Source organism: Aristolochia californica, unplaced genomic scaffold (assembly GCF_029961685.1).
Source record: "Aristolochia californica isolate CCGP_79_NKW_82.1479 unplaced genomic scaffold, dmAriCali1.0.hap1 SCAF_16, whole genome shotgun sequence".
Taxonomy (NCBI): domain Eukaryota; kingdom Viridiplantae; phylum Streptophyta; class Magnoliopsida; order Piperales; family Aristolochiaceae; genus Aristolochia; species Aristolochia californica.
This window is the reverse complement of record NW_027181837.1, coordinates 18977307-19029511: the sequence shown is the minus strand read 5'-3', so window position 1 is coordinate 19029511 and position 52205 is coordinate 18977307. Positions and strand designations below refer to the sequence as shown.

At 36.8% G+C, this 52205-nt stretch overlaps 2 protein-coding genes across 14 annotated transcripts; one reads left to right on the top strand and one right to left on the bottom strand.

Annotated features, from left to right (window-relative positions):
- The first annotated feature begins 6979 nt into the window (after nt 1-6979).
- On the top strand, nt 6980-17100 carry LOC137952512 (cyclin-dependent kinase G-2-like). 5 transcript variants are annotated; one of them, XM_068799584.1, is made up of 11 exons: nt 6980-9277; nt 9376-9504; nt 9583-9718; nt 9807-9895; nt 10098-10209; nt 10319-10425; nt 10512-10687; nt 11079-11158; nt 15407-15482; nt 15561-15687; nt 16503-17100. In XM_068799584.1, exons 1-7 carry the CDS (start codon nt 7689-7691, stop codon nt 10612-10614), a joined length of 2265 nt encoding a protein of 754 aa, XP_068655685.1. In that variant the 5' UTR covers nt 6980-7688; the 3' UTR covers nt 10615-10687; nt 11079-11158; nt 15407-15482; nt 15561-15687; nt 16503-17100. The 5 variants fall into 5 exon arrangements, with proteins under 5 accessions (XP_068655685.1, XP_068655684.1, XP_068655683.1 ...); XM_068799583.1 differs by having other exon boundaries at nt 10765-11158; XM_068799582.1 differs by having other exon boundaries at nt 10512-11158; nt 16586-17099.
- A 3223-nt stretch (nt 17101-20323) lies between these two features.
- On the bottom strand, nt 20324-51639 carry LOC137953327 (probable arabinosyltransferase ARAD1). 9 transcript variants are annotated; one of them, XM_068800674.1, is made up of 6 exons: nt 51370-51639; nt 50271-50514; nt 49105-49154; nt 47665-48625; nt 21079-21444; nt 20324-20901 (listed from the first exon to the last, which is right to left on the bottom strand). In XM_068800674.1, the coding sequence occupies exons 4-6, from the start codon at nt 48487-48489 to the stop codon at nt 20713-20715; spliced, it is 1380 nt and encodes a 459-aa protein (XP_068656775.1). In that variant the 5' UTR covers nt 48490-48625; nt 49105-49154; nt 50271-50514; nt 51370-51639; the 3' UTR covers nt 20324-20712. The 9 variants fall into 9 exon arrangements, with proteins under 9 accessions (XP_068656775.1, XP_068656774.1, XP_068656778.1 ...); XM_068800673.1 differs by having other exon boundaries at nt 47665-48622; XM_068800677.1 differs by having other exon boundaries at nt 49105-49147.
- Between the last annotated feature and the right edge of the window lie 566 nt (nt 51640-52205).

Here is a 52205-nt window from a genome sequence, read left to right as displayed (position 1 = left end):
AAGTACCCTTATTTATAAACACTTACGTTTCATATTTGAATAATTAAAAGGAAAAAAATACCTTTTTTTCTTTTTACCATCAAAATAAAAATTGAATTATTTAAAAATTAATTATTTCATTTTATTTTTATTTATTATCTTATGCCTTCGTGTGGAAGTCATTTTTCATATTTTATATTTTAATGTTTATGTTTTTTTAATAAATATTTAAAAAAAAAATTGGGTCAGCCCTCCTCGTCGACCTCCCTTTAAAAGAGTGTGTGAGTGTGTGAAAGTCGACCCTTCCTTTCCTCTACATCCGCTGCAAAAAGTGTCAGTCGAACTCATTAAATAGTTTTTTTATTATGTTTCGTTTAAAATAAATATTGATTAAATTTAATTAATCATCCATTTAAAATTATATGAACTAATAAATATAAATTAAATTACATACAAATTTATATTATTATATTAAATTTAATTAATATAAAAATATAAATTATTTAAGTTACTAATATTTATATATAAGATTGAGTATATTTATTTAGTTAATCTTAATTGAGCATATTATTTAATTTAGTAATTAAATAACCTAGTAGGTTAGAAATAAATTAATGACTAAGGTCTAGTGGTGTCAATTAAACTAACCTAATCATGCAATAGTTTGTATTTAATTAACTTAACTTAATTTATTAATAAGACATACATCAAATTAGTAAGATATACTTACTTTATCAATAGAACATACACAAGATTACTAAAACATACTTTATCAATAAGACATACATGAGATTAGTAACACATGCTTACTTATATAATATATAAAATATTTTTTACTTAATTGTAACTTAGTGAGTTTTCATCCTTAATCGAAACACTAATTAAATGATATTAATCATGACCAAGTTGAGTAACTAATATATTAATTGTTTAATTCAATCTTATTTAATATCAATTAAGTGATTAAATAACAAAAAGGCTTGGTCAATCATGTTAACATTCATGGATCCAAATGTGGACAGCTTAATTGAGGGTCAAACCTATGAAAAAGTTGTTGGAGCTACATACGGAGAAATGCCTTAGGCTCATGTAGGAATGTTTGTTGTGCAATATAATGGCTAGACAATGCTAGACAATAATAACATAATTGAGCATATTAATGCCATGTCTGTGATTGGTAAGGAGTTAGCAAGATTAGGTTGTCAAATCCCTGATAAACTTCAAGTGGAAACAGTGATCAATAGTTTGCCTCCTTGGGATTCAGCCATTGTATCGATCAACATGTCCAATATTGTGTTCACTATGAAAAGCCCATCAGCTAAGTGATTATTGAGGCATAGGGGAGAAAAAAAATTGTGACATACTCTATGGTTAATGTTGAAAGTAGGGTAGGACCTCCTACTTCAAAGTCTGAATGTATTCCTTAAAAAAAACAAGCAAAATTTTAAGAAAAAGGGAAGAAAGCCCAATTTAAATAACATGGTCCAGGCAAGAAGATGGGGCCTTGTTCTAAGTATGGCAAGATGGGTCACATAAAAGACAATCGTATTGTTAATGGCAAGGGTGGTGGAAATCAGAAAATAGGGAAAATGGCAACACCAATGATGTCATTTGTGTCATTTATAAGGTTCTACTCATTAGTGTTGTAGATAATGTATGGTGGCTAGATTATGTAGTATCTAGACATGTTGCCAAGCCAAGAGAATTATTTATTGATTTCAAAGAACTAAAAATTGACGATTACAGAGTTTACATGGGCAATAATTCGTATTATGATGTGCTTGACATGGGGACAATTCAGGTAAGGTTGCCAAGTGGTAACCATCTAGTGCTAACTGAGGTGCTTTTCGATCCTACCATTAGGAGGAATTTAATATTAATTTATTGGAGACTCATTTCAAATAGATTGAAGGCCATTGTGGGCGCATGAATAATGTTGTTTTTTTGGTACCTTAGTTAATAGATTGTACAAACGTGATATGTACTTTTATTCTACTACTAATGTAAAAACTGATTTGAGTATCGTGCTTGTTTGTCCCATGATGATTTTTTATTTATGACATTTATATTATTGTCATGTCAATGTTGATAAATTGCACTGTATGGTGAGTAGTGGTTTGTTACCGAAGTTGCATAATGATATGTGTGTATGTGAGAATTGTTTGTCTAGTAAAATGATAAGGTTACCCTTTGGTAAAGTAGAAGTAGTTGAAAATCTTTTAGAAGTCATACGTTTAGATATATGTGGCATTCTTAATGTTAGACTCATAGAAGAATATCTTATTTGACAGCGGCTAGCCAATACACCCAAAAGATCGATCTTTAAGGTGCGGAAAACTACCGCCTACAAGATTGGACAGAACCTCTCTAACACCCACCCCGCTCATTCTCTACCGCCTCTCACGGGATTCGAACGCCAGATGTGACTTGCCCAGCTCTAATACCATGATAGCGACCAGCCAATACTACATAACAGACCGATCTGTTAGGTGCGGAAAGCTACCGCCTACAAGAGTGGACGAAACCACTTTGACACCAACCCCGCCCATTTTCTATCGCTTCTCACGGGATTCAAACGCGGGATGTGGCGTGCCCCAAAACTCCCAATGTCAAGAAGTTGGCCAATACAACCTAAACGACTAGTCGGTTAAGTACGAAAAGCCACCACTCTGATACCATGACAGCGGCTAGCCAATACACCCACAAGACTGATCTTTTAGGTGCAAAAAACTACCATCTACAAGAGTGGACGGAACCACTCTGACATTATTTTATTAAATTTATTGATGATTATTCTAGATTTGATAATATTTATCAATTTATAGAAAATCATATGCTTGAGATAATTTTTTAAAGGATTTAATGTTGAGATTGAAAATCGATTGGGGAGAACCATCAAGAGTTTTAAATTAGATAGAGGAAGAACGCATACTTCTGATTTGTTTAATGAGTTTTCTAAATTGAATGGAATACTTCATTAATTTACACTACCATATATTCCTCAACAACATGGAGTTGCTAAGACAAGGAATCAAACTTTGTAAGATATAATGAGCTCTATGTTAAACTACTCGATGTTTGGAACCCAACTTTTGGACGAGGCATTAGATAACATTGTTTGCATCCTTAATCTAGTTTTATGTAACACCACTAAGTGGGATTTTTTGTAATATTCATGCAATATTCATTATTCATTAAATAATGTGCATCGAATATTATTGAATCGTTTCATTCACGAGGAGCTGGATGAGAAGAAACTCTCATGTCCAGTTCTGTAGTAGAGATGGAACTGAGAAACAACCATCAACTATAACCCCAAAAGAACCAGATTCCGTAAACAACATAGAGGAAGAATGAAGGGATACACCTTATCAGTTATGGACTAGAAAAATCCCAAACTTAAGTAACCTTAGGGTTAAGGGATCGAGGGCACATGTGAAAGTGCTAGATCAAAATAAAGGCGAACTTGATCCTAAAAAAAATGTAATTTTATTGGGTATATTAGTCACCAGAGAGAAGGCTATCGATTTGTTGTATACCACTCTAATGGGTCAATAGAGGTACTTGAAAGTTGTGATGCATATTTTTTTAGAAGAAGAACTTGACCCAAGAAACCCAGTCAAGAAAGTTGAGTTGTTTGAACTTCAACGACTAAAAGAGTCTTTTGTTGAACAAGAAGTCATTGAAACCTCTAAATAAGTTGATCCAATCACTTGTATTCTTAGAAATAGAAGACCCTCAACATTGAAGGGTTACTATGTCATGATCAGTGTAATTTCATTTGAAGTTCCTTACAGGTAAGGTTCTTATTGATCAATCGATCTGGACGGATGATCCATCATTTCGTGTAAAATTTGCTTGCCTAGACAACTATGATCGATCAATCTCCAAGGGATAATTGATTATGCGTTATAGTATGAAATGGCCATATCTTAGATGGTCGATCAATCGACTATGGTTAATTGATCATTCCAATGCCAGATTAAAAATGTATATTTTATAAAGTATGGAAATTTCTCTATGAGTGCTCTAACATGTTTCTAAGTGATGTTTGTGATGATTCTAAATATGTCTATAAGCAATTTAGATCCTAAAACTCTGATCTCACAAGTACCTAAGGAATAGGAGTTCGGAATACTCTCTTACAAAATTTGACTGAGTTAAATGTTTGCCTATGATGTTTGAACTCGAGTCTTCCCGTTGTCTTCTTTCTTGTGGGTGCATCTTCAAAAGATGTTCTTCAATTGTGCTTGGGGTCTTCATTTTGGCTTTGATGCTTTAGACCATGAGATGCTCTTGAAGGTGAATTAAATGAAATACTTTAGATTTACAAGTTATTAGTTCAATTAAGTTTCGTTGTCATCAAAAGCAACATGGGAGTCAACCTATGGTGAACAATTTGGTTCATATTGGTTTCACATATTCAGATTATGTAGGTGATCCTGATGATAATAAATCAACTTTGGGTTTTACTTTTATAATTGGTGGTACAATAATTTTGTGGGGTGGTAAGAGAAACAATAGCAAACTTGGGATTAGTTGTAAATTCACTAAATCTATGACTCTTCTACTCAAAATGTAATTAAACTTTTCCCTTCATGTCTTTCTTAACTTCACATAAGTCCTTCGTGATCTTAACTTTCTTCTTGCTTAGCTAAATCTTGTTATGAAAACTAACCAAATAGCTATATGGAAGAAACTAACCATATGTACATGCTAGATTTAAATCATTAGTAGTACTTACCTATTATTTACTGTTGTTATAATCTAGAGATCCAAAGTAAAATTTAAGCATTAGCATGTTAGAGATAAATAAGATGGAAGAAGGCTTCAGGTTCATCAGGTAGCCCCTATTCGTCACTTTTATGCGATGAAACAACATAACATAATCATTTTAGGATTCGTGTAAGGTTAGTCATGCAATGGTGTATGGTTTTTTATTGTGGGTAAAGGGTTTTTTTATGCTTAATTACCTTTTTTATTTATTTTAGGCGTAATCATGTAATCATAGCCACACATACGATGATTTAATTATATATTTTTGGTTTAGTGATTTTGTATCATATTTAGCTTTACAATAAACTTAAAAACATCGGGCCGACCTGATTTGAGAAATTGATCTTCTTTGGGTAGTTGTTATTCTCCTAATGTTGTCTTCCTTTTCTCGACACGTTTGTCCTCAATCCACATGTGATAACCCTTATTTTAGAAATTGATCTAAAGTGAAGTTTATATCTATCAACTTCTTCAGAGTTATTTAGTTTTTAAGAATACTCTTTGTTAATGTGTCTAGACTTTTTAGATGTTTTTTTAGTCTAGACTTTGAGTCTTTTTCTATGAAAGAAAGGAGGTTAGACTCAAGTCAACTAACCCTAACTTCACTTGACTTTTTTTTTTTCATGTAAAAAAAGTTATACTAAAAAAATAGTACCATTTATTTTGTTATATATATATATATATAAGTCAATATTTTATTTTTATTGATAAAAAGTGATAAGCATAAAAAGGTCAAGGAACTTTAACAATAAATGCATAGGATAAGAAATAAATACAGAATAAAAAAATTTGATTCATTAAACCGATTTGATGGTTAATTAGAAATTAGGTGATCCTAACTTTATGGACTTAACTATGTGCATTCTTTTTTATTTTATATATAATATATTTAATTCTTAAAGACAAATTCTTTTGATAATTTTTGTATGCAATCCAATTAGATGCTACCGTTTGATTTGTGGGATCCCATTTTTTTATAAAAACAATCTAAGATTAAGGCATAGTATTTAAAATATTACCTTGCTACTAGTCTATGCTAATTAAAACACGTTGGTGTCGCAGATTTGATCACCGCAGAAGTGTTTGCCCTCCATTACCGTGTTAAAGTTTTCAAGGTCTCTCTTTAGGGAAAACTCCTTATTGAAGGTGATTCCAAAGTTGTCATCAGCTGGTGCTCGAGATACTTCTCCCCCAATGGAGACATTGCACCATTACATCCTCTATCTCAGATATTGTATCTAGCATTTCATATTTGTGACATCATGTTCTTAGACCGGTTAACTATTCGACCGTTAGATTAGCTAAATTTGGGACCTCCAAATAATTTCTCACTATTTGGGACGATCACTCTAACATGTAATATGTAACTCAGCTCCGTTGTAGCTTTCTCTTTAATAAAATCATTAATATATAAAAAAGATTAAAAAAAAAGTTATAATCACATAAATAACCTATAATAACCTTGTTGAATTTAAGACCCCATGATTGAAACCTCGAGCAAGACGAGAGAGGGAGAAGAAAAAGAGCAAAAGAGAGAGAGAGAGAGAGCTCGGGTAGAGAGGAAAAAGGCTAGAGAGAAATTCTTTAAGAGTTCAGAAGTGGAGAGCTTGATTGAACTTTTTAACCAATACCCTATTTATACTATTTTTATTACATATTTAGAGATTCTAATATCCCTAATTACATCAATCATGATTATCCAAATCTACATAAATTAAGGGAAGATAAATTGATTACATCTTCAACTAATGTGATAAGGATTTCAGGTTGTGTGATGACTCATCATGCCACCTCACGTGATCATGCTGGGTTACACCTTGTAACAAACCTTAATTAAGTTTTTGAATATTAAAAATTTACTTATGATTGTTGTATTTAAAAAAATAACAAAAAAGGAAAACTGGGTACATGAAGCAAAAAAGGGCACAACAAGTTAAGAAGAATCCCCTTATTTTTTTTAATCAAAACACATATTTTAAATGATTATGTTATTACTAATTAAAATTTTTATAATAATCTTAAGAAAGTTTTCGAATTTTAATTTTTGGACTTTTTGAGAGCTGTATTTGAAAATTATATATATTTAGAAGTATAACCTTCGAGTAATTAAAATTTTAAAACCACCCAATTATTCCACGTTTGCTTTCCCAAACAGATGACGAATTGAGTTTTTTAACAAGAAAGTGGCGGAACGGTATTTATTTTCGAAGCGATGATTCTTTCACCCGGCGGCCGTAACCTCCCAAGAGAGAAACCGGAAAGCGAAAGCGTACTCTCCCTGTTTCCCCTTTCCCCATTATTGTCCCCAAAGTGACGATCCCTAGCACAGAGCAGCAGCACGATCAGCCATTGTTTCCCCGTGGATTAGTCTCCTTCTGTTCTCACTGCAGCTTCGCTTCCTAGTGCGGTTGGTTTTCGGAGTGTCAGCTCCTTCGTTTCTACCCTCGTTGGTAATCTCCTCCCCAATTAGTTGTGACTGCAATTCCCGTCGACGTTAGGGTGCTGCTTAGAAGCTCTCTGAGTTTCTTGGTATTATCCCTCAGTTTCTTTCTTTTGTCACTTGCGGTTTCTCTCTTATCGTTAGTTTTTTAGGGTTTCGCTACTCAAAATCTTGGTTGTCTGCAATTACCTATCGGAGCTGAAAAGAAATACAAAATTCTGTTGCAGTCAAGGATAGAGAGGCTTCCTGCGAAGGTTTTATAGGACTTCAGTGAATCATTGATGCCTACAGTTGCTGGATCTGTCGCCTTTTGGTTTTTTAGGGAAATTACTGTTGGGACGGCGACGACAGGAACTTGTTGAACTTACCTATTCTTTTTTGCCATCTGTATCGTTTTAGTGGGGTTTTCCCCACCCGATTGGGCAAGGGGATTTGCTAAGGCTTCCGGTCGTCTTGTTGCGTTCTTTATTGCAGTATTTTGCTTTGGAATTTCATGGCGGCTGGAAGACATGGAGGCTACCGTGACCATGAATTTGGAGAACAGGAGGCTGATATTGATGTTTCTAGGGGAAAAGAATATTACTTCTCTAGAGAGGAATTTGCTCGTGAACGGGAGCGTGGCGGGCATCGGGGCCATGCTGTTGAGCGAGGAAGAGACCGAGATATCAGAGATAGGGTTAGGGTTAGACAACGAGATGTCAAGGAAAGAGAAGTGGTGAATGGTGGGTACCACTCATCTCCTGACATGAATAACTCAGGGACTGGCGGGAGTCATAGAAGTAAGCGCAGTGGATTCTCTGTTCGGCCTTCTGACCGAGAGCCAGGTGAACTGTCAAGCGGTAGTGGTTCTGATGATCCTGACGTACCTGAATCCCGTCTCAGGGATAACGAGGATCTATCTTCTGATAACGGAGCTAGGTTAGTCCCGGAGAAGAAGAGGAAGTTTTCACCAATTGTGTGGGACATTGAAGAAAAGCAAAAGAATAGTTTTTCTAGGAATAAAGCTGACCCGCCTAACCTTCCTCTCTCCCCTCCTCCTCCCTTTCCTCAGGATTTACGCCCATCTCCATATCACAATCAAAATGATGTTGTACAACCCTCGTTGGGCACAAACAACCTTAGCAAATTGGAAGCCTCCCCTGCTGAAGCTGAAACAGCACTCAGTTCAGTTGGATCGATGGCTATGGAGTCATCCACTAAGCTATCTCCTGCTCCCCCTGAGCACGATGAAGGTATTGAGCAGGACATCAGGCTTCCAGAAGAGGAAGAGTATGTTCCTACTAGGAATATCTCAGCATCCCGATGGGCTAATGAAAATGATTCTCCTAGGGATGAAGGCGAAGTTTCTGAGGAGCAAAATAGAAGTAAAAAGAGGAAACTTATGCCTCAGACTGAGTCTATTGGGTCAAAAAGGCTTCCTAGCCCAGAGCTTGGGGAGGTCATCCGAGAGGGATCTGAAGATGCTCGATCCAAGTCATCTGGCTCCAGTAGAGATGATCATCAAAATGGGTCCACTGGTGAGGACGAATTTGAGTTGGATGAGAATGACTATATGGATGTTGATCAGGAAGATGGAAATGGTGACGGCAGTGATGGTCATCAGTCTGACACAGATGTTGATGGTGTAAATGATTCCCATATGATTGTGAAGCCAGTTGCACCTCCACAGAGGAGTATAAACATGCTGAGAGGTTGTAGGAGTGTTGATGAGTTTGAGAAATTGAACAAGATAGATGAAGGCACATATGGTGTTGTATTTAGAGCCAGGGACATGAAGGCTGGTGAGATTGTTGCTTTGAAGAAAGTGAAAATGGCGAAAGAAAGAGAAGGTTTCCCCTTGACCTCTTTAAGGGAAATTAACATCCTATTGTCTTTTCATCATCCATCCATTGTTGATGTAAAGGAAGTTGTTGTTGGTAGTGACCTTAACCAGATTTTCATGGTTATGGAGTACATGGAACATGATCTTAAAGGGCTGATGGAAACCATGAAGCAGCCTTTTAGCCAGAGCGAAGTTAAGTGCTTGATGTTACAGTTGTTGGAGGGTATCAAGTATCTTCATGATAATTGGGTCCTTCACAGGTACTTTTTTGCAACATTCAGGTTCCAATTTCATGATTATTTTGTTTATCATTGATCTTGTATGTTGAATACATTAATAACTTTGCTCATCTTCCTAGGGATTTGAAGACATCAAATCTTCTGTTGAACAATCGGGGTGAGCTTAAGATTTGTGACTTTGGGCTGGCTCGCCAGTATGGCAGCCCATTGAAACCTTACACTCATTTGGTTGTTACTCTATGGTATAGGTAAGTGCATTTTTTTATGCCACATTATCTCTCTATTTCTCACATTAATTTTACTGCACTAACTGTAATATCTTACAGGGCACCTGAACTTCTGCTTGGAGCAAAGGAGTACTCAACTGCCATTGACATGTGGTCACTGGGATGCATCATGGCTGAAATGTTAGCAAAGGAGCCATTGTTCAGTGGGAAAAGTGAAATTGATCAGCTTGACAAGGTGATAAAATCCGTCTCCAATTCTCTTTAATGTTGGTGTTTGCTATTTTCCTGTTTGGCTCAGTTTTGTGGTCCCTGCTGAACTGTAGATATTTAAAACCATTGGCACACCGAGCGAGAAAATATGGCCTGGATTTGCCAAGTTACCTGGAGTCAGAGTGAACTATACCAAGCAACCGTAAGTCATTGGTTACTATTTTTTCACTTGTGTTTTCTATCCCTTTTGGATGTTCCATTGTGTTCTTATTTCAACCACTGTTTTCCCAGGCTTTCCAGCTATCTGTGATTCTGGTCAGGCTTCTGGTTTGCCATGATGGCACATTCTCAGTTTCTTGGTACATCTTTCAGATTTATAGTAACCACTAACATTTTCCTTTCAGGTATAATAAGTTACGGGAGAAGTTCCCACCTGCTTCTTTCTCTGGTCGTCCGATCCTCTCTGAAGCGGGGTTTGATCTGTTGAACAAACTTCTTACTTATGATCCTGAGAGGGTGTGTTTTATTTACTCTTTTCCTGTAGTTTAAGTATTTGTGATTTGTAGCTGCTTTTTCAGGTTGTCAGATTAATTATCCTCTGTATGTCTTATGTTTTCCTTTGCAGCGTATAACAGCTGAAGCTGCTCTTAATCATGAGTGGTTCCGAGAAGTTCCTTTGCCCAAATCAAAAGATTTCATGCCAACTTTTCCTGCTCAACATGCTCAAGATAGGTCTGCTTGTTTTGTATAATTTAAAACCTATCCTTAATATGGTTTGATCTTTACATCTGAAGTTGCTATATCTGTGACCTTTCTAGGCGTTTGCGACGGATCATGAAGAGCCCTGATCCACTGGAAGAGCTGCGGAGGAAGGAGTTGAAGCAAGGTGATTTGGTAGGTGCTGGTGGTCTGTTTGGCTGACTTGATAGGAAGAGAATGTATATATCTGTTGGAGCACGTCCCACCCCTTTGAGGTGTTTGCCTGGAGGATGAGGTGAGAGATTGTAACATCGCATCCAGAGATTGCAATACTTTTAGTGTGAGACAAGGATTGATGCTGTTCTGTAGCAGGCACCCTTTGAATGACTTTCGGTGGAGAAAGATCCCCTCTTTTGTTATCTGCGATCAATACCAATTATGTTGCAGGAATTTTTGTCTGCAGATTCAATGATCATAAAAAATGCCTTGCAAGGTGGGGCATTGTAGCATTTCTTTGGGTAAAATCGGTTTCATTTGAAACTCCCATGTATGTAACATATAGTTTTTATTGACACACTGTAAACGATGCTTCAAAATCTGGCTTTGGTACCAGAAAATTGATTGGTCAATATTGCCTTTGAACTTTTTATTGCCTTTTCGTTTAATCTTCACATTGTCTTTGCAAGAGGTGATTCGTGTGAAGCAGTGGAGGTGGGTGTTATTTGCTCTTAATTTCTGAAGAAGTTGAAAGGTTTACATGCTCAAGGTAAATTGTTTGACTGCTGTCGGTGGAATGTGAATAAACTCTAGGATTTTGCTAGCTATTAATCGCTCAATTACATAGTTGAAGTGAATTTAATTTAGAATGCACTTAGATCCTTTCATGGATATTCATTATTGTATGCAGTTCTCATTATATGATAGTCTCCTCAAGAAGCCCCCATTAAATAAAATACTTATTTAAATGTTCTTTGAAGTTATCATGTCTCTGATTCTGGTGCACGACTACAGTAATATATCTGTTCTAGCCATGATTCAACTCCAAAGAAAACTTGCTTAAAATTTAATTATGTTCGTAGGCTGGGATCAGCCTCTTTTTTTTCTTTTTTCGAATGCATGTGGATGTTTTTTTTTTGATAAGGATGTATTTATATATAAACAAGAAAATTACAAAGGAGGAATTATCTGTTCTAGCCATGATTCAACTCCCTCACAACCAGAGATTGTAGGGACGCTCCTTGCTTTGCTAGCACATCTGCAGCCGAATTTGCAGATCTCGGAATGTGAGACCAAATACAAGTGAAAAGTGCGGTAATATCTAAAATTTCCCGAAAGATATCCCAATGGCGCCATGGAGGGGGGGAGGCACGTTCACACCATCCAATGACCACCTTTGAGTCTCCTTCAATATGAATTGGACCACTGCAATTGTCTCTAAAAATGTGGAGCCCATTGAGAAGGCCATTAAGCTCAACCGTTGTAGAGTCAGAAATGCCTAAAGGTCCAGCATAAGAAAAACATTGATTGCCAGATGAATCTGAAATAATTCCCCCAAAACCAGCAATCCCCGGGTTGCCAAGTGATGTGCCATCAAAGTTCAACTTGAGGTAGCCAGCTTCCGGGGGGGTCCATTCCTATATTACTGGAGCCCTGATCCCAAAGTGCTTCCTAGCCACGATATTCCAATTATCTCGAATAGAGGTTCCTTTGAAGGAGGAAAAGACCTTCTTAGTTATGAACCAAGAAGATATTTGCCCCGACACCCTTTCTGCTACTCTTACATTCGATTCATTTTTAGCCTCGAATCTCCTTCGGTTGCGTTCATTCCATAGCCCCCATGGTACGAAACTGGCACAAGCAGATAACAACATTTTTCCAAGACCCGGGAGGGGTAGGCCAACTATCGACTTGCTGAAAGAGATCAAATCAGTTGATATGCAAAATTGTAGCCCCATTTTGCCTAAAACAGAGGTCCACACATACCATGCAATGTAGGAGAATATGACTGACAGTTTCCGCTTCAATGTTGCATAGAGGACAGAGGGAGTCAATAGCTGGGTGGCCCCTTCTACTAAGCGCATCACTCGTGAGAATCTTACTTTGGCAAGCGCTGCACATGAAGTATTTTATCTTTGGAGGTGCACAGAGACGCCTTACAAAGTGAATTTCATGCTCCCTTAGCATCGAATCTCAACCATTAATAAAACTGAATGCAGATGAGACTGAAAATTTTCTACTTTTGTCAGGCCACTAGATAAGCTTGTCCTCATCAGAAGGTCTCATTTTGACAGATTTCAATGAGTCCAGTAAACAAATTGCTTCCAAAGCTTCTGAGTTTGACAGACCCCTTCACGGGTGTGGTTCAGACTCCCCCTTCCCCCCTCAAATGCATCAACAACTGACATCCCCCTTTGTGCAGAGAAGAGGAAAAGATTCCTGAAGGAGCTTCTCAAAGGCTCTTGCCCTGTCCATAAATCATCCCAAAATTTAAGCGACCGACCATTTCCGACATGGAATCTTATTGTTGAGGAGAATTTCGGGAGCAATGTGAATAATGATCTCCATATTGAGGACAATCCTCTCCGATTTCCACCAGACATCCACCATTGGGAGCTCCAACCCAACTTGGCTCAGACCATGTCCTTCTAGAGATTAGAAGAATTCGTGTTGAGTTTCCATAACCATTTCAAGAGCAAGGCTTGATTCATTTCTTTTGTTTTCGGAATCCCTAAACCGCCCAATCTCTTTGGAAAACAAACTTGCTCCCGTCTGACCGAGTGATATTTAAAAGTGTTACTTGATCCCCTCCACAAAAACCTTATTTTGATCTTATCCATAGCTTTACATACCGATGAGGGGCAAGGCATAAAGGACAAAGCATAGTTTGGGATTCCTGCAATAACTGATTTAAGAAGAATGAGTCTACCAACTTTACTGAGAAGACGCCCCTTCCAAGTTGCTAAACGGGATTCCATTGGTTCCATAGACTCTGGGATATACGCCCATTGAAGAGGGGAAGGCCAATGTATGTAGCTGGGAGGCTTGCGGTTGAGCATGCAAATAAATTTGCAATATCTGCCAGAAGCTCATGGCCAACGTTGAAGCCGATGAGGGAGGTTTTCCTCCAGTTGATTTTCTGCCCAAATGCTATTTCAAAAAGGCCCAAAACTGCTTTGATATTTTTGGCTTCCTCTATGGTTCCGATTCCAAATAATATGGTGTCATCCACATACTGTAGAATAGGAATGTTGAAAGCTTGCTGGGGGCTAGTAGGGGGAAGCCATCCGAGATTAACGGCTGTGTAAATTTTAGCCGAGATGAATTCTGCTACTATATTGAATAAGAGAGGAGAGAGAGGGTCACCTTGTCTGATCCCCCTGGTACCTTTGAAGTAGCCATAGACTGAACCATTGAGGATGAGGGAGTATGAAGTCGATCCCACACAGTTTCTGATCCAAAACCTCCATTTTCCCCCCAAACCCATTTTCTCCATTGTCTCATAAAGCAAGATCCAATTGACTCTGTTGAAAGCTTTTTCCAGATCAAGCTTAAGGGCGATCCTCGGGTCCTGGTTATGACGAAAGTGATCCATGAGCTCGTGAGCTGCCATTGTGGAATCTAAGATTTCCCTCCTCTTAAGGAAAACTCCTTGCCCTTTGTGGATGACGATAGGAAGCAACACTTTTAAACGCCGAGCCAAGATTCTTGCAATAATTTTATATGCACTCGTCACAAGGCTGATTGGGCGGAAATCCTCTGGCTTTTCAACATTAGCTTTCTTTGGATACATTTGTTGTTATGTCCATGGGTATCTGATATTGTTTTCATACTCTAGCTGTATCAGTTTCACTTAATGCTACTAAGGTCCTATTGAGGTTGCATAGGGATGGGTGCTAATTAAGAAATATATGGATTCAACAAGACTCCGCATGTTATTTATGGTAGTAGTACAACCACTTTCATGTGTTTAACATGAAGGGACCAAATTGCAGCATCTCTTTGTTGTGATTGTAATAAATTGTTTAGGTGGTTTTGTCTAGAATTTACATGTTAGATCAAACTGCAGCATTCTCTTTGTTGTTATTGTCATAGATTGATTAGTTAGGCAGTTCTATCAAGAACTAGCTTATCTTTTTCTGTAGCGCTTCATGCTCTAGTGGATTCGCATCTTTGAATTCTTGTAGTCTAATTACTTGATGAGATTGGAGGGCAATCTCTGAAATGCACTTCAATATATGTTTTTTTTTAAACTTTAGTTAGATGAAGTAATTTGGTATAATCTGTTGTCTTGAAGGACCTTCTGAATCTTTGTTTTTAACAGTTTATATGGTTTTACTTCTATGGGGATTGAGTAAAATTGCATCTTGTAGTGACAAAAGGAAAGTATCCCATCTTTTTAAAAGAGTGAGAAAAGTTTTTGACATATTTTCTTCTTATAATTGACAAGTGTTTGAAGTCATACTGAAAGTAGAGTGTATTTGTTCTTTGTCAAAATGTCTAAGGCTTCCTCTTTGAGCTTAATGAGATATGTAAAAGATTGCTTATGGAACATACATACCATTGCATGCAGTTTTTAAGTAGTGGCTTCCTCAAAAGGTACAATGTTTGGTGGATTCCGTGCTTGAGTAATATCTATGGAGGGGTGTTCTTTTAATGAGCTTTCGTTGACTATCCTTTTAACTTTTGGTGGCAAGAGGTTTTACTGTGGTCAGTCCTACTCTAGCTTATTTCTCGCCTGTATAGATGACTCTTTTTGAACTCGAAGTCCAATAATTATTTGAGTTTTGAAATGTGTTGGGTGCTGAACATAAAATTTTATTTTGTTAAGGAGTGGCTGTCAACTAGTTTCTGTGCAGTTGCAGTTTCACTCTGTATCTTTGGGTTCCTTGTTGCTGTAATTAACTAGGTGGAGTGACATTTTGAAAATCACCCGGGTGTTACCTTTTCTGTATGTGGTATTTGGAGGCACCAGAGTGTTCATAACAGTTGTCTGCAAATGTTACTGCTGTATCAGAGCTGGCAGGTTGAAGGTGTAGGCCAGCTACGAGAGGCCTTTGGAAGATGGATGCACTTTATGGGGCTTATCAGAGGTACAGAGTCATTTCTTGTCATTCTTTGATGATGTGAAATGTCACGCAGCTTATAAGACGTTGCTTCCCTTGCCTCAGATCATTTTCCCGGAGAAATGACAAGATGTTTTATGGGAAAGGTCCTGTTATGGCATCTTTGACACTGCATTTGGCCATAACTTGCAATGTCTAATGGTCCTCAGGAGTGTAGGTCCAACTTCAGTGAGTGAGTCCTCTTTTTATTTCTCCTGCTTCAATTTTGAGTTAAGCCATCAGAATTCTTTGCTGCGCTCAACTTTTTTATAACTTTTGAAGTTTCTTCCCTTGATGTGAAATATCATATCCGATGAAGGCTTTTTATGCAGACATTGTTGTGGTTGCTTTGCTTATAGAGATTTTGGAAAGTCTACAGTGTAGGGTGAGATTAGCAATTTGTGCAAGTTTCAAGTTCTGCTGTAGGACTACAATGGGAGTTCGAGGTCTTGGACCATTTCTAGCTGAACTGTTTTTATGTGTTATCATTTAATAATTTCTGCCGTTTGATTTATTGCATGAAATCAAGTGCTATGCATGTTTTAGAGTTACATTTGATTTGTTACCTAATTGGTGATCAGTGTCAAACTTGCTTTTGTTAAAGTAACTATAGTCTTTGATGTTTGTGTTCATGATTGTTCAGTTTTTCTCAGCTACACATCCCTCATCAGTCGTTCTCCCCAAAAATAAAATAAAATAATGGAATGTATCTCATCGGTCCTATTTTAGAATTTTCTGTCTGCATTTAGGGTTTGAAGAAAATTAGTTACTTGGGGTGCGCATCAGTGAGTCGTAAGGTTTATATTTGAAGGAAAATAGTTATGATAAGATAAAAGAGGCTTAATTTGTAAAAGAAAATTCTGTTAACCAACCGACCTAAGCTTTGAGAAAGAGCCTAACTTTTGTTTATTGCAATTCTTTGGATCGTGGTTCTCAGGATATTTTTTTTAGTGTTTCTATCTCTTCTGTTTGTTCTATACCCATTTTTTTTTTTTTTTTGGGCTGAAGAGAAACCGTGTAGCAAAGTTGCGGAGATGAAGTGCCCTGACATTATTATCCTTAAGCTGCCTGACGTGATTTTCTGGTGTCAGTTTCAAGCATTGGAAAGCCTGTATTGTTCATCCGAAGCCTGTGAAGAAATGATATATTATCTCGTAACGTGTGCCAGTGTTTTAGTTGCGTTGGCTATTTTGTTGCAGTTTTCGTGCCATTAGCAGTTACAGACATGCCACCCAAGGTTTTATAGTGAAGTGCTCGTGTAAGCTGTTGCTGCCATCAATGTGGTGGGTCTTCAGACGTTGAATGAAAGCGAATTTACCTGTTTCCTAGGTGATTATTTATTAAATGATAATGGGTATTTGTTCGAGTGTTTTTTAGATTCGATCTTATGCAATAGCACGAAAGAAATTTACTTGAATAAATCCTTCAAGTAGGCTTGATAGAGAGGGAGAACAACACCTCTAATAATGCTCTCCAACTCTTTCGATCTCTTTTGCTTACTCCGAGTTAGTTCTCTTTCTCTATTTTTGTTTGAAGAATCTCTGTAAGTTTCAAAAGTTTGTTTTAATTTCTTGTATATTCTAGTATGAGCTATCAAAATAAGTCTTGTACAGATTGTGGGTTCTTAATTTGGTGCAAATTTAATATATGGATGAACCATTGTATCTTTAAAGAATCTTGAGCTGAAATTTCAAAAAGGAGTCGAGCACATAAGGATGAAGACTGAAACAAGGACTCCAAACCTATTTACTAGTAGTTTTGAAATTAAAAAGGATTCAACCCTACAGGAAACAAAAATATATAAGAGTTGACGACATGAAAAGGATTCAAAAACAGCTGAATAAAAAAGGAAAACGAAGGTTTTGACCCTAGAATAGTGGATTTGATCCCTGTAGGAAACAAAGTACAAAGGATTCGAGTAAGAAAAGAAGGATTCAACTGATACAGTTGTTAGAAGCAAAAGAGGATTTGATCATCATGCTACATAAGAAAATTTATGACTTTTTTTATGTAATAGTAGGATAAATAGATCTTCAAATTTACTAAATAGAGTTTAGTAAGTATTTTTCCTAACTTTGGAATATTTTTAAATGAGTTTTGACTAAGGTTAGATTCATGGCAAATCTTAAGCAATGAATAATTTTTTTAATTGGGATTTTGGGCTATAAATACCCCAAACTTCTCTTTCCTGTCAGCACAATTTTTCAATTTCCAAGAAGAAGGTATCATTCCAAAGATTTTCCTCAAAAGGGTTGTATTCCTGCTTCAAATTTCATATACTTAGAAAACTTTTCTTTTGAAAGAGGGTTTGATATATTTTGTAATCAAACTCTCATTGTGAATTACAAAATTTCTTTTTAGCTAGCTTATTCAATTAAATTTTATCATCAACATTAAGTGCTACACATGTATTTGTAGTTTCACCTAGGATTAAGGTGTAATTGAATTGTTTTGTATACTACCTTTCAAGGAGCTTATTTTGTTTTAAAAGACACCCCCACATGTGTAGGGTGGGCTTAGGGTAAATGGAAAAACTCTTTAATAAGAGGTGACATGACTTTGTAATTTTCAAACTGGTATATGCCCTTTTATATCTTTTTCTATTAAGAGGTGTAGCACTAAGGGCATTATTGTGAGTGTAAATAACTCTCTATGAGTCTACTTTCTATTCCAATAAACTATTTTTCACTTTGATCTTTTTAGAAAGAGATCCACATTGGAAGAATACAAAGTTATGCTGGTAGTCTATTGCATACGGAAATCCAATTTTTTTGCTTCAATTTTTGAGTTGCTAATCGTGGTTAAGTTTCTTATTTTTTTAAAACTTTAGTCAAGATTTTACCAACTTGAGCGTCTTTCCTTCCTTAAGAGCGTCATTTCTTTGATATCACAATATGTTAGTTTCCTTAAGAGAAGTCTTTCCCTATATCAGTTTATTCCCTTTTTTTACAAAATGTATTTTTTTTAATTAGAAAGTCTTGTTTCCTCATTCTAAATTCCAAATATTAGTATCTTAAATCTCCCTTGTTACACAATTTCTCTGTTGAATATTTTTTTTCCAAATTGGTCAAGTTATGTTAAAAAGTAATTGCCTTATATGAGAAATTTATTTTTATAAACTTTCCATTATTATGTTCCATCTCAAAACTTACTTATTAGAGTTTTTTTTTTTTTTTTTTTAAGTTTCATCAATCATCATATTCATAAAGGAATTATTTGTTTACTCCCTCTTGAGTCAAACTTGGTCACTTTTTATCTATCTATTGGTCTAAAAGTGCCTCATACTTGGAAGTATGAAGAGTTGTATTGTGCGCCTTTGTCTGTTTGAAGAATGAGAGATGCCCTTAATTCATCAAAGTATTTTCATCTTTTTAAACCACTTGCAGAAATGAGGAGTGTACATAACATCCAACTTAATTCAATTTTTTTTTATCCAAGTGATATTTTGAGTTACCCTTAAAAAGGGAGTAAGCTCTCTTTTCATTGCCCTAATTTAGTGAGGATTTTATCCTGTTTTTAATTAAATCATTAAGATTTTTAACTTTTGTTTTTAATAGACTGACTTCTTTTTTAAGATCGGTAGAAGTTATAGAATTCAGAGGAGTATGTTTTTGTTTTTATTCTTCCATTCAATTCATAACTTCTCTTTGCATTTTGCTATGAAGTTTATTGAGGTAATTTTAATTTATCGTTATTTAATTAAGGGATCATCTTCTTCATCTATTTCTTCAAGTTTTGTTCTTTTGTAAGAACATTAATTTTTAATTGATTCATCTATACCATTATTTTTAAATGGTTGGACTAGTGACAATTTGACTGTTCATCTAAGTTTGAGGAAGAAGAAATATTGTTTTCTTCTTCTCGTTTAGAATCAGTACCATAATTTGATAAAAATTTTGTTAATTGGATTTTTAATCCTTCATCTACATTAAGAGCATTAAGTTTTTGTTGAGTTTTACATTTGTTAGAATAATTGCCAATTTGCCACATTTGTAACAGACAATTTCATTTTTTTTTTGTAGGGTATTTCTTAAGTTTATATCTCAATTGAGATTGATAAACAAATTTATATGATTTATGTTTATTTTTGTATAATTTTCTACTCCTGTAAAGGGAATCGGTGTACATCTTCTGTTTCTTGAAGAAGAGTGTCCAAAAGTGGTGTTGCAAACAAATTGTTCATAGAATTCTCCCAATTCCTTTTTGTTTAGAAGATTTTGTTTTCTAAACTGAGTTTGAAGTTTTAATTCATTACACAGAAGAAGATCTTCTTGAATTATGACACTTACTAATTAGCCATTTGTATAATTATAATAATTAATTATGCCACCAACCAAGCAAATCGAGGCAATCCATCAATAAATTTAGATTTCCAATATTCATTATCGACATTCCATCGTTGTATAACCTTAGTAATAAAAACAGCATTATACCACCTTAAATGACTAAACTTTTTTTTTTCAATAAAGTTTTTGGAATAATTTTCTTTCTTGTTCAATATTGGAGGTAAGAGTTCCGACAAAATGGATAAGAATTAATTGAATGAAGGTGTACACAACATCCTCTTCATTAGATAGGATGAGTTGGCCTTTCTCATTATGAACAAGTTTTTTGCCCCCAAAATTTTCTAGTTGTTATTAATGTGTGTGAACATTGTCCCACCATCCCTTCAAGATTCCAGAGAAACCTGAAGCAGTCATTTTTTGAATCTCTGAATCATACCTAAAACCAGAAAATAATCTGAAGCTGCTCTTCTTCCTACTTCCATTGTTGTAGTATTTATCACCTCAAATTCTTCAAGAAATACACAGTAAGATGGGAGTCCCATGTTTTATTTTAGATACTTCCATTGAAACAAAGATCTGGCATCGACACTGCTGTGAAATTTATTACTATTGTATTTACAAAAATAATACAACAATTTGGATTAATACAGCTCAATTAACCACTGTCATTTCGAGCTAACCTGCAAACAAAAATAAATAGGTAGAACCTGAAACATATGAGTTAAGAGATGCGGAAGCCTTATACTGATAAAGGCCATGTTAAGGAGCGAGAGAAGTGAGAAAGATGAGTAGATGAGTCGAAGTGGGTGGCACCTGATCTGAGAAAATTACCCAACATCTTCTGTTTGATGTTGAAGCATTTCATGATGGGAGTGAACACCATCCACCATAATTTTAAATACCTGTCATGAAGCGGAGGCTGATAGTGGGTTTTATAGGTTAGAACTGGTCCCATTCTGTGAAGAACACAGACAAGAGCAGTCCAAGCCAGGCAGCTCTCTCTGCACAAGGCGCTTGTCACGATTGATCATCAGTCTTATAAGTGGGAGCTTGGAGGCCACTTCACGCCAAATTTCATTGACTGTTCCGTTTTTGTCCTCATATTCAAAATATCGAGTCACCTGGCAAATGTAAAGAAGGAAATAAATTAAGCAAGCGGCTTTAAGAAATGGGATGAGGACACAAAAATGAAGATGTGTCTGATTTTCTGCAAATCTAGAAGAAGATCGGCTAAACAAAGACCAATATAACAGGTTGAGTAAGACAGGACAATAATATAAATGCAATACTTCACATACCGCTTTCAGCTCTTTTTGAAACTGTAGAATCCTATCTGTTCTTATAGTTCTCAGCAGTGAAGCTAGGTATCCTGGCTGTACAGCTGTGGCTGTGTCCACAAATATTGCTATCTTTGTATAATCTATGACATCTTCAAAGGGAAGCTCGATATGGTCGCTGATGATAACAGGAATGCATAAACTCACAATTGCATCAAACAGTCGGCAGGCAGATGGTGTGTCTCCTGCAGGATGCAAACAGAATTTGGATGAATGCATTCCCTGTGTGGCCATTCTCCGACTTTCCCTTGATTGAGTCCCATGCTTTATGATGACATCTGGCTCCTTCTCGAGTATCTGAAACAATGTATCACGAACTTTCCCACCCTGCAAGAACCATTACTAATACATGTCAACCCTTTTTTTAAGGGAAAAAACTCACATAAATGTAGTAGCATAGTCAAGGCAACACAATCCAGGAAAAAATAAAAAATATAAAAAATCATAACAACCGTTCTTTTTTTTTTTCCTCTAGCAACAAAAAAATGTTCATGAAGCATTTCAATATTTTGATGTAGTTTCAAACTCACCAGGATGAATATGCGTATGACATTTTCTCCTACATCAAAATTGATTAGAGCAATAACCTCCAAACATGCTCATTTCAGCTCAAAATGCTGTCAGAGAATAGACCTTACATTGGGATTTGTTTCCAAGGAAAATGAAAATATTGAGGCCCTGTTAATGCCTTTTCCAGGAAATGCTAGAAAAGCGGTTCTAGGTAGAAACACATTTCCAGATATCATTAGTGCCCCATATTTCTAAAAAACACATATTTACTTACATTATTACCTGATTTTCCAGCCAAGACAAGCTGGAAAACCATATGCTGGAAAAACATCAGGCAATCGACCTAATTTTAGCCCTCTCAAAGAAACTCCCATCGACATTGTTCTCCCAACACCATCTTACTCCTCTTAATGCATATTTTCCTGCCCTCGATCTACAGGTAATAACCTCGCTCCCTCTCCCTCTCTCTCTCTCTCTCTCTCTCTCTCTCTCTCTCTTTGGAGTATTCAGATCTGAATTATTACTGTTTTGTCTAGGTTGACCTCTTCTGATACTTTGTCTTCTAGAAAATCTCGGTACAAGTATAGGTCTAGGAGTCTCAAATACCCTAATGTAATGGTTTAAAGATAGGACAAAACAGATAAAACTAAATATTATTAAATTATTGAAAACTATTATAAGAGCAATATTAACAAAGATCATATAATTTTTCAAATAACTTAATTATTATGCACAAATATATAAAAACGTCTGATTCTAAAAGCTCAACAATTTGTTCTGGGAAGAAAACAAAGTATTCGAATAACCTTAAAGCAACAACTCCTAAAATAAAAATATAACTTAAGATACCTATGTTTAATAAAACAAAGAGTGTTTTCTTAGTTTAATATAAAGCAAAGCCAAATACAGATAATAACAAGGTAAATATCTAAGTAAAAGTCGAGCTATCTGATGTAATATAAGACTAACAAGCCAAATATACATAAAAGGGTACGACGGTGTTGTAGTAACCGGGAGCGACGCTTGGTCCCTTGGAAGCAGAGGCGGCTGTCAGGGCGTAGCCCTCACCCAGTGGTGTTCCAGCCTAATATACCCAGATATGTGTAACAAGAAAGGGTAAACAATACTAGCAGACTATGAAAGCAGTAATTACATGAGCAGACAGAAGCATACCAAGAACGATGAGGAGAATAAACATAACAAAGAGACTGGAGAATTGAAACTGAAACTATATGTGCAAACTTCTTTAAGGTAACTCCTAAGATTCACCGGTTTACTTCCTTCTGAGATTTCCCTCAGATTTCAGACAAGTTCATAAGAATTCTAGTACTGTTCCTGTCCAGACCCATTACTCTCCTACTCTTTCATCCTCAGCGGAGCGTGGTGGCCCCAGTAACTCAATAGACTTAGATAGCAGTAGTTGTCAGTGCTCTACCTTAGGAAGCTGCAAAAAGACAACTAACCCAGCTACTATACAAGCTTTAGAACAACAATTAGAAAATAATTTAGTTAAATTAGATAATAAACTCCTATGTTATGAAGACCTCGTAGATGTTCCTACACAGAAAGCACAAACCTTTGAAAAGGAAGTACAGCATACCGGATTAGTCCCAGTAAGCACACAGGAAGAACAGACTGAATCCCACATAGAACCTATTCCCAGTCCTCAAACTTATCCAGAAGAAATTTTGGAAGAAAATGAAGACTTTGATGATTGGATAGAAAGAATGATAGATTTAGATTATTCTTTCTTAGACACAGAAAAATTATATTTAGAAATTATTAACATTCATCACAAAGATAAACACCATTTACAACAGATTATAGATAAATTAGATCAATTAGAATATTTTGGAGAAAACCCCCTTAAATATTGGGAAAATAATCATATCCAGTGTAGATTAGAACTACTAAATCCTAGTTACATTGTTAAAACAGCAAACATAGAAGCCACTAACCTAGATAAAGAAGACTTTAAAATGCATATTAATGAGTTATTAAAATTAGGAATCATAAGAAAATCTATAAGTCCTCATAGATCAGCAGCCTTTATAGTAAGAAAACATAGTGAGCAAAAAAGAGGCAAATCAAGAATGGTGATAAATTACAAAAGACTAAACGATAATACCGTCACAGACAGTTACAATATTCCAGATAAATCACAACTTATTAACAAAATCCAAGATAAAAAGATCTTTAGTAAGTTTGATTGTAAGTCAGGTTTTTGGCAGATTAAAATGCATCCAGATAGTATCGAATGGACAGCATTTACATGTCCAGAAGGACATTTTGAATGACTTGTCATGCCATTTGGTTTAAAAAATGCACCAGCTGTCTTTCAAAGAAAGATGGATAATATTTTCAGAAAATATGATAATTTTGTCTTAGTCTATATAGATGACATCTTAGTCTTTAGTAAAACAATAGAAGATCACATAGGACACCTACAACTAGTTTTAGTAACCTTCATGCAAGAAGGAATCATAATCAGTAAGACAAAAATAGAACTGTTTAAAGAATATATAAAATTTTTAGGTGTTAATATAGGACAAGGACAAATAGAACTACAAGATCATATTTCAAAGAAAATCTTAGAAATGCCAGATGACCTGTCCGATACAAAACAGTTACAAAGATTCTTAGGATTGGTCAATTATGCTAGACCTTTTTTAAAAGATATTGGTAAAATGGTAGGTCCTTTATATAGAAAAACTTCCCCAAATGGACAAAAGTTTTTTAATCAAGAAGACAAAAACTTAGTCAAAAAGATTAAAGAAAAAGTTAAAACCCTATCTAAACTACAAATGCCTTTAGACTCCGACTATATTATTATAGAAACAGATGGAAGTAATTTAGGATGGGGTGGAGTCCTTATCTCTAAACCACATCAATATAGTGATAAAGAAGAAGAAAGGATTTGTAGTTATGCAAGCGGAAAATTTAAAGAAAAAGGTAATATGAGTAGTATAGATTCTGAGATCCTGGCTGTTATTTATTCTTTAGAAGCCTTTAGACTATTCATTATTCATAAACAAGAATTTACCTTAAGGACTGATTGTGAAGCCATAGTAAAATATTTTCAAAAAAGTAAAGAGAATAAAATTAGTAGAAGAAGATGGTTAAATCTAGTAGATATCATTACTGGTAATGGTTATAGGATAAATTTTGAGCATATTAAAGGCAAAAACAATAGTCTTGCCGATACTTTAAGTAGAAGATTTTTTGATACAAAAATTGCTTCTTGACAGATGGATTTCCCTGATCGCTCTATCAGACCTTCTTCCTCCAGACTAAACAGCTATGGACAAGAATTTTTGTGTTTTGGTAATCAGAAACTAGTCGTTTTCCCAAAATCTAATATTACTTTCAAAACTTTACCAAATATTTCTGTTACAAAAGAAGAACAGTGTCTTTTAGATAATTTATGGTTAGCCTATCAAAGAGTTCCCAAAGACCAGAAGTATTTCTTAGCCAGTCTTAATAGTCTTTCAGAATATTTTACTCAGAAAAAGAAGAGTTTCAATTTTTATGTCGTTTTCCAAGGTCACACCCCAGGCGTCTTTCATTCCTGGACAGAAGTCGTAGAAAGCATTCAAAATTTCCAAAGACCAGTCTACAAAGGCTTTAATAATCTCCAGGAAGCTCTAGAAGCTGCAAAGCTTACCATAGGAACAAATTACTACATTGCTCCGTCCTTAAGACACATGAGAGAAGACCAGGTGTCCTATGGAATAGCCAAAGACACCAAGAGAATTATTTTCTGTGATCATTGTGATACCCTGACCAAGACTATCCAAAGACTGAATGAGAAGAGGAGACTTTTGGAAGAAAGGAATTTGTTCCAAAAAGAATATATTAATACTTTAGAAGAAGAAAATAGAATTTTAAAAGCAAAGGCAACAGGTACATTCTGTACCCAGATCCCTACTAGTGAGGGGCATTCACTAGCTAGTCCGGCTCAAACGACAGCCGGTAAAGACTTATCAAGTCCGTTGATGGCTGGGCATTTGCCAAAAATGCCACAAGAAAAGAAAAAAGAAAAGAAGATCGAGACGATTCCAGACAAAGACGATATCAAAAAGATGATGGATGACTACTTTAAAGAGTTTCTTAAGGACCAAGGATATGAAAAGAAAGACTCAGAATCAGCATCATCTTCAACCAAGACCGGGTCCACAGGAACCCAGACACTTCAATGTTTTTCCCAAGAAGAAGACGAAGATTATGATTACGAATCAGAGGCCATCCATAACCTTATCACTTTGGATGGAAAATAAAAGACAGACAAAGATCATCACTTTAAAGATAAGATTCCAATTAGAAAAGAGACTGGTTAGAAAAGACAACATACAAGATAAGATTCCAATTAGAAAAGAGACTGGTTAGAAAAAAAAAAAAAAAAAAGAGAAAGAAGAAGAAAAGAAAAGTATCCAGCACATGGTATACAAGACCTTTCCAGCACACGGTTTTCAAGACTATGGTTTCCAGCACACGGTTTTTCAAGACCATGGTATTCAAGACAAAGACAAGACTGCTCCAGCTCATCTCCAGCATATGACAAGATTTCTCCTCTATAATTTAGCTTGTACTGTACCCTTTTGTAAAGAAACTTATGATTGTACTTTTTCTTTTTTGGATGGCATAATGCCTCACCGAACACTTGGAAAGCACTCAAGGACATATCACCGACGATGGGGCCCAATGAGTACCCGGGTGATTCCTTCTGCCTCCCAGTGTCGGCAATTTGTAACTATAAAAGGCTATTGTATGTTTGAAAGAAATTATGAATGAAGAGAGCAATTTCCTACCATCTTGAGCTTCCATGACTTCTGATCGTCTTCCAACTCTGTTCTAAGTTCTTTTTTCCCAAGCTTCCTTGTAAGTACGTTACTCTCTTTCTTTATTCTAGTCTTTCGGGGTCTTCTTTAAGGGACCTCCTAAGTTCTTTCTGTTTACTTCCGTAAGGATTTTCCCTAACCTTGGATCCATCCTGAGCATGCTGTAAAAGCATTGTGTAACCCTCTGAGGTTTCACGGTCCTGAGTTCCGAGTTTTTGCCCGCTAATGTCCATGTGTGACTATAGGGCCCGTTGTTTCGGAATGTTGAAGGAGCCCGTGGCCAAAGCCATTTGAGCTAGGGAAGCACACACCTCGGCATGTCTTAGGTGTCTGAAATCTGAGGGAAATCTCAGAAGGAAGTAAACCGGTGAATCTTAGGAGTTACCTTAAAGAAGTTTGCACATATAGTTTCAGTTTCAATTCTCCAGTCTCTTTGTTGTGTTTATTCTGCTCATCGTTCTTGGTATTGTTCTGCCTGCTCTTGTAATTACTGCTTTCATAGTCTGCTAGTATTGTTTACCCTTTCTTGTTACACATATCTGGGTATATTAGGCTGGAACACCACTGGGTGAGGGCTACGCCCTGACAGCCGCCTCTGCTTCCAAGGAACCACTGTTCAAAGGGACCAAGCGTCGCTCCTGGTTGCTACAACGCCGCCGTACCCTTTTATGTATATCTGGCTTGTTAGTCTTATATTATATCAGATAGCTCGACTTTTACTTAGATATTTGCCTTGTTATTATCTGTATTTGGCTTTGCTTTATATTAAACTAAGAAAACACTCTTTGTTTTATTAAACATAGGTATCTTAAGTTATATTTTTATTTTAGGAGTTGTTGCTTTAAGGTTATTCGAATACTTTGTTTTCTTCCCAGAACAAATTGTTGAGCTTTTAGAATCAGACGTTTTTATATATTTGTGCATAATAATTAAGTTATTTGAAAAATTATATGATCTTTGTTAATATTGCTCTTATAATAGTTTTCAGTAATTTAATAATATTTAGTTTTATCTGTTTTGTCCTATCTTTAAACCATTACATTAGGGTATTTGAGACTCCTAGACCTATACTTGTACCTAGATTTTCTAGAAGATAAATTATCAGAAGAGGTCAACCTAGACAAAACAGTAATAATTTAGGGGGGTACTCTATTTTAATCTGGAGTATTCAGATCTGAATTATTACTGTTTTGTCTAGGTTGACCTCTTCTGATAATTTGTCTTCTAGAAAATCTAGGTACAAGTATAGGTCTAGGAGTCTCAAATACCTAATGTAATGGTTTAAAGATAGGACAAAACAGATAAAACTAAATATTATTAAATTACTGAAAACTATTATAAGAGCAATATTAACAAAGATCATATAATTTTTCAAATAACTTAATTATTATGCACAAATATATAAAAAAGTCTGATTCTAAAAGCTCAACAATTTGTTCTGGGAAGAAAACAAAGTATTCGAATAACCTTAAAGCAACAACTCCTAAAATAAAAATATAACTTAAGATACCTATGTTTAATAAAACAAAGAGTGTTTTCTTAGTTTAATATAAAGCAAAGCCAAATACAGATAATAACAAGGCAAATATCTAAGTAAAAGTCGAGCTATCTGATATAATATAAGACTAACAAGCCAGATATACATAAAAGGGTACGGCGGCGTTGTAGCAACCGGGAGCGACGCTTGGTCCCTTGGAACAGTGGTTCCTTGGAAGCAGAGGCGGCTGTCAGGGCGTAGCCCTCACCCAGTGGTGTTCCAGCCTAATATACCTAGATATGTGTAACAAGAAAGGGTAAACAATACTAGTAGACTATGAAAGCAGTAATTACAAGAGCAGATAGAACAATACCAAGAACGATGAGCAGAATAAACATAACAAAGAGACTGGAGAATTGAAACTGAAACTATATGTGCAAACTTCTTTAAGGTAACTCCTAAGATTCACCGGTTTACTTCCTTCTGAGATTTCCCTCAGATTTCAGACACCTAAGACATGCCGAGGTGTGTGTTTCCCTAGCTCAAATGGCTTTGGCCACGGGCTCCTTCAACATTCCGAAACAACGGGCCCTATAGTCACACATGGACATTAGCGGGCAAAAACTCGGAACTCAGGACCGTGAAACCTCAGAGGGTTACACAATGCTTTTACAGCATGCTCAGGATGGATCCAAGGTTAGGGAAAATCCTCACGGAAGTAAACAGAAAGAACTTAGGAGGTCCCTTAAAGAAGACCCCGAAAGACTAGAATAAAGAAAGAGAGTAACGTACTTACAAGGAAGCTTGGGAGAAAAGAACTTAGAACAGAGTTGGAAGACGATTAGAAGTCATGGAAGCTCAAGATGGTAGGAAATTGCTCTCTTCATTCATATCCTCTTTCAAACATACAATTGCCTTTTATAGCTAGAGTTTGCCGACACTGGGAGGCAAAAGGAATCACCCGGGTGCTCATTGGGCCCCATCGTCGGTGATATGTCCTTGAGTGCTTTCCAAGTGTTCGGTAAGGCATTATGCCATCAAAAAAGAAAAAGTACAATCATAGATATTTTTACAAAAGTGTACAGTAAAAACTAAATTATAGAGGAGAAGTCCTGTCTTGAAAACCGTGTGCTGGATTTGTCTTGAAAACCGTGTGCTGGTCTTGAAAACCATGTGCTGGAGATGTGCTGGAGCAGTCTTGAAGAAGTCTTGTCTTGAATACCATGTGCTGGAAAAACCATACCATATCTTGAAACCATACTATGTCGAGTTTTTTTTTTCTCTTTTCTAACCAGTCTCTTTTCTAAATAACATCTTATCTTTTAAGTTGTCTTTTCTAACCAGTCACTTTTCTAAATGGAATCTTATCTTTTAAAATGATGGCCTCTGTCTTTTACTTTCCATCCAAAGTGATAAGGTTATGGATGGCTTCTGAGTCATAATCATAGTCTTCGTCATCTTCTTGGGAAAAACATTGAAGTGTCTGAGTGCCTGTAGATCCGGTCTTGCTAGAAGATGATGCTGATGCTGAATCTTTCTTTTCATAGCCTTGGTCTTTAAGAAATTCTTTAAAGTAATCATCCATCATCTTTTTGAGTTCGTCTTTGTTTGGAACTGTCTCGACCTTCTTTTCTTTATTCTTTTCTTGTGGCATTTTTGGCAAATGCCCAGCCATCAACGGACTTGATAAGTCTTTACCGGCTGCCGTTTGAGCCGGACTAGCTAGTGAATGCCCCTCACTAGTAGGGATCTAGGTACAGAATGTACCTATTGCCTTTGCCTTTAAAATTCTATTTTCTTCTTCTAAAGTGTTGATATATTCTTTCTGAAACAAATTCTTTTCTTCCAGAAGTCTCCTCTTCTCATTCAGTCTTTGGATAGTCTTTGTAAGGGTATCACAATGATCACAAAAAATAATTCTCTTGGTGTCCTTGGCTATTCCATAGGACACTTGGTCTTCTCTCATGTGTCTTAAAGATGGAGCAATGTAGTAATTTGTTCCTATGGTTAACTTGGCAGCTTCTAGAGCTTCCTGAAGGTTATTAAAGCCTTTATAGACAGGTCTTTGGAAGTTTTGGATGCTTTCTACGACTTCTGTCCAGGAATGAAAGACTCCTGGGGTGTGACCTTGGAAAACGACATAAAAATTGAAACTCTTCTTTTTCTGGGTAAAATATTCTGAGAGACCATTAAGACTTGCTAAGAAATACTTCTGGTCTTTGGGAATTCTTTGATAGGCTAACCATAAATTATCTAAAAGACACTATTCTTCTTTTGTAACGGAAACACTTGGTAAAGTTTTGAAAGTAATATTAGATTTTGGAAAAACTACTAACTTCTGATTACCAAAACACAAAAATTCTTGCCCATAATTGTTAAGTCTGGAGGAAGAAGGTCTGATAGAGCGATCTGGAAAATCCATCTGTCAAGAAGCAATTTTTGTATCAAAAAATCTTCTGCTTAAAGTATCGGCAAAACTATTATTTTTGCCTTTAATATGCTCAAAAATTATCCTATAACCATTGCCAGTAATAATATCTACTAGATTTAACCATCTTCTTCTACTAATTTTGTTTTCTTTACTTTTTTGAAAATATTTTACTATAGCTTCACAATCAGTTCTTAAGGTAAATTCTTGTTTATGGATAATGAAAAGTCTAAATGCTTCTAAAGAATAGATAACAGCCAAAATTTCGGAATCTATACTACTCATATTACCTTTTTCTTTAAATTTTCCACTTGCATAACTACAAATTCTTTCTTCTTCTTTGTCACTGTATTGATGTGGTTTAGAGATAAGGACTCCACCCCATCCTAAATTACTTCCATCTGTTTCTATAATAATATAGTCGGAGTCTAAAGGCATTTGTAGTTTAGATAGGGTTTTAACTTTTTCTTTAATCTTTTTGACTAAGTTTTTGTCTTCTTGATTAAAATTTTTTTGTCCATTTGGGGAAGTTTTTCCATATAAAGGGCCTACCATTTTACCAATATCTTTTAAAAAAGGTCTAGCATAATTGACCAATCCTAAGAATCTTTGTAACTGTTTTGTATCGGACAGGTCATCTGGCATTTCTAAGATTTTCTTTGAAATATGATCTTGTAGTTCTATTTGTCCTTGTCCTATATTAACACCTAAAAATTTTATATATTCTTTAAACAGTTCTATTTTTGTCTTACTGATTATGATTCCTTCTTGCATGAAGGTTGCTAAAACTAGCTGTAGGTGTCCTATGTGATCTTCTATTGTTTTACTAAAGACTAAGATATCATCTATATAAACTAAGACAAAATTATCATATTTTCTAAAAATGTTATCCATTTTTCTTTGAAAGACAGCTGGTGCATTTTTTAACCCGAATATGACAAGCCATTCAAAATGTCCTTCTGGACATGTAAATGCTGTCCATTCTATACTATCTGGATGCATTTTGATTTGCCAAAAACCTGACTTACAATCAAACTTACTAAAAATCTTTTTATCTTGAATTTTGTTTATAAGTTGTGATTTATCTGGAATATTATAACTGTCTGTGACAGTATTATCATTTAGTCTTTTGTAATTTATCACCATCCTTGATTTACCTCTTTTTTGTTCACTATGTTTTCTTACTATGAAGGCTGCTGATCTATGAGGACTTATAGATTTTCTTATGATTCCTAATTTTAGTAACTCATTAATATGCATTTTAAAGTCTTCTTTATCTAAGTTAGTGGCTTCTATGTTTGTTGTTTTAACAATATAACTAGGATTTAGTAGTTCTAATCTACACTGGATATGATTATTTTCCCAATATTTAAGGGGGTTTTCTCCAAAATATTCTAATTGATCTAATTTATCTATAATCTATTGTAAATGGTGTTTATCTTTGTGATGAATGTTAATAATTTCTAAATATAATTTTTTTGTGTCTAAGAAAGAATAATCTAAATCTATCATTCTTTCTATCCAATCATCAAAGTCTTCATTTTCTTCCATAATTTCTTCTGGATAAGTTTGAGGACTGGGAATAGGTTCTATGTGGGATTCAGTCTGTTCTTCCTGTGTGCTTACTGGGACTAATCCGGTATGCTGTACTGCCTTTTCAAAGGTTTGTGCTTTCTGTATAGGAACATCTACAAGGTCTTCATAACATAGGAGTTTATTATCTAATTTAACTAAATTATTTTCTAATTGTTGTTCTAAAGCTTGTATAGTAGCTGGGTTAGTTGTCTTTTTGCAGCTTCCTAAGATAGAGCACTGACAACTACTGCTATCTAAGTCTATTGGGTTACTGGGGCCACCACGCTCCGTTGAGGATGAAAGAGTAGGAGAGTAATGGGTCTGGACAGGAACAATACTAGAATTCTTATGAAACTGGAGGTAATCTCGGGAAATAGTGAGAGAACCATTGTTATGGAGAATAAAATTAAGTCCTAAAATAAAATCGACCTTAAGTTTAAGGTCACGGACCCAAGTTAAAGGTAATGGATAAGAACCGGAAAAGGTAGAACAGTTGGTGAAAAATTGGATCTTACCATCATCAAAGTATTGGGTATAAGGATTGTAGGTGCCGTCTACTTGTTGACTAAATACCTGCTTACTAGTATGTTTAAGGTATTTTCTGGGTACAAGGCGGCGATGAATGATACACTTGGTACAACCAGAATCTACAAGGGCATCTAAGACAATAGAATGCTTGTCAGGGAAAGTAATCTTACCACGGACAAGGATACTGGAAAAGGATTTGTCTTGATTACAGACAAGAGAGGTTTCTGGTTCGCCTAAGCCTACTGTAATACCATCATAAGAGTCTTTTTCTAAGGTATCTAAACGATGTTTGAGAAGAGAGATTTCGGCTTCACAGTTTTCTACTTTTCTGGCCAATATTTCTAACTTAGTCGTAGAAATTCTATCTGACTGAGAAGGTTCGGTAGGAGTAATTCCTAATTGTTTAAGGCAAGGAAGGCAGGCTTCTGTGAAACAGAGAGAACATTTGGCTCGTTGCTTCTTACTAGGGTACCATTGGCATTGAAAGCAAGGGTTACTGTCTAATCCTGTAAACCATAACCAAGAATGAGTACACTCTGTTGTGGTATCCATGAGGTCTAAATGTTCTTCTGGATCTAATTCTAGAATAAGGTCATCTTCAGTATCTGAAGAGTCTTCTGTTAGCGTAGGTAGGCTAACTATGCTGTAGATGGATTCGGTGTCCGACATATATTCATCTACTTCTATTAAGTCTTGTTGGACATTCTCAACTAAAGTAGATCTTTTAGAGTTTATGTTTTGTCTTTTTGGACATGTATTAGCTAAGTGTTCTGTCTGACCACAGATATAACAAGAAAGTTTATTCTTATAGGTTCTCTTGGGGTTAAAGCGCCTAACATGTCTTTCTCTATTAAGATATGGTTTTCTACTTTTAGATCTTCGAATAAAATATCCCTTCCTAACAAACTTTTTGGGTCTTCGGGTGCGTTGTCTAGATTCTTTAAGGCCATAAGCTTGGGTAGTATATATCTGTTTACAAAACCCAAAATCATCTCCCTTAAGTTGTCTTTGGATCTGGATATCAGTACATTTTTCTTGTAAGATATTCATAATAAATTTTGTTCTTTGTCCTATAGAATAGGCTAAGTGAGGGTTAGCATTTTCTATAGTTTGCCATTTTTCATAAATTTCTTTTCCTAAGGGTCCAGGTAATTTTCTAAAGAGTTTAATGCCTAAGTCTTTATTAAAAGCATTTCCTGAAATGCAAGTATAGTAAAAATAGTCTTGTAAAATTTTTTTAACATACTTGTAATTGTAAAGACTAAGTTGTTCTAAATAGATGACTGCGTCTTTTTGCAAGGCTATGGATCCTAAGTTGGGATCATCACCGGTAACTAATTGAAAAACTTTGTTTACAAAATTATAGGGATTAGGACCTAAACTCATTAACTGTCCAAATTGTTCTGGATTAAATCTTTTATAGCTTTCCCAAAGAGCTTTTACGCTTTCTCCTAAGAAGGTTTCTAAGTATCTATACATTTCTTCTACATCTTGAGAAGAGAAATGTTGGATATAATCTGAAACTACTTGATTTTTCCATAGATCTAACACTGTAGTCCATTCTTGAGGATCATGAGCAGAAAGATTAAGTATTTTTCCTTTTCCTTTATCTTGGAAAGTAATAGGTCTTTTTGTTTCTTTTCTTTTTCCCTTGGGATGAACTTTTTTATCAAAATTAATTGGTTCTGTATAAGGTAATCTAGGCATATTTCCTGAGTTAAAGACTTCTCTAGGTGGTGGAGTAGGATAAGTAGTGTAGGTAGGATTATTGACTGAACTTTCTGCGTCCATGTAATCTTTTACACTAACAGTTTCTTCTTGTGTTTCTAAAGAAGGTTCTAGAGGCATAGTTCCTATTCGGATATTTAATTCGTTATCATAGTATAAGTATTCTTGTTCTTTGATTGTTTTATTTTTTATTAAATCTTCCTCTAGATGTAATAATTCCCTTTCTTCTAACAGTAATCCTAATTCCTTAGGGTATATGATAGCATCTATGTCTATTTCAAGGTGAACTAAATCATAATTTTCACTGGAAATAGATTCAGTGTCTTCTGTATTTTTCTGTTCGTAGCTATTGAATCTAATATTGACATTTCCTTTTGTATCTGTATACATAATACTTTCTTCTGGACTAATGATTTTTTCTTGTCTAAATTTTAAATTCCAATCTAAACCAGCTAAATCTTCAGGGGAGTATTTTAAAGGTTTTAATAGTTTTATTCCTTTATTACCTATAAGATTTACTACATCATCTATTTTAATTTTAAACTTAGTAGTACTGGAACTTGTACATCTTCCTAGAAATCCTATACATAATAACAAATTATTACCCACAAAGGATTCATATCCTTTAGTTTGGATTCCTATTTTAATATATTTCTTAAAGTCTTGAATTCCTAACAGAAAATCTGGAGAACAATAAAAAATTCCGCCATTCTGATTCATCTCTCTCTCTCTCTCTCTCTCTCTCTCTCTCTCTCTCTCTCTCTCCCTCGATGAGGATGTTGATAATGTAGAACTGATATCGAATGACGAGGAGTTTGAGGCTTGCATGCCGCTGCCTTGGAGCTGCCATTGTTCCAGCAGGTGCTCTCTCTCTCTTTCTCTCTCTCTCTCTCTCTCTCTACCGAGTCTCTTTACCACCCACGTCATCCAATCAACTGCTGGATTTTCTGGACACTTAAAAGGTTGGTGGGATAACATCCTTACTCCTGCCCAACACCATGAAATCTACAATTCAAAAAAGGTTATCAAAACGGAAGCAGGCCAAGCCTACCTAGGCGAGGATGATGCCGTTTATACCTTGATTTCATGTATTGTCCACCATTTTATTGGCAATTTGATGTCCACTACTGATAAGGGACGGGAGGTTTTGCAAAATCTTAGATGTAAAACACTATTTTAGATGGTATAAAGATGTTTTCCTAACTAAGGTTATGCAACGAACCGATGCCAATAATGAATATTGGAAAGCTAAATTCATTGATGGATTACCAACACTTTTTTTGCTAGTAAAGTCCGCAAAAGGTTAGGTAACGAGGTAGGAATCATCAACTACCAACAATATACATATGGTCTCCTTACCAGTGCCATCATCCAAGAAGGACTGACCTTATGTAATGATTTAAAACTTCAAGCTCAGCTTAAGCAACAAAATCTTACTGGCAAGCGAGAGCTTGGTGAATTCTGTGACCAATTTGCTTGTGGCACAGAACCACCACCTTCCCATCAAAGGAAGGGAAAAGGGACAGGGACGGCCTCTCATTCTAAGAGACCAGAACCCTACTCACACCAGAGTAGGAGATATCCCAAAAGACAGTCTCATAAACAGACTCGTCCAGAACCTAGGAGACCTCCTCCTCGTCAGAGGCATCCTCCTAGAAGAAATCAACCAGACAAAAAGAAAATTGTCTGTTATAAATGTGGTAAATTAGGCTACTATTCCAATAGATGCAAAACAAAAGAGAAATTGAACCAACTCCAAATAGATGAAGGATTGAGAATCCAGTTGGCTAAAATTCTCTTAAATTCTGATTCTGGGGATGATCTTGAGTATGCCTCATCCAGTCAATCAGAAGATGATCCAGATTGCAGTTGTTCACACCTACAATCTGTGGCGCAAATGCATCAAATTAATGTTCTTACTTCTATGCAACGCAGCATGCTGGAGAACATTGATCAAGAGGAAGATCCTCAAACCAAGAGATATTTAATTAAAGAATATCTCGATCAAATTCCAAGTACTTCAAAGAGTACTCCCATTCAAGGAGTAAAACCTTATTCTTTGAAGGAAATTCTTAGTCGTTCTGAAGAAATAATATCTTCAAAACCAAATATTACTATCTCCTCATTACAAGGAGAAATTAAAGAAATCAAGCAAGAATTAAAAGAGTTAAAATCTTTATATAAAACGCTTGAACAAAAATGTGATAAAAAATGTGATCAAGGACATTTGCCTCCAGAAAAGACATCAGAAGCCTCTTTTCTGAATCAAATTACCAAAGTCATCCATCAGAGATGGCATACGGTTATTAATTTAGTTATTGATCAGAACTTTGTCATTCCTAAACTGACAGCTCTGATTGATAGTGGAGCAGATTTAAACTGCATCCAAGAAGGGTTGATTCCAACCCAATATTTTGAGAAAACCACTCAAACTTTGGCAAATGCCAATGGAGACAAAATGAAGATTAAATATAAACTAAATAATGCCTCCATCTGCACTAATAATCAGTGCATTATAACTGACTTTTTATTAGTCAAAAATATGACACAACAGGTCATATTAGGTACTCCTTTTCTGGAGAAAATAATGCCAATTAAAGGCATCGACAACCATGGAATACATGGACAGGTTAATAATAAACCTATTTATTTCTCATTCAAATCTCCTCCTCAAATTAGTTTCATCAATGAGATTTCTGAATTGAGAAGTGTCAAAGAACATCATCTGAGTTTCCTGCACAAAGAATTACAGTTGTTAACCCTTGAACAACAGTTGGAAACTCTAGGAATCAAAGAGAAAATTAGTTCTCTACAGAAACTATTAACCCAAGAAATTTGTAGTGAAATTCCTACAGCTTTTTGGGATCGACATAAATATATTGTGTCCTTACCATATATTGATGGGTTCAATGAAAGAACCATTCCCACCAAAGCTAGGCCTAGTCAAATGAAACATGCTTTACTAGACCTCTGCAAAAAGGAAATCCAAAATCTGTTGGATAAAAACTTAATTAGAAAATCTTACTCCCCATGGAGTTGTACTGCTTTTTATGTTAATAAAAATGCAGAAAAGGAACGAGGTGTTCCTAGATTAGTAGTTCATTATAAACCCCTTAATGACTGTTTGATATGGATTCGATATCCTATCCCAAATAAAAAAGATTTGTTAGACAGATTGTTTTCTGCTAAAATCTTTTCCAAATTTGATTTGAAATCTGGATATTGACAAATTCAAATTAATGAAAAGGATAAATATAAAACTGCATTCACTGTCCCTTTTGGTCACTTTGAATGGAATGTTATGCCTTTCGGTTTGAAAAATGCTCCATCTGAATTTCAAAATATCATGAATGATATATTTGCTCCTTATTCTGAATTTACCATTGTTTATATTGATGATATACTTGTCTATTCAGAATCTATTGATGCTCATTTTAAGCATTTACATGTTTTCAAATCAGTTATTAGAAAACATGGGTTGGTGATATCGGCACCGAAAATGAAATTGTTCCAGACCTCTGTTAGATTTTTAGGTCACAATATTCACAAGGGAAAAATAGTTCCCATTGATCGAAGCATTGAGTTTGCCTCTAAGTTCCCGGATGAACTACTGGAGAAAACTCAACTTCAGAGATTTCTAGGAAGTCTCAATTATATTGCAGATTATTATCCTCATCTTGCTCAAGATTCTGCAATATTGCACAAAAGACTCAGAAAGAATCCTGAGCCATGGACTCCTAAACATACTCAGGCAGTCCAACTAATTAAGAGTAACGTTAAACAACTCCCTTGTCTTAACCTCACTAATCCTTCTTATCCGAAGGTGGTAGCTACTGATGCTTCCCATATAGGCTATGGTGGCATCTTAAAACAAAGAAATCCATCAGGTAAAGAAGAACTTGTTCGATTTACCTCTGGAAATTGGCATAATGCACAGCTTAATTATTCCACTGTGAAACAAGAAATATTGGCAATAATTAAGTGCATTCATAAATTTCAGGATGATTTATTAAATCAAAAATTCCTTTTAAGAGTTGATTGTTCAGCAGCCAAATCGATTCTTAAGAAGGATGTGAAGAATCTTACTTCCAAACAAATCTTTGCCAGATGGCAGGCGGAATTAAGCGCCTTTGATTTTGATATAGAACATATCAAAGGAGAATTGAACTCCTTACCTGATTTTCTAACCCGTGAATTTCTCCAGGGTCAAAATCATGTATAACCCCGCAAGGGGCAATCCACTCCCAATGAGAGGACGTGGCAATCAACAATCAAGAGGCCGAGGCCGAAAAAATCCAGAAAGAGGAAATTCCTCAGATAAGAAGGGCAAAGCCCCAGTGTCGTATAAAGAGACACTTGAAGTAGAACCAGAGTATATTACTCTTCCGGATACGGAGACAATTCTAATCCCCAATAAAGAGGATCTTGAGGGTACATTGGATTCCTGGGAGATGTTACAGAAATGGCTTGGAGAAGCCTACTGTCCCATCAGTGCAGGAAAACGATGGTATTCCTTTGAATCCATTTTGGTTCATCTAAATTCTATATCAGTGCATCATACACTGACCAATGTGGCTAAATGGGATAGCCCAAGAGCGTACAGCAAATGTACAATACAAAGATTCATGCATCCCTCAACATGGGGAAAATTTGATTTGGCTAAAGCAGCTAATCTTCCTAATGATAAGGAATTTAATTATTGGGATTATATGGATTCTTGGTATAATACTTTTTATTACCAAAATCCTTCCCATAGGCATTCCTGGTTTTTCCAATGGGAAAAGAATGTCTTTCAGAGGTCATTACCTCTACCCAGTTGGGTCTTTGCATGGTGGATCAAATTTGGGCCACCCATTTCAATATTACCTGAGCCCATTAAGGCTTGTTTTAGTAAATGGACTCAATCCAGTCCTGAGCTTAAAGCTCTGGGTTATGAAAAAACCCCAAAGCATTGGGACAGTCTTATCTTCTTTATGGTATTTTCTCTACCATGGATTTGGAGATGGGATTGTACTACAGGCTTTAATGATAAAAGCCTACCAGTATTATTAGGAACTTTTCATGTTCGATGGTGGAAAAATTTCCCCAATATTGATACCAAAGTTGCAGAAATTAAGTCTGCTATCATACAAAATGAAAACAATCTTGGATTGCATCGCATCCCGGAAGTCCATTATGACTCCGACAATTTATTTGCAAGTTTCAAAACTCAATTAAAGAGTTTGATTCCGAATATCTCGGAAAAAGATATTATGAAAAAATTATTAGAATCAATGAAGGATTCTATGGTCACTCAGTGCAATGAAGGCACTTCTTCTCACCACCCAGCAGACGACAACATGTCCGTGTCTGAACCTTCTGCTGCTGAAGATGATGAAGACATTGATTATAATAGCACTGAGCAAGATGATAATGCTCAAGACTCTTGACCGGATAGTCAGCCACCTGATGATGAGGATCCGGAAGAATATATTAATCTCATGTTGCAAGCATTCAAGGCAACATCTAAAAAGAAATAATTTTGCAGGATATGACTATGACAGATAAATCTGTTCCAGATTCGTCGGCCAAGTCCGTCCAAAAGCCACAGAGGAAATCTTATCCTCCGGCCCACAGCTGGCCTATTTGTCACATCAATCAAGGCTCCTACAGTATATTTGGTCGGCCATTTTCCATAAAGTCTCACTCATAGGATGCCGCCAGTAGCCGCCTGCATCGGATAAGAGTTAAGGCTCTTCGTCAACAAAAGATGCGTTGGGACCAAGCCCATCAAATGTCTCTTTCCAATCCCCATCATGGAGATAAAGTGGATGATAAAGATGATGAAGATAATCCAGATGATGACTCATCCAAGAATCTCAATTATAGAGATCATGACTCACCACCTCAATTATAGAGGTTACTTTTTGTATTAGGGGTGGATTTCAAATATGTTCAAATCCACATTAGTTCACTCCTTCTATATAAGGAGTTAGTTTCTTTTGCTAAGGCATCACTTGAAAAACCTTCCCCTCTGTCTTCAAGGTTGCCTACTCGTGTGCTTTAAGTCTTGGAGTTTATTGTAAGTACTTTATGATATTGTGAATAAATTCGTAGATATTGGAAGTCATAATGGACTTCCGGGATGCGATGCAATCCAAGATTGTTTTCATTTTGTATGATAGCAGACTTAATTTCTGCAACTTTGGTATCAATATTGGGGAAATTTTTCCACCATCGAACATGAAAAGTTCCTAATAATACTGGTAGGCTTTTATCATTAAAGCCTGTAGTACAATCCCATCTCCAAATCCATGGTAGAGAAAATACCATAAAGAAGATAAGACTGTCCCAATGCTTTGGGGGTTTTTCATAACCCAGAGCTTTAAGCTCAGGACTGGATTGAGTCCATTTACTAAAACAAGCCTTAATGGGCTCAGGTAATATTGAAATGGGTGGCCCAAATTTGATCCACCATGCAAAGACCCAACTGGGTAGAGGTAATGACCTCTGAAAGACATTCTTTTCCCATTGGAAAAACCAGGAATGCCTATGGGAAGGATTTTGGTAATAAAAAGTATTATACCAAGAATCCATATAATCCCAATAATTAAATTCCTTATCATTAGGAAGATTAGCTGCTTTAGCCAAATCAAATTTTCCCCATGTTGAGGGATGCATGAATCTTTGTATTGTACATTTGCTGTACGCTCTTGGGCTATCCCATTTAGCCACATTGATCAGTGTATGATGCACTGATATAGAATTTAGATGAACCAAAATGGATTCAAAGGAATACCATCGTTTTCCTGCACGGATGGGACAGTAGGCTTCTCCAAGCCATTTCTGTAACATCTCCCAGGAATCCAATGTACCCTCAAGATCCTCTTTATTGAGGATTAGAATTGTCTCCGTATCCGGAAGAGTAATATACTCTGGTTCTACTTCAAGTGTCTCTTTATACGACACTGGGGCTTTGCCCTTCTTATCTGAGGAATTTCCTCTTTCTGGATTTTTTCGGCCTCGGCCTCTTGATTGTTGATTGCCACGTCCTCTCATTGGGAGTGGATTGCCCTTCTCTCTCTCTCTCTCTCTCTCTCTCTCTCTCTCTCTCTCGATGAGGATGTTGATAATGTAGAACTGATATCGAATGACGAGGAGTTTGAGGCTTGCATGCCGCTGCCTTGGAGCTGCCATTGTTCCAGCAGGTGGGATCGAAATCCTTGCTGTCGGCTGTGCAGGTTCGCTGCAGATGGAAGGACTGTGCCAAGCAACAGTATCGTTCCACAGAGGAGCACAGACTTTGAGTCCTGCCTCAGTCTAGTCTCGGATCCGTTGGCTTGCTGTTGAAGAAGTGAACTGGGCTTTTGAGGCTCACACTTAGATGGAAAGGTTGGGGCCTTTGGGTTTCGGCTCTTCATTTATGGAGCACTTTTGGCTCTGCAAACTTCTAGCCATTATAACTAATGAATGACTAAGAACAACAAAATGCAACCTGTCTTGAAAATTGTACTAAGCTGTTTCTTTTTTACAAAATCAGGTAAAAAGTAAGCATTTTGATACTAAGATTGAGATTGATGGGTCACATTTTCTTCTCCAGCAGGCTATTCCCAATCATTTGATTTGCTCAATTCTCAGCCATGATCCATGCACAACTCGAAAAGAATCTGAATTAGAGATTACCTAGTGGATTTTCAGGGGATAAAAGAATCTGTCAAGGAACTTGGTTAGCTGGGTTTGATTAACAACATTGCTGCATTTGATATTCCACTTCTTCAATTTTCGGATGACACACTCATCTTTGGCGACGGGATTCTTGAGTATATTGTGAAGAATAAGGCATTGCTTGGCCTTTTTGAGCTTGCATCAGGTCAAAGGTAAATTGGCAGAAGACTATGTTAATGGGGTTCAACATCAATCCGGATTTCCTTCGATCCATGGCTGATATCTTGGGATGCTCCCTATCCTCGCCCTCAGCTACGTACCTCGGCCTTCCCCTCTTCACCTCCCGGCTTGGCAAGGATCTTTGGAATCCAGTGATTGAGAAGCTTGAGACCCAGCTGACCACTTAATGTGGTAGTTTCATTTCAAAGGCTGGAAGGCTCGTCCTCCTCAAATCTTGCTTGGTTGGAATTCCAAATTGTTACCTCTCCTTCTTGCCTTGTACGGTCTCAGCCACATAATTAAAAAGAGGTTCCTTTGGCGTGGCACAAGCTCGGAGTTTAAATATCATCTCATTGGCTGGTCTGATGAGTGCCTCTCCAAATCTCAGAGCGGTCTGGGGATCCGGCTTACCAAAGATATGAATAGGGCCTTGCTTCTCAAGTGGATTTGGAAATTCTACACAGCCTCTAACAACCTTTAGAAGCTTATGGTGACCTCTAGGCTGCATTGGCATGAGCATTGGTGGACTTCGGGTGGTAGATGACGTGTGCTCTCTCCAATTTGGAGAGCTATCTACTTTCTCCTTCCGTTCTTCAATTCGAGCATTGGATATCATGTTGGTAATGGGTGGCTGGTTTGGTTTTGGGAGGATTGGTAATTGAGCAGTGGACCTCTTTGGGCTTCTTTCAGCAATGTCTGGCAGGCCTCCACTCAAAGTAGTCTCTCAGTCATTAACGCTTCGTGATTTGGCTCCTGGGACCTGCACCTCTGGTGCGGTCTAGATGACTTAGATGCTTTACTTGCTTCTCGCCTCCTGGACACTCTTTCGTCTTCCAGACCCAAATATTCCTTGGTTGATTCGATGATTTGGTGGTTGGAGGCAAGTGGTGACGTTTCGGTCTTCTTTGCTTATTCCCTCATCAAGGGATGGACTTCATGCTTTGCTGATCATGATGCGGTTACCGTTTGGCACCTTTGCGCCCCCCTTCAGGTCAAGTTCTTCCTTTGGAGTGCCAATCTCAATAAGATTCTCACTGCTGACAATCTTAGGCGCCGTGATAACCATAATGTTTGCACTTCTTGCCCCCTTTGCAGTATTGAGGAGGAGAATGACAGCCACCTTCTCCTTTCCTGCCCTTTCTCTTGGTCGATTTGGATGGACATCCTTAGCCGGGTGGGCATTCAGTTATGTTTTCCTTGGGACCTCATTTTTGCCTGCCGCATGCTTCTTGGGGTCTCTTTCCCCAAGATGGGTAAGTTGTTTATCTCTGTTTGTTTTGCCTCCATCCCTTGGGGTATCTTGAAGGAACACAACAATCAACCGTTCAATGCCAAAGCTCTAGCTCTTGAGAGGGTCACCTCCTCTATCTATTATTGGCTTTGTTTCCTCTTGGCTTCATACTAGGAAGAAATTTTCTTCTCTCATGGGCCTTCTCCTTAGAGACAATAGGTGTTCTCTCACTTAGATGGGTTCCCCAGTTAGATCTACCACTATTCAGGAGTGGCAGCCCCCCCAACCGGGTTACCTCAAGCTCAACTTTGATGGCAGCTCTCTTTGTAACCCCGACAAGGCCGGATTTGGTGATGTCTTTCGTGACACCGATGGCAATCAGATCATCTCTTATTCTGGCCCTATGGGTGTCTCAGATTCTACTTCTGCTGAGCTTCAAGCCCTCCTCATTAGCCTCACAGTCTTCCAGAATCATTTCTCTGGCTCGCTCCATATTGAGGGTGATTTTGTAGTGATTATTAGTTTTCCTCACCTTCCACCCCATCGTGGCGACACAGGGATGTATTTTATGCTATCATGGATCTTTTACCCCACATCACTTGTATTTGGTCTCACGTACCTAAATCCGCTAATTTTGTAGCCGATTTACTTGCTAAAAAGGGAGCTTCCCTCCAATCCCTTGTTGTAAAGGGTGTGCTCCCTTAGTGTTGTTTGTTATTTGGTTCTTGCATAATAAAATGATCACTTTCTCAATAAAAAAAAAAAAAACACTATCTCTTTAGCTATTCCACATCTAAAAAATCTGATCACTGAACCTTGGTTCCATACTGTTAACTAACCAAGTCATAACTTGGTTATCTTCGGCCTTCCAATCTTTAGAGATAGGAGTAGGCAAAGCATCTCTAATGTACTTTGCGTTCCTTTTGGCCTTAAGGAACATAAGAACTGAACGAGATCAGTTGACATAATTTGCCCCATCTTATTTAACTTATTGGAAGTAATCTGTATATAGCCTAAATCTTTACTATCTAAACCTTCAGAGTATTTAAGGGCAGCCACTTGTTTACCAGAATCCTCCATTTAAATCCTTCAATACACCTCCATTGAACTCAATTAGGATTTCCAAACAAGCTCCAAGCTCACTGCAGCAACATTTCTAATTCCCAAAAATTAGGTCTTGTGGGCCCCATACTACAGAAAATTAGGATTAGGGCAAATAACCCAAAATGCGCCAACCACGAAGTATCCACTATATAGAATATGCACACAAATCAACATTCACCACAGAAACCAACACAATTAGGGCTGATGTCAGCCTATTGAGAGATGATGCAATCAAGGAAACAGTAATAGGGGGCACACAAATAAAAAAAGAAGAAGCAAATTTCAACTCAATAACCCTCAAAGTGTAGTAGTTAGGCACAAATCTTCTCAATCTGTAGTAGTAGCCATCAACTGAATGGTAATGGAAGTAGAAGAGAAAGAGCTGAACGTTTACCCAACCAGTAGCAAAATCAAGTAAATACCTTCCTCTAGATGTGTGAAATCTGTAGAAATACCTGAGATTATTGAAAAAGGAACTCCCAAACCAAGGATCACTGCTCAAATACCATGAAAAGTGATGAGATTAAGAGAAAATAGAAGAGAGGAAAAAGGGGGAAGAGAGGACAGAAAATGGAGAAGCAGCAAGTGATGACTGCACTTAGATTAGGGCTCTACACTCGACCCTAATACCCCTTTTATATCACTTAAGTAAACTTTACCAAAATGGCAAAAATGCCCTCAGATACAAGTATGCCTAATATCTCTTACATTACAGATCAGAATTGAATGAAATTAAAGGCATAGAGAAAAGAGAAGTAATCTAACAAACTGGTACTGCTGTAACTCCTATATGTGATGGTGAAATGACCAAATTGCCTTTCTACCAGAATTACAACAATTTTCTTATTATTTGACAGGTTGAGAATGTTGCCTGCAACATATTCCATATAAGTTCGCCCCTCCTCTAGTCTTGCAATCAAACAAAACGCCAAAACATATTCCATTTAAGTTGTGAAGTTGGGTCCAAGGCACATCCCAAAATGATTAGCCAACTTAGGAAACCTCTTTCCCAACTAATAAACTCAAGATCTTTGTACTCACTAATCCATGTGGGATTATTCCTTAACACTCCCCCTCATGTGTAAGCCCTCTTTTGTGGCTCTACAAGTGGATAATTTAGGTGTAGGCCCTCTTTTGTGGCTCTACAAATGGATATTTTAGGTGTTATGGCTCTATAAGTGGATAGTTTAGGTATAGGCCCTCTTTTGTGGCTCTACAAGTGGATAGTTTTATGTGTATGCCCTTTTTGTGGCTTTAAAAGTGGACAGTTTAGGTGTAGGCCCACATATGAGTACCTGCTCTGATACCATGTGAAGTTGGGTCCCAGGCCCAGCCCAAAATGACTAGCCAACTTAAGAAACCTCTTTCCCAACTAATAATTCAAGATCTTTGTACTCACGAATCCATGAGGGACTATTCCTTAACATAAGTAATCTAAGCCATACAACGAGGGCACTTCTAACACACACATCGTCGAACTGCAAGCACCTATTGATGTGTCCACCATTTTTACACATAAAGTGGACTACATCGTTACTGACTGGGAGATGCGATGAAGGGGTTTACCGCATTACACGGAATACCAAGTAAAATGGAGGGGTTTGCCAGAGAGCGAAACCACTTACAGCATGATGTTGAACTCTGGCAATTTGAGGAGGAGGTTGTAGCCTATTGGAGGGGCTACACGGCGAGAATGTATACATTATTGCTGGGGGAGCATGATATGCAGGCGAATGCAATAAAGACAAAGTGGAGTGTACAGCCAACACAGCCAAACTAGGCATGCAAGATAGCTACGTGAACCCCAAGTCATAAAAATGGCCTATCGCAGTCAGCAACAACAATAGAAGGCTTGGCAACACAAGTGCAGGTGCAGCAACAGTAGCTGGGGTGCAAGTGCATGTGCTTGGGGGGCACATGCAAGTGAGGAGCGCACCAAGGTGGCACTCACGCAGGCAGCAAGCTTAGTAGCTGGAGTTGGCTAGCTGGCTTGCTTACCAGTTTGAAATTCGAAATTGGATCAATTCACATGGTTTTGAATTGGATTTTCTAAGCTTGTTTAGGGCATGAGAGATAATGCTTAGTTTGAAATATGCATAAGGGGCAATCCGCATGCTTAGGTGGCAAGATAGTATAGGTAGACGTAAGACAAGGGATAAGCGATAATTATCCGCAGTTCGCCTATAAATAGGCATTGTATACTTATGTGAACCATCTTCATTTTCGTAAAGAAGTTCTCTATATTTTTGGAGCTTATTTCTCTTCCTTTACATGTTCTTTCCTCTTGTTTTGAGAGGCTGACTCGTCTACTTCCGTTGCAGTAAACTAGGCCGCATGTTGGAGGTCTAGGAGTGATATCTCGCTCAATCTAGCAGCGTGACGCAGGGGCACTAATGAGGCCTGCTTGTTCCTTTAGATTAGGAACACTCATAAACTTCCAGGTGTTAATAACTTACTGTCATAATTTTTAAGGTACATACAAATTCTACTAATTTAAGTTTTACAATTACCAAGGTCATTGTTGTAAAGATGGAAAGGTATAAGGGGTAGTCAAGCACACAACTCTAGCTAGTCAGTCAATAACCACAAGCAACACTATCTAGCCTAAGCAAGTAATGGCACATATGCTGTCTTTTCAGGAAACCAATCGCTAAACCACAGATGTTAGGAATCAATGACCTATGCATGCAATATGTTTATTAACAACAGATACCTGCTGTACTTCAGAGAAATAGATCAGCATATTCTTATGTGAAGTATATAACCAAGAAGAAACTTCAGAAGAGTTTAGATGAACAAAACAACACTCTTGTCATTGCTAAAATAATTTAACAATTGTTTCTACCTTCCATTCAAACATTTATGCCACAGAAGAACCAGATAGGCAATCAAGAATCATTACTCAACAAGTTATTTTCTTACAAAAAACAAGGATAAAATCTAAAGCTCATTGAAATCTACTGATAACAGAGCAGCCTATCCGTTATTATTCCATTCAATAGAACAGAAAGATGCCTTTATAAGCAGGAAAGAATGCCTTCACTTCCAGAAGTGATAATGGAGAGATAAATTCATAAAAATTCCAAATGAAAAATGCCTTAAACAACATCGTTAGTAAGTATGAAATAAAGAGTAAATCTATAAACTTAATTGAAGCTTCCCTTTAAGAACAAAAACTCCAGCGAATAACTGTTTTTTTCCTAGTCCAAAGCAACATGAGAAACAGAAAGTATCTGATGTATATGAAGAAATTAAAGAGACTTACTTCTTTACGGTAACGATTCCCCATAAAAAACAACAGCGACTTCCTCCTGTCAACTCCAGCCTCCCCATTAAAAGGATTAATCCGATGTGAATATGGCAAAATCACATCCTTGACTAAGGATGCCTGACCCCTATTCAACCTCCCAAAATCTGAGACCAATAGAACCCCATTTTTCACTCTATCGATCACCTTATACAGTGCATTTGGGTCTTGACAAATGAATACATGATCCCAGCCTAAGTTTCTCTTCCAATACACTTGCTCTTCCAACCACTCCATCAAGTCCTCCTGCATTCCCTCATCATTATATGCACCTGGTGCCTTTCCAGGGGGGTTCACAACAAGACTCAGTGAAGAGAAAAATGGGACATAAAAAAGATCAGCATCCTCTGGGTCAAAAACCCGGACAACTGGGGAATTGACCCGATCTGGAAAAATTAAATCAGAGAAGAGGTACCACTCAGCAGAGTGCTGATTTCCAGGGTACTTCAGATCAGTTGAAGGAGAGTTCCGGGCAGCGAGGTAGCTCTCAATGACACCATAAGTGAATTTCCGGGGGAGATTGTAGAGGAAGATTTTGGCTGGAGATTGAATTGGAGGGCCAGACTTCACAGCAAGCTTATTGAGATCAGAGGTTGAGTGTGAAGGAAGATTTGGAGGGTTGGAGAAGAAAAAACTGAAGAGGAGATAGAAGGAAAGGATCATGATAGCAGTAGCCAGAGTGGGCTTGAGCAAGGACTTGCGAGGCATTTTGGGAGAGGTGAGGGACTTGAAGGGGACAGAGGAAGTTTTGTGAGGCTTTCTTGGCTTTGACAGGTCGGACATGGATGCGGTGCAGCAGGTGAAAAACCTGGAAAAGACTTTGATGTCCCAGCACAGCCCTTGCTAACAATGTCCCAAACACTGGATTTCTCGTGTTAGCAGCTCTAACATGATGCTGAATTTCTCCTGTTAATGGCTGCTACATGAAAATTAGATCCACTTGTTAGTGCCAACTATTAAGGATTCATGAGACATTAGCTATGTGAGACTTTGGGCTTCAAGCTAAAAATGTGAAATATTCAACTGAACTTTCAGCAAAGGAACAGGACATCTGTGTTTAATGTAGATAGACGAAGTACATACACATCATGATCACAGCCAAATACTTGAAAAACTAATCCCAAGCAGGTAAAAGGATCATAATGTCTACATAATCAAGATCCATAGTGGATAGCAGTAGGGGCTTTTGCTAACCAAATTTATCTTATAGAAACATTATACAACAGTTTGGATGCTATAACATAATGTTGTAAAGGATACGGATTTACATGTTAACAGATAAACAAAGTCCAGAGGTTCCTGATCCATATTGCTTGCCACCAAAGACCTCTATGTGGTACTATTATAAAGGGATTTAAAGGAACTTCTAGACAATTAAAAAGATGACTGCAAACATACCATGTGTTTCTTATGCATCTAATCCTCATAGTAAGCTGTGTAGCTTTTTCCTTGCAATAGCAGCCAGACAAAAAAATTTAAGAGAGAGGGATCAATACCATAAAATGACAAGTTCTGCAAATCATAAATAAAATAAAAAAAGAACAAAACCGTAAAATGATAAATTCCGAAATCATTCGAATGTTGTACTGGATAGGTTTAGACTTATAGATGTGTGAGGGAATTTCAATCAAAGAAACTTAATATCTTTGCTTTCAAATAAAATATTTCTGATCAGGTTCTCACATTCTACAGTTCAAAGTAATAACTTCTTAATTGTGTCCTGAATGTTTATATAGTTTAACTTGTAACTCACTACCAAAAAAGTAGAAAGCAAGTAACTTTTCTTTTTGGTTAAGTTTTCATTTGTATATATACAAACATGAGAGAGGGCAGACTGTTTGACTGCCTTTATGGCTGTGCAATCCTTTCCTATCAAACAGAAATAAAAAAAAAAAAACAGAAAATACCCCATCAGTCATGCCCAACCTTGGCACTTTTTGGGCATGCTAAGAGCATAACCTTCCACAATTTATCAGTTGAAGTTACTAACTGGAAAAACCTTTCAACGTACCAAAAATAAAAACAAGAAATTACATTGAAAGTGTGATTTATTTGTAAGCTTCTTTTTTTTATATGTAATCCTAAGCATATTGAACTTCAAAGCTCTTTTAAGTCCTCAATTGGTTACAATTATAACCAGTAAGTGAGAAAAGAAAATAGATAGATCAAATAGCAAAGTTCTATTCAAAGTTCAAATGCATTTTCAGAAACTTAACATGCTCAGTGCTTCATGATAATTCAGAATCTTTGTTCTTTGTTTAAATTCATCCGTCCACTGAAATTAACAATATAACAACTAATCATGTTTCTATGAGACTCTTTATTAAGGCTTTACAAAATGGCTTTGGAGTAACTGACACTCAATATCTGCAAAGTTTATTAGTATATAGTGCTATCATATTATTTATGTCATTTTTTAATGAACAAGTGTAAATACTTCACACTTTCAAATTTAAATCTTCACTATCAATTTTTGTCAATCCCATAACAGGCAGAATAATGTTCCCATTGATCATTTCTTGTAATTTTTTGCTAGTACATGATGTTTGACAGCCAATATGCACCTTCATTTTCTTTTTCTTGGGGCAGATATAGAAAATCTAACTATGCAGACTCTTAATCAGCTTCACTAAACATTATAAACTCCAAAGCTTTCTACCGAACAACCAACATTCCACTGAGCATTGTCAACTTGACCTCAAGAACATTTACAACTTGAAACTTAACCAAAAAACCACAGGTTGTCAACTCCAAACATTTCCATCAAAGCATATTTCCTCCAATTTTCTGATCAGGTTCTGTGAAGACCTATAATAAGAAAGAAGGATGAACTATATCTCAAAAACATGACCAGACACTAACAACAGACAACACCGAAACACAAAAAAAAAAAGATCACAGGAGAGAGAGAGAGAGAGATTTGGTGCATTATGTATTTATTTAGCTGTTTATTTCTAGAGATTAATATGAATAAGAGGGGAAAAAAACTTGAGAAGAACGGCAGCAAGGCGAAGGAAGAAGATTATGAGCAGGGGAAACTTACAGATGAGATTTAAGATATTGTTAAATCTAACTGCTCTATTCAATATCTTAGCCAGCTCTATTATTGCTTAGTCTTGCAACATAATAGGCTTTCTCTCGCATGATCCAAGGCAAACCAATTTGGCTCTCAGTATAGCTCCAACAATCTCCAAGATAAAAATTCAGGGTATGAGATCCAACTATGGTCCCAGGCCATAATATCACTAATGTACTAAAGGAGTCTGATCAGCTCCTATAGGTACGTACAAATCAACTTTCTTTTAGACAAACAGCAGTCGGATTCGATTTCCCAAGGGAATCTTCAATTCCACTGTTGCGTGCTAATAAAGAAAAACTTATCAAGCTAAATTGAATGATGGGATGGGTAAAATCCGAGCGTATTTAATTGGAAAGCATAAAGCTCAAGGCTTTATTGTTTCAATTCTAATCATAGAAGCCCTTCGAAGATTCAAAAGCAATCCTACCAAAAGTACGAGATGGAATTAAAAACAGTGACAAAGATGACAGAAGAGACGAACTAAGTAGATGGGCAAAATCCGTTCAGACAGATCAGAATGAAAGAACCAGAGAATTCATACACGACGGATGAGATAAGGAGAAAGGTCGAAAGAGAGCGCATACCTCGAGGCTACTAAGTAGACGGCGATAACGAAGAAGATGAGAGCAAGGAAGGGTGAAGTTGAGGCGATCGGAAAAGAAGAAGGTGCAGGAGGCAAGTGCTAGAAAGGAAAAGCTGAGATGGGACTCGACGGGCAAAATCCGATGTCACTGACTCAGGCACCGGTTCTGGTTCGAATTAACAGAGGGGTGGAGAATCGAATTAGGCTCTCAGGACAGGAAACGGGCAATTGGCAGATTAAACAGACTCCCCGTGCAGTAAGTCCCATCACATGCAGTAATCGTTAACGACAATATCGTCAACGTTCTTCGCGAGCGCCAAATTGAACGTGTTAGAGAGAGGTAGTCACGCTCGTCTGCTTTCCTAACAGATGCTACTCTGTACAGTTCACAAGAATGCATTTGAGAATTAAGGGAGATCCATTTTGGGTGTAATAGTAACTCGTCATGGTTATGGATACGAAGTGGCACCAGTAAGGAGAGTTTGTTACAATAGAAAATTATAGGGAAAATGAAATACAATAAGGTTATTTTTCAGAAATAATGTTTCATTCTTCGAATTTTGGCTGACCAACTATTAGCACAAAATATTTGAAAAACTGACTTTTCCTCTTTTTTAGTTTTCACTAGAAAATCCGTATTGCCAAAATCGAGCACTAAGCAAAAAAGTCGATACCAGACTTAATGTCGGAGTATAGAAGTCGGTATTGTTGGTATCAACTTATTTTCCTAGTAGTGAAGTCGGTTCAGTAGTACCAACTTCCTACCTAGGCTGAATTAGGTACCACATGTACCGACTTCAAACCTAGGCACTTAAGTAAGTACATGTGGTATCGACT

What these genes read in the sequence shown, in the direction of transcription:
- LOC137952512 (XM_068799584.1), top strand. Translation starts at nt 7,689, where the DNA reads ATGGCGGCTGGAAGACATGGAGGCTACCGTGACCATGAATTTGGAGAA. An exon ending in GATAATTGGGTCCTTCACAG is followed by an intron (nt 9,278 to 9,375) that starts GTACTTTTTTGC and finishes TCATCTTCCTAG; the next exon opens with GGATTTGAAGACATCAAATC. An exon ending in GTTGTTACTCTATGGTATAG is followed by an intron (nt 9,505 to 9,582) that starts GTAAGTGCATTT and finishes AATATCTTACAG; the next exon opens with GGCACCTGAACTTCTGCTTG.
- LOC137953327 (XM_068800674.1), bottom strand. Translation starts at nt 48,489, where the DNA reads ATGTCCGACCTGTCAAAGCCAAGAAAGCCTCACAAAACTTCCTCTGTC. An exon ending in GGAATCGTTACCGTAAAGAA is followed by an intron (nt 21,445 to 47,664) that starts GTAAGTCTCTTT and finishes TGGTTCTTGCAG; the next exon opens with GGTGGGAAAGTTCGTGATAC. An exon ending in TTCAAAAAGAGCTGAAAGCG is followed by an intron (nt 20,902 to 21,078) that starts GTATGTGAAGTA and finishes TACATTTGCCAG; the next exon opens with GTGACTCGATATTTTGAATA.